Genomic DNA, 72,089 nt, shown 5'->3' with positions numbered 1-72,089 from the left:
ATTTTCACCCAAATGGATTCAACCTTATCCTCCATAGCACCGATGTTACCCTTACTAATGCCCGGATGTCATCCATAAATAACAGAACTACACCACCTCACTTACCATCCACTCTGTCCTTCCGAATAGTTTGATACCCTCGGAAATTTAACTCCAAGTCGTGACCATCCTTTAACCATGTTTCAGTAATGGCCACTAACTCATCGTCATTCACGATGATTTGTGCCATCAAGTCATTTACTTTATTCCGAATACTACGAGCATTCAGGTAAAATACACTTATGTTGCTTATTTTTAACCTCTATTTTGAATCTTAGCATCTCCAGTTTTATTCCTTTTAGTATTACTGAGCTCCTCTCAGTCACTGTACCTTGAACTGTCGCCCTTTTAGATTTTTGACTATGTCTTCTCTGCCTTGCACTTTTCCCCTTACTTCCTTTTGCTTCTGTCCCTGTTTTATTACCTTCCAAATTCCAGCATCGGTGCCCATCCCCCTGCCACATTAATTTAAACCCTCCCCAAGAGCTCTAGCAAACACCCCCCCCCCTCCCCCCGGACATCGGTTCCAGTCCTGCCCAGGTGCAGACCTTCCGGTTTGTACTGGTCCCAGTTCCCTCAGAACCGGTCCCAATGCGCCAGGAATTTGAATCCCTCCCTCTTGCACCATCTTTAGAGCCACGCATTCATCCTATCTATCCTGACATTCCTACTCTGACTAGCCCGTGGCACTGGTAGCAATCCTGAGTTTACTACGTTTGAGGTCCTACTTTTTAATTTAACTCCTAACACCCTGAATTCCGCTGGTTGGACCTCATCCCGTTTTTCACCTACATCATTGGTGCCTATGTGCACCACGACAGCTGGCAGTTCACCCTCCCCTCTCTGACCCCCAGAATGTCCTGCAGCCGCTCCGAGACATCCTTGAACCTTGCACCAGGGAGGCAACATACCATCCTGGAGTCTCGAATGCGTCTACAGAACAACCTGTCTATTCCCCTTACGATCGAGTCCCCTATCACTATAGCCCTGTCATTTTTCTTCCTGCCCTGCTGTGCAGCAGAGCCAACCACGGTGCCATTAACCTTGCTGCTGCCTTCCCCTGGTGAGCCATCTCCCCCAACAGTATCCAAAGCGGTATATCTGTTTTGCGGCGAGATGACCGCAGGGGACTCCTGCACTGCCTTCCTACTCTTTCTCTGTCTTTTTGTCACCCTTTTGCTATCTCCCTCAGTAACTTTCACTTACGGTGTGACCAACTCGCAAACCGTGCTATCCGCTACCTCCTGAGCATCGCGGATGCTCGATAGTGAGTCCATCTGCAGCTCCAGAGTCGTCAAATGGTCTAACAGGATATGCAACTGAACGCACTTATTGCACGTGAAAGAGCCAGGGACAGTGGACGTGTCCCTTAACTCCCACATCGCACACGAGGAGCATGACACGGGTCTGGGTTCTCCTGCCATGTCTTAAACCTTATGTAAACTTATACAACTACAATTTCAAAATAAAAATAAGTAAATTAGACAATGAGAAGAAAAACTACTTACCAGTCACTTACCAGGATTAAAAAGCACCTCCGAAAAAGCACCTTCTCTCACTCTGCACCGAATTACCTCACTGCACCAAATTACCAAGTTGCAATTCCCACTCTGGATGTGCTTCACTCCTGCTGTGCCTCCTTGACAAGCGAAAGCTTACAGTGCGCTTTCTGTCTGTCTGTTATGCAGAGCTCAGCTAACCGATGACTCAAAAATACCTAAACTTCAAAGAGAAGAATACAATGTGCCCTTTGTGCCCCTAAACAGGCCTCAGGTGACTGACAGATAACTGCCTCTCAGCAATTAGGGTGGGGGCAGCTTCAGCCAATCAGACACTAAGCTACACACTGCACTTATAACTGAAAAACAGCAGAATTAGATTTACCACTTGCCTTTCCTGATTACCTCACTGCACCAAATTACGAAGTTGCAATTCCCACTCTGGATGTGCTTACTCCGGCTGTGACTCCTTGACAAGCGCAAGCTGTGGATGGAGAATATTGCTCTACTTAACTGGAGGGTACAGGTTTGGAGTGCCTGTAGTTTGTCCCATGATGTTTCGTACAGCCACCCTGTCTAGGTCTCAATCCAAGGCCTAACCTCAGGGTCTGATTAAGGTTTCATTTTGAGAGATACATAGCGAGAGAGGGAGGGGAACAGAGATGTAACAGCGAACTTTTAAAACTAAATCCTAGATACTGGAGCTGGTGTAACACACCGGGCTAAATAGCTGACTTGCAATGCTGAACAAGGCAGGACCGCGGGTTCAATTCCTGTACTAGCTTCACCGAACAGGCGCCGGTATGTGGTGTCTAGGGACTTTTCACAGTAACTTCATTGAAGTCTACTTGTGACAATGAGCTATTAGCAATATTCGAATCCCTACTCGGCTAATCAAGTCTGCACTGACACTTCGAATGAGCACGCATATCCATTCCTCTATGCACCTCGTCCTATTCCCATAATCTGACATGCATACTGAGTGGAAATTTATCATGGACCATCCACCTAACATTATTAGACTGTGGAAGGAAACTGGAGCACCCGGCGGGAACACACGCAGACACGCGTACAAAATATGTTTAGACAGTGAGCGAAGGTCAGAATTGAACGTGGGCCCCTGGCGCTATGAAACATCAGTACTAACCATTGTGCAACCAAGTCGTGTTGATGGAAAATAGATTCACTTGGAAAGAGAGTGGAATAAGGCACCGGAGGCTGAAAAAGTTGTTTAACATGAGGAAGCATTCTGGATTAATGAGCAGAGCGCTAGCACAAGTGGACAGCACCGTCGCTTCCTCCGGGTGCTCTCGTTTCCTCCCAGAGTCGAAAGACGTGCAGGTTAGGTGGATTGGCCATGCTAAATTGCCCTTAGTGTCCAAAAACTTTAGAATGGGGTTATTGTTTTACGGGGATAGGGTTAAAGTGATGACTTAAGTGGGTCGGTGCAGATTCGATGGGCCGAATGGCCTCCTTCTGCACTGTATGCTCTATGTTCTAATGCTGGAATGCTTTAATGCTGTGATGAATTGGTCAGTGGCATGTGCATGAATCATTTTCAGTTGAGTTTGAAATACGTGCTCACTTTCATTTGTCCATTGGTTTCTCTCTGTCTGTTTATCTGCCTGCCTATCTGTCTGTCTCCCTCCCTCGCTCTCTGTTTCTCCCTCAGTCTGACTGTCTCTTGTTCTGTCTCTAACTCTCTGTCTGCCTGCCTGTCTCTCACTTTCTCTCTCTGTTTCTCTTCCTCTTTTCTATCTCTGAAAAGACAGTAAAGCGCACTTGAAATGTTCAATTAAAGTTGCGAAAATTATATACTGGAGTATTGGGCGGAAGGGGGGTGGGTGGGCGCGTAACGGAGACAGAGAGCGAAAGAGGGAAAGAGAAGTCAATTAACTCTTTCTGGGATATCTCAATGAATGATGCACGGAGAAGAAAGCGTTTAGTTAAACCTTTCACGGAAAAAGGCAGCTGAGGAGGTTGTACATTTAACGGTCAGCATGTTGCTTCAAGTGGGCCCTTGTTGTGCGACAGATAACGGGATTTGTGGATTCTTATAGACAGGAAATTGCAGAAACAGCTAGAGAGAGGGACAGAGAAACTGCTGGAGGTGGTAGCTAAAACACACGGAGATACAACCAGGCAGTTAGTGCCGGGCTTCATTGACGGTCTAGGGTCTCCATTTTGACTTATTTTTGTGAGGGTTTTGGGATGGCCCGGAAGCCGGGGTACTGTCTCCGCTCCTGTATTTCGGTTTGTCTGTGCAAACGCATGCCAAATTTTAACATGTGATGAACACAGCTGACTGCTGACTGAGACGTGTTCCGCAGACATCATCCCCATCTCGTTCACTAATGTCCTTCGGGGAAGTAAATATGTCGTATTATCTATGTGACTCCAGATCCACAGCAGTGTGGGTAACTCTTAAAATTGCAATCGGCTGCATGGGCAATAAATGCTGGCCTTCCCTCCGACACCCATATCCCCTTGAAAGAATAAAGAAAAATATGCAGGGCACATTGTCTCTCTTTATTCAATAAATGTTTAATTTTAAGAATGAGCGAGAGAGGGCGGTCGCTGAGATGTGAATGAGAACGCTTACAACATAAATGAATGGATGAACTTGTACAGTAAGTGAGAGACTGGGGCCAGAGACTAACCCTAAAGCTGTTCAACACGTGGATGCATTTTGGATTAATGCCGGCAGGTTTGTACGCTGCAGTGAATTGATGCTTTAGTGAAATGCAGAGGACCAATTTTAAATTGAGTTTGAGTGATGTGCTGTCTTCACATGTGTCCCTGTGCCTCTCTCTGTGCCTCTCTCTCTCTCTCTCTCTCTCTTTCTCGCTGTGTCTGTGTTTGTCTGTCTCTCGTCCTGTCTTTTTCCTCTCTGTCTCTATCTCTCTCTCCCTGTTTGACTGTTCTCTCTCTCTGACTTCCATTTTGCCTTTCTCTGTCTTCATAGGCTGTAAAACATGCGTGAATGTTTGGCATTGGAAGTTCCCAAATCTGCGCACAGCAGTGATGGCGTTGGAGCAGGCGGGGGATGGACAATGAGTGAAAGGGAAAGGGAAAGGCAGGGAGAGGTAAATGAGAGAGAGAGGAGTCAATTAATTCTTAATGCAACAATGAATGGGCGGGGAAAGAGGGAAGACGTGGTTTAATGTTGTTCTCTTTCGAGAACAACTGATGAGGGGGCTGCAGTTTGTTGTCAACACGTTGCCGCCTTTGGATCTTGCTGTGCTACAGGGGACGTTTGTGCAGGACAACAAATCTTAGAAATTGATAGAAAGATAAGGAAACTGATGGAAGAGGCAGGGTTCATGCACAGAGACAGGCACAGCCTGATTGGGCAGGGGGTGACATCAATGTGGGGTGATGATCTCCATTTTATTCAGTTTTCTGAGGGTCCTAAGGAAAGGTTGGGGATACTTTACTACCTCCGCCACTCTCTCTCTCTGTGCCTTTCTGCCTGTCTCCGTGTCAACAGTTGACAAATTTCAAAAACTGCTCAACACAGCTGACAGCCAACAGAGGCGTGTTCCATTAGCCTCGCTCAGGGAACGTTGGGTGTGCTTCTTACACCAATTGCGGTATAAATTGAAGAGAGGGAGAGTGATAGAGGAAGGGTACAGAGATTTAGACGCGTATTTTGGAAAAAATAATCGGTGGATGGCTTGTAAGGCAAGTGAGAGAGGTCGGAAATAGTTTACCCTGAATCCTCAGACTGTGAACCTCGTTCAGAACACACACATCATTGGTAACATCTTCCCTGCATCTACCATGTCTAGTCCTGTTAAAATATTATAAGTCTCTATGAGATCCTCCCCTATTCTTCTGAACTCCAGCGAGAAAAATCCCAACCTAGTCAATCTCCTAATATGACCATCCAGCCATTCCTGGAAACGATCTGGTAAACCCTCGCTGCATTCCCGCGAGAGTAAGAACATCCTTCCTCAGAGAAGGGGACCGAACTGCACACAATATTTAAGGCGTGGACTCACTAATTGTAGCAACACATCTCTGGTTCTATACTCGAAACCTCTCGTAATGAAGGCCAACATACCATCAGCATTCATTACAGCCTGCAGCACCTGGATGCTTACCTTCAGCGATTGGTGCACAAAGACGCCCAGGTCCCAGCACACTCCCCTCTCCCAATTTACAACCATTCAGGTAGTAATCCGCCTTCCTGTTGTTTTCTTCCAAAATGAATAACCTCACACTTCTCCAAATTAAACTGTATTTGATATTAATTTTCCCACACTCTCAAACTGTCCAGATCATGCTGTAGGATCCCTGCATCCTCGTCAAAATTCACCCTCCTATCTAACTAGGTATCATCTGCAAACTTTTAGATGTTACAATTAGTTCGCTCATCCATAAGACATAGAAACAGAAGTAGGCCACTCGGTCCATCGGGTCTGCTCCGCCATTCAATCGGCTGATATTTTTTCATTCCCGTTCTCCTGCCTTCTCCCTGTAACCACAGATCCCCTTATCAACCAAGAACCTATCAATCTCTGTCTCAAAGACACTGCGAGTTGGCCTCCACAGCTTTCTGCGACAAAGAGTTCCACCAATTCACCGCCCTCTGGCTGAAAACATTACTCCTCATCTCTGTCCCAAAGGATCGTCTCCTTAGTCTGAGATGGTGTCCTCTGATTCTAGTTTTTCCTGCAAGTGGAAACATCCTCTCCACGTCCACTCAATCCAAGCCTCACAGTATCCGATATGTTTCAATAAGATCCCCTCTTCCTTCTGAACTCCAACGAGTAGATACCCAGAGTCCTCAACAGTTCCTCATACGAAAACAATCCTCATCCAAGTCATTAATATATAGAACATAGAACAGTACAGCACAGAACAGGCCAGGCCCTTCGGCCCTCGATGTTGTGCCGAGCAATGATCACCCCACTTAAACCCACGTAACCCGTATCCCAACAATCCCCCCATTAACCTTACACTACGGGCAATTTAGCATGGCCAATCCACCTAACCCGCACATCTTTGGACTGTGGGAGGAAACCGGAGCACCCGGAGGAAACCCACGCACACACGGGGAGGACGTGCAGACTCCACACAGACAGTGACCCAGCCGGGAATCGAACCTGGGACCCTGGATCTGTGAAGCATTGATGCTAACCACCATGCTACCGTGAGGCCCCTTCTGAAGCTATTCTAAATAGCTGGAGTCGCAGCACTGATCCCTGTGTCAGCCCACTATTTACTGCCTGCAAATTTGGAAAATAGCCATTAATCTGTACTCTTTGTTTCCTCACTGCTAAGCAGTTTTCTATCCACCGCAATACATTTTCCCCAATCCAATGCGCTTTAATCTCTGAAGCGGTACTTTGTCAAACACCTTCTGGAATTCCAAACCCACGCACACACGGAGAGGACGTGCAGACTCCGCACAGACAGTGACCCAGCCGGGAATCGAACCTGGGACCCTGGAGCTGTGAAGCATTTATGCTAACCACTATGCTACCGTGCTGCCCTAATGAGCACCCCTTTATTCTACGACTCTGCCCTCTGGTCCTGCACTCTCTCATGAGTAGGAACAGCCTTCCAACATTCACCCGGTCGAACCCCTTAATTGAAACCCAGAGGTTAAACGTTCCTAAAGAATCTATGAGATCGTATGACATCACAGCAGGCATATAGATGTTGCAGTATTGTGTAACTCGTTTTAAAAATATGAACAAATAGATTACAACATTGAGTTCAGTGGTCGAAAATATTTATTTTTATTGTGAGTGAGCATTGAACTGTTTTGATCAATTCAATCAACTATTAACAGAGGAATGTGCTGTCCACAAAAAACACCAGTTCAACCTTTGATCTCAGATTGTTTCAGCGATATCCGTCACTCGACTGTCACCATTCAGTAATTAAGCACCAATTGCTAACGTGCTCCTCTCTGGGTAGTTCTGCTGTACTACGTCAGATAGCTGCCTTTTTATCTGTGGACATTCAGTTATGTGTTTAAATAGATTATAGGTGACCATAACGTAAAAAAATAATAAATCGACTGGCTTGAGCGTTTTTACCGACCAAACAAAATGATTCCACCCCTGAATTTCATGAACCTCAAATTAGGAAAACATTTTTTAAGCAATGGGCCACCTCAAAATGTTTGGACCGTGAACCAGATGCACACACATCTTCTCATAGAACAGCAAAATCATGTTTAGCTGTGACAACTAATGCGCAAGTTCTAACTGATACTGACCCACCATATGATACATAAACGTAAACTGGGGTAGGTTGAAATGTGTAGAGAGAAGGAGCGAGGTAGAGAGACGGCTCTGATCGGACACAATTTAGACTATTGTGAGCAGTTTTGGGCCAAATATCTAAGAAGGGTGTGCTGGCCTTGCAAAGGATCCAGAGGAGCATCACAAAAATGATCCCTGGAATGAAGAACTTGTCGTATGAGGAACGTTTGAGGACTCTAGGTCTGTACTCGTTGGAGTTTAGAAGGATGAGAGGGGTCCTTATTGAAACGTACAGGATACTGCGAGGCTTGGATAGAGTGGACGTGGAGAGGATATTTCCACGTGTAGGAAAAGCTCCAACCAGAGGACACCATCTCAGATTAAAGGGACGATCATTTAAAACAGAGATGAGGAGGAATTTCTTCAGCCAGAGGGCAGTGAACCTGTGGAACTCTTTGCCGCAGATGGCTGTGGAGGCCAATTCACTGAGTGTCTTTAAGACAGAGTATGGTACGTTGTTGATTAATAAGGGGATCAGGGGTTATGCGGAGAAGGCAGAAGAATGGGGATGAGAAAATATCAGCCATGATTGAATGGCGGAGCAGGCTCGATGCGCCTAAATCTGCTTCTCTGTCTTATGGTCATATGGAGGTTGTGAGATGGGCGGAGGAACAAAAGGTGCGTGAGTGAGAAGAAGCACGTTTTAATAAGAGGAAGTGACGGAGATTGCTTTGATGAGATACAATAAGAAAGTGACATATAGAGTGGGAGAGAGAATTAGAGGCGAATAGTGCGACAGGGTAGGAGTATAAATGCAAACATCACAAAAGAAGTGTCATCTCCTTCATAAAGTCACGAAGCAGTGCTCACATGAAATGGTATTGTGCGGGAAACAACATGTTCGGATCATGTGAAGACGTTGAACAGAGTGCAGAACATATTTGCAAGAATCGTTCCGCGGTGAGTGACTGGCAGACTGATTCAGGAACAACTCGCGAGAGAGACCGAGCTGTGAGAATGAAGGAGACAGAGGAGGTGATAGAGAGAGAGGTAGAGGAAGTGTGAAAAAGGAGAGGAGGAGAGGTAGGACAGATGGTGTGAGAGACGGCGACATAGATGTGGTGGAGAGAAAGACACAGGCGGGATAAAAGAGTGACACGGCGAGTATGGGACAGTGAGGCACAGTTCGGGGTCACACATGGGGTAGAGTAAGGGAGCCAGAGATGGAGAGAGAAAGCGAGCGAGAGAGAGAGAGAGAGACAGAGAGAGAGAAAGAGAACGAGTGAATAAGGGTGCGAAAGAGAGATACAGAAGGGGTGAACGATGGAGACAGAATGATCGAGAGAAAGAGGGCGACAGAGTGGGTAGCAAGAGGGTGACAGAGAGCATGGGATATCGTGAAACAGCGGTGTCAGATTAGAACATGGAACATATAGTACAGCACAATACAGATCCTCTGGCCCTCGATGTTGTGCCGAGCATTGTCCGAATCCAAGATCAAGCTGTCCCACATCCTGTCATTCTGGTGTGCTACATGCACCTATCCAATAACCGCTTGAAAGTTCCTAAAGTGTCTGACTCCACTATCACAGCAGGCAGTTCTTTCCACACCCTAACGACTCTCTGAGTAAAGAACCCACTTCGGACATTCCTCCTGTACCTCCCACCCTGAATCTTATAGTTATGCCCCCTTGTAACAGCTACATCCATCCGAGGAAAATGTCTCTGAACGTCCACTCTATCTATCCCCCTCATCATCTTATAAACCACTATTAAATCGCCTCTCACCCTCCTCTGCTCCAAAGAGAAAAGCCCTAGCTCCCTCAACCTATCCTGCAAACCAGGCAGCATCCTGGAAAATCTCCTCTGCACCCTTTCAAATGCTTCCACTTCCTTCCGAAAATGAGGTGGCAGAACTGCACACAATACTCCAAATGTAGTCTCACCAGGGGCATGTATAGTTGCAGCATAACCCCACGGCTGTTAAACTCAAGCTCCCTGATAATAAACGCTAACACACTATAAGCCTTCTTCACGGCTCTATCCACTTGAGTGGCAACCTTCAGAGATCTGTGGACATGTACCCCAAGATCACTCTGTTCCTCCACATTCCTGAGAACCCTGCCATTGACCCTGTAATCCGCATTCAAATTTTTTCTACCAAAATGAGTCACCTCGCACTTATCAGCGTTCAACTCCATCTGGCATTTTTTGGCCCAGTTCGGCATCCTTTCAATGTCTCTTTGCAGCCTACAACAGCCCTCCGCTTCATTCACTGCTCCACCAATCTTGGTGTCATCAGCAAATTTACTGGCCACCCTTCAGCCCCCTCCAAGTTATTGATAAAAATCACAAATAGCAGAGGATCCAGCACTGATCCCCGTGGTACACCGCTGTTAACTGGTCTCCAGTCTGAACATTTTCAATCAACCACCACCCTCTGTCTTCTATGTGATAGCCATTTACTTATTCAATTGGGTAATTTTCCCTCTATCTCACACCTACTTACTTTCTTCATAAGCCGACCATGGGGAACCTTATCAAACGCCTTACTAAAATCCATGTATACGACATCAACTGCTCTACCTTCATCTACACACTTAGTTACCTCCACAAAGAATTCAATCAAATTTGTGAGGCAAGACTTACCCTTCACGAATCCGTGTTGACTATCCCGGATTAAGCTGCATCTTTCCAAATGATCATGAATCCTAGCCTTCAGGACCTTTTCCATTATCTTACCGACCACCGAAGTAAGACTAACTGGCCTATAATTACCAGGGTCATTCCTATTCCCTTTCTTGAACAGAGGGACAACATTCGCCACACTCCAGTCCTCCAGCACTATCCCCGTGGACCGTGGGGATCCACGGATCAAAGGCAAAGGGTCGGCAATCTCATCCTTTGCCTCCCCAAAGAGTGTTTGGATATATCACATCTGACCCACGGGACATGCCGACCCTCAGGTTTTTCAAAATTGCTAATACGTCCTTCCTCAGAACATCTACCTCCTCCAGCCAGCCCGCATGTATCACACGCTCATCCTCAAAAACATGGCCCCTCTCCTTGCTGAACACTGAAGAAAAGTATTCATCCAACGCCTCTCCTATTTCTTCTGACTCCATGCACAAGTTTCCACTAGTGTCCCTGACCGGCCCTACCCTCACCCTGGCCATTCTTTATTTCTCACATAAGAGTAAAATGCCTTGGGGTCTTCCGTGATACGACACACCAATCCTTCTTATGCCCCCTTTTTTTTCTTTGGTCATTCCTTGCAACCTTGTAACGCTCAAGCCACCCAACTGAACCTTGTTTTCTCATCCTTACATACGCTGCCTTTTTCCTCTTGATAAAACATTCAACCTCTTTTGTGAACCATGGTTTCCTCACACGGCCATTTCCTCCCTGCCTGACAGGGGCATACCTATCAACGACATGCAATATCTGTTCCTTTAACCAGCTCCACTTTTTGCCTTTCCCTGACAGTTTCTGTTCCCTTCTTATGCTCCTTAATTCTTGCCTAATTGCATCATAATTACACCTCCCCCAATTATAAACATTGCCCTGCCGGATGGAGCTATCCATCTCCATTGCAATAGTGAAAGACACAGAATTTTGGTCATTCTCTCCAAAGTGCCCTCCCACAAACAAATCTAACACTTGGCCCGATTCATCACCCAGTACTACAGTACTAAATCCAATGCATCCCCCTCTTGTCGGCCTATCCACATGTTGTGTCAGTAAACCCTCCTGCACATACTGTACAAAAACTGCCCCATCCGAACTGTTCGACCTAGAGAGGTTCCAATCAATATTTGGAAAGTTAAAGTTACCCATAGCAACTACCCTGAGACCTCCACACCTATCCATAATCTGTTTTGCAATTTCTTCCTCCACACATCTAATACTATTTGGGGGCCGACAGAAAACTCCTAAAGGTTTGACCGCTCCTTTCCTATTTCTAACTTCAGCCCATATTACCTCAGTCGGCAGATCCGCTTCGAACATTCTGCAGCCGTTAAACTATCCTTGATTAACAATGCTACTCCTCCACCTCTTTTAGCACCTTCCGTACTCTTACTGAAACATCTATACCCCAGAACGCCCAACAACCATTCCTGCCCCTGTTCTAACCATGTCTCCGTAATGGCCATAACATCGTAGTCCCAAGTACAAATCCACACTCCAAGTTCACCTACCTTATTCTGGATGCACCTTGCATTGAGGTAGACAAACTTCAACCCACCTTTCTGTCTGCCAGTACACTCCTGCGAACTTGATACCCTCTTCAGTACATTACTACTCTCAACACTGGCTTCTGGACTGCAGCTCGTTTTCCCAGCCCCCTGACAAATTAAGTTAAACCCTCCCCTAAGTGGCGGAGCAAATTTCCCTCGCAGGATACTGGTGCCCCTCTGTTTCAGGTACAAACCATCCTGGTTGAGGGGAAAACAGGGGGTGAGGGAGTAATGCGGACAGATGGTGTCAGCAAGTGAGAGCACCCGGTGAACCCGATGTAGTGACACCTGGGATGTGTGAGTGAGATCCATTGAATGCATGGAACTCCGCATTCCTCCAAAAGAGCTCTGTAACTCGGCTCTCTCCACAATGTTGACACCGTAACCCCGCAAAGTGACCTTGGCTGATCGACATGGCCTGTGCATACTTGGGCACTGAGGCCATTTATCATGGTCCATCCACCTATGTCGCACAGCTGTTGACTGTGGAAGGTAACCAGAGCACAGTAATGAAACCCATGCATACACGAGGAGAATATGTAAACTCCCCACAATCACTGAAGTCCGGGTTCGTGGCGCTGCATGGAGAGAGTGAGCTGTAATCTAAAATCTTATTAGAAAATATCGGGTGAGGGGGAAAAGATGGTATGGGTGGGAGTTAATGCGTTGGAGGGAGTGTGAGGGAGAAATGAGTGTTAGAGAGATGTATTTATGTCAGTAAGATTCGGAATGTGGACGAGAGTGACTTCGCAATTATATGAGTTGTTCGGTCTATAGTTGTGTATTCCAGTGAATGCATGAGTCTGTGAGTGTGAAGGATGAGACAAAATGTGAGTGTGAAAGTGTGGGAAAGAGAGTGATATATGAGAATGTGAGAGAGAGCGAGCTAGAGTCGGAGAGAGGGATACAATGCAAGAGTCTACAGCTGTGACAGACTGTGAAATTGAGACTGCGAGTGTGAGAGAGGGCGAGTATGAGATGGCGAGCGTAAAAATCTAGGAGCGTGATATACTCCGCCTCAGAGAGCACTAGTGAGAGAGAGGGTGAATGTGAGAGTGGGCAAGAATTGGAGAGGAAGATGAGGGTGAGGTCAAGTATGAGAGAAAGACTGTGAGCGTGTATGTGAGAGATCATGTGTGAGTGATTGAGAGAGGGTGTGAGGGAGTGTAAGAGATCGTGACAGAACGACAGACAGAGCTTGCAAGAGGGAATTAGTGCGTGGTTTTTAATCAACACTGGTCAAAAGTTATTGGTAGTAGCTGAGGATTTAGAGTTCAGGTTAAAATGTTTTTTTCACCAGTATCCCCATATCCCTTTAGTCCCCATGTCCCTTTTTTGTCGTTAGTATTGAGAATTTGGCCGGTTTGCTCAAAACAGACTCTTTGACTGACGTTCCACAACACCCTCGGTTAAGGAATTCCAAAGATGCTCCATCCTCTGATTAAACAGTCTCCGTTTTTTCTGCGTGGGGTTCAATTCGAAATTGTGAAGTTAACCATTATATTAACCAAAGACAATGATTTCCTTCTACTCCTAATTCATCGTTTGCTGTCTGTTCACTTAGATTGCGTGAATCGCTAGTTAGCTTTTGTGTTCGGTTAATGTAGTTGCGCCATTAAAGATGGGTTTTGTGGTGTGTGAATTTCCCCATTTCTGCCCAGATCCGTCTGTGCGAATAGTCCATTACCAATAAGCTCTTAAGTGTGATTTAACTGTTTGACAAAGAGCTTGATTTATGAGATTGTCCAAAGATTCGGCAGTTGCTTCTTTGTTTTCCTGTTGGTATCCCTGACCAGTTTATGTGATGGACCTGGATGATAGCAAGGTGGGTTGGTGATAGGGAGGTAAGGTTGCAGTGGCGGGGAAGGGGGGAGACGTTGGGTGTTAATTAATGGGGTGGGGGACGGTGAGTATGAGAAATTCTTTGGCCAAACAGTCAAAGAAATGTTGCCCTACTGATTCTTACTTGTTTTGTCGAGTATATTGCTGCAACAATAGATCCCACCCATTTGTTTCCATCGGAAATGGGCAATCACCATATTTTTCATTTGAGAAACAATTAAAAACTCTCTGGAAACAATTTGTTCTCATTCTTCAATTCATTGAAGAATTGGAGTCAGTGGATAATTCCACGCTTTCTTCAACTCCGCTCTAAACTTCGTCTGGGTCAATGCACGGAGAGCATTGTCTGTGCAAAATTACAGTAGCTTCAGCACGAAGCCTAATTCTTGAGCAAAACGACCTGACATTATTATCTGATACCCATGAAATAAAATAGTTCTTTGTTTGCCTTTCTATCTTTGGTTATCTGGGATTTACTAGATTGTGAGCCCGCAGTTTCTTTCGAGACCTGATGCTAAGTTACTGGCTTCTAAAGCAGACCAAGGCAGGCCAGCAGCACGGTTAAATTCCCGTCTCAGCCTCCCCGAACAGGCGCCGGAATGTGGCGACCAGGGGCTTTTTACAGTAACTTCATTTTACGCCTACCCATGGCAATAAACGATTTTCATTTCATTTTTATTTCACTAATATGTGACCGACGGTGAGTACATTGAGCAGAAAACCTAGGACAAATGACACAAATGGGGTCAGAATGTGTTGAAGGATCTCGATTCGTGACGACACGGAAAATTCATAACTTCGAAAGCCACCCAACAAAACCAGGGAATATTGTGCAACTGATACGAATGTGATAATATAAAGTACCAGAAAATCGTGTTTGAAACGCTCAGTGCAGTCACCATTCCCAGAAGAACAGTCGTTATTTTATCCCTGCAGTATTTGCCTTTCTGCTTCTGCAAAAGATCACCACAGATCTATCAGAGGTGGAAGTGACAGTGAACCAGACAAAACAGTCAGTTGCTTCATGAAGTCATTAAGCGTTCATGTTATATGTGGCGGTTATGTACAGGAAACATAAGTGTTCCTCATAAACAATCAGAATATGTCTCAGCATCAGATCCAGGAAAATGATCTATTTGTCAGCCACTGCCATGGCGCCTAAGTAAAGAGTGGTGCATTTGGATAGACCACACTCTATGCAAGAAAGGATTTCAGTAGTGAATAGGTTAACTGTGCAGAAATGAATAATGGATTATACATTAGCCTCTTGTCGGAGATATCATTTTGATTAAGGACATTGAGAGTTTCGAATGTATTACTTGTCACTCGCAACTTCAGATACTCAGAACACCCAATCTGAATACATTTAATGCAGAATCAAAGTGGGAAATTCAACAAAAAATACTGACTCCCATCACAGAAACACAAATAAAAATATGATTTTTAAAAAAAATCACCCATATTTACGTAACTTGAAGGGTAGACAATGAAGAGTGCACAATTACCATCTTTCAGATTGTCATTCAAAAACCTTGTCGGCCTGAAGGATTATATCCCCGGTTCCTAAAAAAATGGAGGTTGGAAATATCTGGCCTTTAGTTTAATTTGTGATCAAGTCTCTGTAGTTTCATGTGTTGCAGCAGATAAAACTTGTCTGCCTATTTTACTGTCCAAGATGGTTTATCCGTTTTCCCACCGTAGCTTTTTCATCTGGATATTACCTTCTTTGATTCAGTAAATTTTACCAATCAAGAAAATGTATGTTACGGACTGTATAAAACAAATGTCGTCAATATAATACACATCTTAAAGTTATTTTGTCCTCAAAATAATCTAAAGGGCTGATTGGACTCCTCATTCTTCTTTGTCGTATGTTCCTATATTTTGTACTCCACATTTAAGTGAGAATATATTTGTTTCTGACGCGGCAGAGCGAAGAGTCATTAAACAGGTCTCCGGATGAAGGGGATTTTGCGATGATGAGAGAAAGATTAAACTGCGTTTCTAGTCCTCAGGAATTTAGAATAACGAGAGGTGATCATTGAAACGACAAACTAAGGAAGGGGTGTGATTTCGTATGCAACGAAAGATTATTTCCTTTAATCCTTTCCCGCGTCCCTTTTCTTTCATTTCCTATCAGTGTTCTGACCTACTAAAACTATACTCTTTATCTTATACAATTTGTAACATTTTTGTTCAATGTTTTTGTACAGATTTGAGGATCGTTCGAGCACCGGACCCGATGACCTGACATGACACCATTGTCATCCCGCCGGACCGCCGCTCCCGCCAGCGACCGCCCCCGGACCGGAGCTCGACCACGTGGCCGCCCCCGCCAGACTCTGAACACGTGACCTGACCCAATGACGTGTTCAGCCTCTCCATCATCCCGAAGTACCTGGGAAAGAAAAGGTAAAATACAGGGTATTTCCGGGCCCCCACCACGGCCAATCTCAAGGTGACGAGACTGCGGGAGTGTGAGGCCTCGCCAGCGAAGCAGGAACGGCCGAGCCAACTCTGGAGTCAACTCAGAGTAGGCTCCAACTCTCCCAATCGATATTTTCCAAACCCCCCAATCTGAGGGTCGCTTCTCGATGGGTGGGGCGGTCTCTATGGTTCTTTGTGATGGATACTATGGTGCCGTTTCGTCTGGGCGTCTACTCAAAAGTATCCATTCATACCTAAATGTTTCTATTGTGTGGGCCTGGATCTGGATCACCTCATTACTATGTAAATCGTTGTTGCCATTTACACCTTTAGCTGAGATTCTGTACCTGGCCACAAACTGGTTTCTGTACGTGCATAATGCTAATTATCCTTCTGCAAACTGCTTGTCCTTGCTAAGACTGTTTACTCCCTGCAGCCTTAGCAGTTCTCCATTTTGTAGCCCAGTGTCCATCTTAGGTGGCTACATACGTTAACATGGGGACCCACAGTGAGGGCACTGGCACCTGTACACCATGTTATGCATACCTGTTTAGATTTCTATTTTCATCCCTTTTTGTTTGTCTCATATACCCACTTGTAAACATTTCTATTACCGTGTAATATCTTGGAATATGATGGTAAATTCAAAACCAATGAAAAATCATTTTGAAAATTATGGAAATTAAATGACAAGGCGACCTACCATGGCTCCATCACGTGGAAGAAGTGTGTTTTGCAGCTCCTGTTAGATCACATGATGGCGCTGGAGCTGCGGACGGGCTCACTTTGGAGCATCCCCGATGCTGAGAATAATAATGATGTGGAGATGCCGGCGTTGGACTAGAGCGAGCACAGCAAGAAGTCTGACAACACGAGGTTAAAGTCCACCAGGTTTGATTCAAACACGAGTTTCGGAGCACTGCTCCTTCCTCTGGTGAATGTCACAAGAAGGCTTCAATGAAGTTACTGTGAAAAGCCTCAAGTCGCCACATTCCGGCGCCTGTTAGGGGAGGCTGGTACGGGAATTGAACCCGCACTGCTGGCATTGTTCTGCATTACATGTCACCTGTTTAGCCCACTGTGCTAAACCAGCCCTTGTATAGCTGGTTAGCGAATTAGTCACACCACAGATAAAGAGTACTGGGGGCAAAGGAAATAGGAGACCACCAGGCAGAAGAAGAGTAGAAAGGTAGGGGGCAGGGGTCCCTTCTGGTCATCTCCCTCATGGATACTGTTCAAGGAGACGGCTCACTAGGGGAAGGCCTCAGCAGCCAGGTTCATGGCACCGTGATTGGCTTTGCTGCGCAGGAGGACAGGGAAAGAGTGGTAATGCTATAGTGATAGGGGATTCGGTTGTAAGGGGACTGGACAGTCGTTTCTGCGGACGCAAACAAGACTACAGGAAGGTACGTTGCCTCCTGGGTGCGAGGGTCCTGGATGTCTCAGAGAGGCTACAGGTGATTCTAATGAGAAGGATGAACAGACAGTTGTGGTTGTTTATATAGGCACCAATGATACAGGAACGAAAACGGGATGTGGTCCTCCACGCTGAATTGACGGAGATAGGAGATAAACTAGAAACTGCGAACTCAAATATATCAATCTCAGCATTGCTAATGGTGCCACGTTATTGTCAAAGGAGGAATGACAAGATAGACTGGACGAATGCGAGGCTTGAGAGATAGATTGGGAGGGATTCTGATTTTTGCGAAATTGGAACGGGTTCTGGGAGATGTCGGGCCATTACGAAACGAACGGGCAACACCTGGGAAGGCCTGGAACAAGTGTCCTCGGGGAGTTGTTTGCTCGAGTTGCAGGGGAGAGTTTAAATTAATGTGGCAGGGGTATGGGGACCAACGCACGAAGCCAGAGGGTGGTAAAGAGGGGACAGAAACAAAGGCTTGTAAGGAGAAAAGTGGAAGGCAGAGAAACAGATTGAACTGCTAAGGGGAGCAGGGGGTGAAAACAGAGCAGTAGGTCAGCGGGAGAAATAACTGAGGGAGAGCTCCAGACTTAGGCCAGTAAGAACAAGAGTAAGTGGTTGGCCAGCGCAGCGGGGCTGGTGGATTGAAGGGCTTTAGTTTCAATGCGAGGAGTATTTCAGGTAAAACAGATGAAGTTTGAGGCTGGATTAGTACGTGGAATTATGATTACAGGAACTTGGTTGAAAGATGGGCAAGATTGGCAACTAATCATTCCAGGATGTAGATGCTTCAAGCAGGATAGGAGACACAATGGAGTGTTCAGGGAGTGAGGCAATCTGGATAGAGCTCAGGAATAGGATGGGTGCTGTCACAATGTTAGGTGTTTACTACAGACCACCTAACAGCCAGCGAGAAATAGAAGAGCTGACATATAAACAGATCTTGTATATATACATAAAAATAGTATTGCCCTGGTGGTTGATTTTAACCTTCCATATGTTGGCTGGGACACATTTACTTCTGGAGGCATGGATGGAGCAGAATTTGTAAGTAGCGTCCAGGTGGGTATCTTGAAACAATATATGAACAGCCCAACTCGGGAAAGGGCCACATTAGACCTGTTGCTGGGAAATAAGCCCAGCCAGGTGATCGAGGATTCAGTAGACGATGACTTCGGAACAGTGATCATAATTCTATGTTTTAAGCGGCTTATAGAAAAGGACGAGTGGTCCTTAGGTGAAGCTGTGAGACTGGGGGAAGGCTAACTGCAACAGCATTGGGCACGATCTGGAGCGTGTTGACTGGGCGAGATTGTTTGATGGAAAATCAACATCCGGAGACTTTAAAATGTCAGTTGATTAAAGTTCAGAACCGGCATGTACCTGTGAGTACGACAGATAAGTGTGTCAAATATAAGGAACCCTTGATAACGAGCGATATTATTAATCTTGTCAAAAAGAAAAAGGGAGCATTCGTAAGGTCTAAAAGGATTAGTGCTTGAAGAAGATAAGGGAAGTAGGAAGAAACTTCAGGTAAGAATTAGGAAAGCTCAGAGGGGTAATGAAATGTTATTGGCAAACAAGATTCAGGAAATTCCGAAGGCGTTTTATACATATTTAAAGAGCAAGAGAGTAGCCAGAGAAAGGGTTGGTCCAATAAAATATGGGAGGGAATCTGTGTATGGAACCAGATGAAATGGGAGAGATAATAAATTAACACTTTGCCTCAGTAGCACCAAAGAGAAGGACTGGGCGGATGAGTATAGGGTAGAGATTGCTGATATTCTGAGTCATGTTCATATTAATAAAGTGGAGGTGTTGCCCATCTTAAAAAGCATTAAAGTAGATGTCTCCAAGGCCTGATGGGATCCATCACAGAATACAGCGGAAGGCAAGGGAGGAAATTGCTGGGGCCTTGACAGTAATCTTTGTATCCTCGTTGGCTGCAGGTGAAATTCCAGAGGACCGAAGAGTTGCCAATATTTTTCCATAGTTTAAGGTCAGCAGGGATAATCCAGGAAATTATAGGGTGGTGAGGCTTACGTCAATGGTGCAGAAATTATTGTCAAAGATTATTAGAGATAGGATTTACTCACATTTGGAAACAAATGGACTTTTTAGTGATTGACATCATGATTTTGTGAACGGGAAATCGTGTATCTTCTTCCCCTCCATTGCATTTGTTACGATGATGGCACTTTCCAAAATGGTGCTTCGAAAATGTGTTCCTTCTTCCTCGACCGTGATTTACCACCTACAGTTGTGGACAGGGCCCTCAGCAGTGTACTGTCCATCTCCCGTGCCACTACCCTCGCCCCCTCCACTCCCTCCCAGAACAAGGATAGAGTCTCCCTCGTTCTCACATTTCATCTCACCAGCCTCCGTATGCAAAGCATACTCTTCCGCCATTTTCGCCAGCTCCAGCGTGATGCCACCGCCAAACACATGTTCCTTCACTCCCTCTGTCAGCATTCCACAGGGACCGTTCCTTCTGAGACAATCTATCCCACTCCGCTATCATACACAGCACCTTGCCATGCAATTGCAGAAGGTGTAACACCTGCTCCTTTACCTCTTCCATGTTAAATATTCCAGGCCCAAAACACTCATTTCAGGTTAAGCAGCGTTTCACTTGCATCTCCTTCAATTTGGTCTACTGCATTCCATGCTCACAATGTCGTCTCCTCTATATCGGAGAGACCAAACGCAGACTGGGTGATTGCTTTGCTGAGCATATTCGGTCTGTGCACAATCAGGACCCTGACCTTCCCGTTGCTTGCTGTTTTAACAAAATACCCTGCTCCCATGCCCACATGTCTGTTCTCGGCCTTTTGCAATGTTCCAGTGAAGCACAGCGCAAACTGGAGGAACAACATCTCATCTTCCGGTTAGCCACGCTGCAGCCTTCTGGCCTGAACATCGAATTCAATGACTTCAGATGATCAGCCCCACATCGACCCACTTGTTTTCATTTTATTTTAACTGTCTTTTGCCATTTCTTTATTTCTTAAGGTACATTTACTTCCCCCCTACCCCCAAACTTATCCACCTGTCCTACACCTTTCTCATCTTTGTTTCCCTCTTCCCCTCCCTCCGCACGGACAGTTCATCCTCTGATGTTAGTTTCCCTGCTGTTTGACCTTTCACATCTTTTGTCCTCTCTGGGGACTGCCATTTGCACCCTTTCCCCTTGGTTTCTGAGGCCATTAGCATCCGGTTTCCCTGGGTTTCAGTGGCTATGACTCATCTTTCATTCTCACTCCACTGTATAAATATTTCACATTTTCTCTGTCTGTTAGCTTTTACAAAGTGTCATCGGACTCGAAATGTTCGCTGTTTTCTCTCCCTACATATGCTGCCAGACTTGCTGAGATTTTCAAGCGTTTTCTCTTTCGTCTTGCATCACGAATTTTATCGGGGTTTTCGAGGAAGTGCCAAATATGATAGATGAGGAAAAGGCAGTGGATGTTGTATATATGGACTTTAGTGAAGCCTTTAACAAAGTACCTCATCGTAGACTGGTAGAAAAGGTGAAGTAACATGGGCTTAGAGGATAGCTAGCAAGTTGGATCCAGAACTGGCTTGCACACAGAAGGCAGAGGGCAGCAGCAGAAGGGTGTTTTTCTGAATGGAAGGCTGTGACAGGCGGCATTCCACAGGGATCAGTCTGCGGCCTTTGTTGTCCGTGGTGATTGTAAGACAATGTAGCTGGTCTGCTTAGTAAGTTCGCAGATGGCAGAAAAATTGGTGGATTTGCGGATAGTGAAGACGATTGTCAGAGGACACAGCAACGTATAAACTGGTTGAAATCTTGGGTGGAGAAATGGCAGATGGAGTTTAATCCGGACACGTTTGAGGTAATGCACTTTGGAAGGTCCAATGCATGTAGGAATTACACTAAAATTTTAGCAGTCTTGCGAGTAGTGACAGGTAAAGAGATTTGGGCATACATGCCCACCGGTCACTGAAAGTGGCAACACATGTGGATAAGGTGGTCAAGAAGTCATACAGCATGCTGGCCTTCATCGGTCGCGGCATGGAATATAACATTTGGCAAGTAATGTTGGAGGACCTTAGGTAGGCCTATTTGGAATATTATGTACAATTCTCGTCTCCACACTCCCAGAAGTATGCGGATGCTTTGCATGTTGCCTGGTATGGAGGGCATTAGCTATGAGGAGAGGTTAAATAAATGGTCTGTTCGCATTAGAACGACGGAGGTTGAGAGGCGACCTATTGAAGTCAACTAGATTACGAGTGGCACCTGAGGAAGGAGCAGTGCACCGAAAGCTAGTGATTTGAAACAAACATGTTGGACTTGAAACTGGTGTTGAAAGACTTCTTACTGTGTTCACCCTAGTTCAAAGCCGACATCTCAACATCATGAGTGACATGGACAGTGCGGATAGTCAGATGCTCTTTCTTAAGGTAGGAGAGTCAAGTACCAAGGGACGTAGGTTTAAAATGCGTGGGGAAAAGTTTAGAACAGATGAAGGTGAGAAGGTGGTGAATAGCTTTTTCAAGGAACAGCTACTGCGTGTCCTTGATAAGTATGTACCTGTCAGGCAGGGAGGAAGTTGTCGAGCAAGGGAGCCGTGGTTTACTAAGGAAGTTGAAGCACTTGTCAAGAGGAAGAAGAAGGCTTATGTTAGGATGAGACATGAAGGCTCAGTTAGGGCACTTGAGAGTTACAAGTTAGCCAGGAAGGACCCTAAAGGGAGAGTTAAGAAGAGCGAGGAGAGGACACGAAAAGTCGTTGGCGGATAGGATCAAGGAAAACCCTAAGGCTTTCTATAGGTATATCAGGAACAAAAGAATGACTCGAGTAAGATTAGGGCCAATCAAGGATAGTAGTGGAAAGTTGTGTGTGGAATCAGAGGAGATAGGGGAAGCATTAAATGGATATTTTTCGTCAGTGTTTACACTGGAGAAAGACAATGTTGTCGAGGAGAACACTCAGGTTCAGTCGACCAGGCTAGATGGAATTGAGGTTCAAAAGGAGGAGGTGTTAGCAATTTTAGAAAATGTCAAAATAGATAAGTCCCCTGGGCCAGATGGGATTTATCCTAGGATTCTCTGGGAAGCCAGGGAGGAGATTGCTGAGCCTTTGTCCTTGATCTTTATGTCGTCTTTGTCGACAGGAATAGTGCCGGAAGACTGGAGGATAGCAAATGTTGTCCCCTTGTTCAAGAAGGGGAGTAGAGACAACCCTGGTAATTATAGACCTGTGAGCCTTACTTCGGTTGTGGGTAAAATGTTGGAAAATGTTATAAGAGATAGGGTTTATAATCATCTTGAAAAGAACAAGTTGATTAGCGATACTCAACACGGTTTTGTGAAGAGTAGGTCATGTCTCACAAACCTTATTGAGTTTTTTGAGAAGGTGACCAAACAGGTGGATCAGGGTAAAGCTGTTGATGTGGTGTATATGGATTTCAGTAAGGCGTTTGATAAGGTTCCCCACGGTAGGCTATTGCAGAAAATAAGGAAGTATGGAATTGAAGGTGATTTAGCGGTTTGGATCAGTAATTGGCTAGCTGAAAGAAGACAGAGGGTGGTGGTTGATGGCAAATGTTCATCCTGGAGTTCAGTTACTAGTGGTGTACCGCAAGGATCTGTTTTGGGGCCACTGCTGTTTGTCATTTTTATAAATGACCTGGAAGAGGGTGTAGAAGGATGGGTTAGTAAATTTGCAGATGACAAGAAGGTCGGTGGAGTTGTGGATAGTGCTGAAGGATGTTATAGGATACAGAGGGACATAGATAAGCTGCAGAGCTGGGCTGAGAGGTGGCAGATGGAGTTTAATGCGGAAAAGTGTGAGGTGGTTCACTTTGGAAGGAGTAACAGGAATGCAGAGTACTGGGCTAATGGCAAGATTCTAGGTAGTGTAGATGAACAGAGAGATCTCGGCATCCAGGTACATAAATCCCTGAAAGTTGCCACCCAGGTTAATAGGGCTGTTAAGAAGGCATATGGTGTGCTAGCCTTTATAAGCAGGGGGATTGAGTTTCGGAACCACAAGGTCATTCTGCAGCTGTACATAACTCTGGTGCGGCCACACCTGGAGTACTGCGTGCAGTTCTGGTCACCACATTATAGGAAGGATGTGGAAGCTTTGGAAAGGGTTCAGAGGAGATTTACTAGGATGTTGCCTGGTATGGAGGGAAGGTCTTACGAGGAAAGGCTCAGGGAATTGAGTTTGTTTTCGTTAGAGAGGAGAAGGCTGAGAGGTGACTTAATAGAGACATATAAGATAGTCAGAGGGTTAGATAGGGTGGACAGTGAGAGTCTTTTTCCTCGGATGGTGATGACCAACACGAGGGGACATAGCTTTAAATTGAGGGGTGAGAGATATAGGACAGATGTCAGAGGCAGTTTCTTTACTCAGAGAGTAGTAGGGGTGTGGAACTCCCTGCCTGCAATAGTAGTAGACTCGCCAACTTTAAGGGTATTTAAGTGGTCACTGGATAGACATATGGATGAAAATGGAATAGTGTAGGTCAGATAGGCTTCAGATGGTTTCACAGGTCGGCGCAACATCGAGGGCCGAAGGGCCCGTACTGCGCTGTAGTGTTCTATGTTCTATGTTCTAATATCTGGAATGCACTACATGGGGAGATGGTGGGAGCAGGTACGACAGCTTCATTTAAGGGAAATCTACACAAATATATGAATTGGGTGGGAATGGAAGGATATGGACTCCGTAATTGTGGACAGTTTTAGTTCAGACAGCTACCATGGTCGGCACAGGCTTGGAGGGCGAAGGGCCTGTTTGTGTGCTGCATTGTTCTTTGATCTTTGTTCTTGAGATCATTCATGTTCTCCAGGACTTTGCAATGGAGCAGGAGGAACCCATTCAGCCTATGGACCCTATACCTAAATCCGCTGGCGTCCAATGATTCTAATGCAGAGGTGCACTTGGAGGCTGTTCAGTCCTCAATCTTGTTTCATAATGACAGAAGCAGGCAGGCCAGCTCACAACCACGTTACAGGAGGGGCCCAGGGGGCTATTTGATTTAACGCCTCACAGGACCCGCCTGTCTACGGGCGGCAAAGTAGAACTGTGTTTAGTACTGTTGTTTCACAGCCAACGATACGGATTCGATTCCGAGCTTGGATCACTGTCTGTGCGGAGTTTGCACGGCCTCCGCCTGTCTCCATGGATTTCCTCCGAGTGAACAGTTTCTTCCCACAATCCTGGAAGATGTGAATTGGGCATTCGGAATTCTCCCTCAGTGTATCCAAAGAGGTGCTGGAATGTGGCGACCATGACATTTTCAAAGTAACAACATCACAATGCTAATGCCAGTCTTCTTGTGACACGAATAAAGATTATTATCCTTATTACCTGCTGGTTTAACACGAATAAGAGACTATTCCCACCCTCAGGATTATAAGAAACGAAAGTTCATTATGACCCTCGTCTCAGTTAAAATAGAAGAGAGGAAACCTTTAAAGCTCTCTTCGCTGTTGCACATGAAAATGGAGAAGATGATTCTGACGCTATAGACCGAAACATGAGAACAGAGGACGACATTCACCCTCTCCTACTGCATCGGATAAGAAGGGGCTCCTCAGCCGTTCAATTTGTTGCAAGTGAAAAAGCGCAGTCTTTCAGCTCATTATATCTTTGTATAAAACATGCATAAGTCTTTCAGACCCTACAGTTAGTTACTCATGAGCGTGAAGAGGCCATTCAGCTCCACTAACCCGTTACACAAAAATTGCAGAATCCTCTTCTACCTCTCGAAGCTGGTACAGATGAAGTGCAGGCAACATTTGCCACTCCGAGAATGACCTATCAGGCATCAGGCACCCGAGATTCATACTTCCCATGTCGAGGTGGTGCAAGCTGAATGACAACATTCATGACCCAAAGCTGCTCGAGGGTGTATTTCAAGGTCATCTGCAGTATCCATAATGGAAGTCATTAACTTTCAAACAGAGTTGCTGCAGGCACTGTCGAGGAGCAGACGGCAATTCGAGGGAACAGACAGTGTTGGGATTAATCTAAATGGAATAAATAATTGTGACAGTTCAGTTATACCTCTAACGTAACGTGTTGTTGGATGAAGAATTGATAATGAAGACATTATATTCTGGTTACTGGTTTCTAATTGTCCTCTGGAAATCGTTTTCATCGCAGGAACTCATAGACAGATTCTCCATATTTTTCCTGCCTATTGATCATCCTCCTGAGGTTCCAAATAATAATAATCCATTATTGTCACAAGTAGGCTTCCCGCGCTGTTGGAATTGCCTACAGATTCTTGGTGACAATTCCTGCTCTCCCATGATGGCCAAGTTATGAAGGGTGCAGAAGAACATGAAATGAAAGTCGCTTATTGTCACAAGTAGGCTTCAATGAAGTTACTGTGAAAAGCCCCTAGTCGCCAAATTACAACGCCTGTTCTGGTAGGCTGGTGCGGGAATTGAACCGTGCTGCTGGCCAGCTTTGGTCTACTTTAAAAGCCAACTCTTTAGCCATGTGCTGAACCAGCCTGAGCTTGAACATTTTCTCCAGCGGGCTCTTGAGCGTTGATTCATGCAGTTCAGATATTGGGCGCCTTGCTTCGTCGCACTACTGGCCTTCTCCATCATTTTCTGATGGATCTATTGCTCGAAGTTTACATGTCTTATTTTCACTTGGTTGGTTCACAGCAAGAAGAAAAGAGTGCGTGGGTCTATTAAGCCATGGATCGAGTGGAGAACCTTCAACTCTGTAAAGCAACACTTTGGTTTTTCTGCAGATCCGTAAGTTGTTGGAATGAATTAGTGCTTCAAAATGAAGGGATCCTGAATGCTGTCAGGATAGTGTGGACAGTCCACGGCATGATCGACTGTTCATCGCCACGATCAAACAGTGCATTAATGGAGTTAGAGTTCATTCAGTTCTTGCTCCTCTACATATTGGCATGAGTGTCCGACAGAGACAGGGACAACATCGGAAATGCCGCTATCCATATTGAATAAATGCTTATTAATGGGAATTCCGTTCTTGATTTCCACCACAGACACATTTGTGATCCCATTGGGCGAGATTCTCCTGACTCACGACGGTTCGGAGAATAGCGGGCGTCGGAAATATTACGGCGACGCTGTTCCGACGCCCTCCCGCTATTCTCCGAACCCCGCAAAATCTCGGAGTCGCCATTCCTGACAAACGCCTCCTTCCCGCCCCCGACACGACCAGAATCGCCACTGATTGCCCCCCCCCCGCTATTCACCGGCCCAGATGGGCCGAAGTCCCGACGTCATGGCGCCCTGTTTGCACGTCGTGAAAAACACCTGGGGCGAAATTCTCCGCCCCCCACGACGGGTGGGAGAATAGCGGGAGGGCCTTCCCGACATTTTTGCCGCCCTCCCGCTATTCTCCCCCCTCCCCGCCGAAGTCCCGACCCGAATCGCTGCCGCCGTTTTTTTACGGCCAGCAGCGATTCTCAGCTGTTAGATGGGCCGAAGTCCCAGCCCTTTCCGCCGTTTTTACGAACGGCAAACACACCTGGGGCGAGATTCTCCGGACTCACGACGGGTCGGAGAATAGCGGGCGTCGGAAATTTTTACGGCGACGCTGTTCCGACGCCCTCCCGCTATTCTCCGAACCCCGCAAATTGTCGGAGTCGCGGGGCGAAATTCTCCCAAAACGGGAGAAATCGTCAAACTGCCGTAAAACCCGGGCGGGTTTTACGGCATCGCGCCCCTTCCCGACGGGGGACCGATTCTGGTCCCCCGTCGGGGCTAGCAGCCCGACGTCGGAGGCCCCGACAAGTCGGGCTCAACGAAAATCGTTAAGCCCGCTTGTCGGACTTAGCGCCGGCTGACGCGTCATATGACGTCAGCCGCGCATGCGCAGGTGGGAAGACTCCACCCGCGCATGCGCGTGTGACGTCATCGCGTTTTTGCGCGAATCCCGCGCATGCGCGGTCCGGGTTGCCCCTCAGCCGCCCCGCGTATTGATACTGCGGGGCGGCGGAAGGACAAATAGTGAGCGGGCATCGGGCCCGCTGCCCGCGATCGGTGGGCACCGATCGCGGGCCCATGGCACCCTTGGCACGGCCGTGGTACAGCCGTGCCAATCGGTGCCATGGTTAATTTTTTCCAGGTGGTCACGACGTTTTTACGAACGGCAGGACCAGGTGTGTTTGCCGTTCGCAAAAAGGTCGTAAAGGGCTGGGACTTCGGCCCTTCTAACAGCTGTGAATCGCTGCCGGCCGTAAAAAAACGGCGGCAGCGATTCGTGTCGGGATTTCGGCGCGGGGGGGAGAGAATAGCGGGAGGGCGTCAAAAAAGTCGGGAAGGCCCTCCCGCTATTCTCCCACCCGTCGTGGGGGGGGGAGAATTTCGCCCCCGTTTCCCGACAAACGCCTCCTTCCCGCCCCTGACACGACCAGAATCGCCACTGAGAGCCCCCCCGCTATTCACCGGCCCGGATGGGCCGAAGTCACGACGTCATGGCGCCCTGTTTGGAGGTCGTGAAACACACCTGCTTTTTAAATTCGTCAACCAGTCGGCCTGGCTGACGACTGCTTGGAGGAGGTCAGGGCACCACTCTGCGCACCGCTCAGCGCACCGTTCAGCGCACCGCTCGAGTCTGGCCACAACGGGGAAGGCATCCCTGGGAACGGGAGGGGGTCCAGAACGGGGGCAGTGGGGGGGAGACGGCGGAGGCAGTGGGGGAGACGGAGGGGGCAGTGGGGGAGACGGAGGGGGCAGTGGGGGAGACGGAGGGGGCAGTGGGGGAGACGGAGGGGGCAGTGGGGGAGACGGGGGAGGCAGTGGGGGAGGACGGAGGGGGCAGTGGGGGAGACGGGAGGCAGTGGGGGAGACGGAGGGGGCAGTGGGGGAGACGGAGGGGGCAGTGGGGGCGACGGAGGGGGGGGTTAGGTAGAGAGTGAGCCGTCCAACCCCGTAACAAATGTCTGCCACCATGCCATGGTGTGCAGGTGACGAGGATACGGCCGCTGTTCCCCTGTGGCTTCCGGCCACAGGCCACTGACGCACCCGTGAGGCGGCCCTAGTTACTGGCCGTTGGATGCAGAAAGTGACCAGGGGTTAGGCTGACCGCGTGTCAGCAGCGCGACCAGGCCACCGGGACACACTGGTATCCCATGGCTGGCGGCTGCCGAGGTGTCGACTAACGTCCGTCTAACATGTCCCGTTTCTCTGCCTCTACCACCCTTCTGTAGGTTAGCACGATGCATTGGAACAGAACGGCTATGTCTGCGCCAGTGGTTGGGGCCGCTCTACTGGATTTGGAGATGCAGCAGCATCCACACCCACAACCGCCAGTGGCTGCAGGGCCAGCTGCAGCAGCAGAGGGAAGGGCCGAGGAGTTGCCAGTCGTCGAGCAGCATGGGGGGGGGAGGAGGAGGAGGAGGAGGAGGAGGAAGAGGAAGAGGAGAGAGTGAGGGTGCAGCCACGGCGTCAGAGGCGACGACCAAAGCCGAGGGTGTACCGTGTCCCGGTCTCTTTCCTAACAATGCCGGACATCACCTGCAGGAGAAGACTCCGGCTGAGTAGGCAGACGGTGATACATATCTGCGAACTCCTGTCGCACCTCGCCCCACGTGGAACGGGGGGAGGACACGCGATCCCGGTAGCCATCAAGGTGACGGTCGCTCTGAACTTCTATGCTACCGCCTCCTTCCAGTCTCCGAGCGGGGACGTCTCTTGGATCTCCCAGTCATCGGTGCACAGGTGCATCCGGGATGTGACCGACGCCCTCTATGCCATCGCCGATCGCTACATCATCTTTCCCGAGGACCGAGCAAGTCAAGGCTCACGAGCTCGTGTATTTGCCAACGTGGCCGGGATACCGAGGGTGCAGGGGGCAATCGATTGTGTTCACGTCCCCATGCGCCCGCCTGCAGGGGACAGGGGGGTGTTCACAAACAGGAGGGGGACATACTCCATGAATATCCAGGTGGTATGCGACCCCACATGAGGATCATGAACGTCTCTGCAAGGTTCCCAGAGAGTGTGCATGACTCCTACATACTGCCGCAGTCGTTCATCCCTGCGATGTTTGAGGGACGTCCCCCCCAGCTGAGGGGCTGGTTGGTAGGCGACAGGGGTTATCCGCTGAGGTGTTGGCTGATGACGCCTATACGGAGGCCTCAGACCAATGCGAAAACACGATACAACGAGGCCCATGCAGCAACCAGGGGTGTGGTGGAGCGCTGCCTTGGGCTCCTGAAGATGAGATTCAGGTGCCTGGCCCGCTCCGGAGGGGCCCTGCAGTACCAGGCCGAAAGGGTCGCTCGCATTGTAGTGGTCTGCTGTGCGCTGCACAACATCGCGATGCAGAGGGGAGATGACCTGCTGCAGGAGGCGGAGAGAGAAGCTAGTGGCAGTGGTGCCAGCACAGAGGAGGAGGAGGAGGAGGAGGAGGAGGAGGAGGAGAGGGAGGAGGAGGAGGAGGCTGGCAGAGTGGCGTGCGCAGCACGCAGACACGACCCAGGTGCTGGTGATGTCCAGGAGGCGGCACGATAGACCCGGCGAGGACGGAGGGCACGCGACGCCTTGGTGGCAGCACTGTTCACGCATCGCATGTGACGTCTCCGCTGAACACCAAACCACCACCTGCATCGATCGTCGTGCAGAGGGTCAACACACAACTTCCACCACCACAAACCCCCCCACCCCCTCTCAGTGTACACTGCTCCACTTCGACATCACCCTTATCACTGGGTCCAGACGGTATGGCACAACATTGATGGCTGTGTCAGTGGGTGTGAAGAGTGCCATGTGGAATGATGACAGCCCGCTCTGCGATGAGCTGTGAGCTCAGAATCGTTAGAGAGAGTTTGACCCATGGCAATAGCTGAACCATCCACCTTGATGGCCGCTGAGATCGTCACGGACACTCCATCACGTGCCCGCGTGGGCTAGCTGTGGGAGGGGGTAGGGGCAGGGACTGCACACCCGGCACCGAGGTTTCACCACTCGTCAGCCCCAGCGACACTCAGTCACCATCACGATTCCTGTGGCTGTGGAACAATCACACGGTATTACAAGTAAGGTGGAACAGTGCGTTTAATGTTAACAATTACTGTATTTACAGGTGCCCTAGCCCCTACAACTAAACTGTGCCCTTCACCCGTGCCAACTTACTCAGTGCCTATCTTACTTGCCTTACGGGCCCTAACACTACGTCTACGTGACTCCGCAGATGATACAGCAGGAGTGGAAGAGGATTGCTGTGAATCACCCCCCTCGACTCGTTTCTCCTTGGCTAAGCGTTTCCTGGGGCGACCCGGCCTTGATGGGCCAGGCTGCTCTGCGGGCGTCTCGGGTGACATTGTGCCACCCTGCTCTGCCTGCTGTCCACCCGATGCACCAGGGATGGGACGGGGGGACGCCGAGAATTCCGGGACGTCCCGTGATGGCCTTAATGGGACGGACCCCGAAACCTCCTCCTCCCTCGGGGAGCCCGGTGGCCCCCGGGCCTCACTTTGGGACAGAGGTGCGAGCGGGGAGGTGCCCCGTCGCACCACCGACACCTGGCGCTGCCAGTCCTGGAGGCCTGCAATGGTATCCAGCAGGATCCGAAGGTTTGCAGAGACGGAGTCCAGGGAGTTAGACATTCCCGCCAGGGACTGTGCGATCTCAACCTGTGTGTGCACGACGCCATCCAGCACATGTGTCAGGCGGTTGATGGTCTCGGCGACTGACTGCTGCGACTGGCCAATGACCTGCTGAGACTCGGCCAAGGCCCGCAGGGCGCCGGCAATGTCGTTTTGGCTCTGGCACATTGCTGCCTGTGAGAGGGCAACCCTGTCCAGGGCCGAGGATGACGCGTGCATATTAACCCCAATGCCTTGCATAACCTGACCCATTGCCTCCACTGCGGATGCCATCCGTGCGGTGTCGGACTGGGTCTCTGCCATGAGCGGCACCACTCCCTGCTCTTGGACGCGGTTCGACTCCTCTAACAGCGTCTGCAGAGCCAGGAAGGCAGCCCTCTTCCCGTCATTGTTTCCCTGGGTTTCTTGAGGCATCGGCTGTGCGGGTGGGTTGAGAAACTCCAGGAACTCAGAAAACGTCTGGGAGCCAGCTGCATCCTGGGCCTGGTCTGGCCTCCGCGAGTCCGGGCCCTCGGTTGCTCCGACCTCCACCTGCTGTACCTGCTCAGCTGTGATGTGCCAACCAGACTGTGACCCAGGAAACTCATCACTAAATAGGCCCGCCGGGGTGTGTGTCTCTGGGATGATGGATGTTGTGGGAGATAGCAGTGCCGCAAGCCCGAGGTTTTCAGTGTTTAGGCCCTCCTCCAGGGTGTGGGGCTGCTCAGCGTCCGGAGGGTTGTCCCTGGCCATTTCTGGTGGTTGTGGTCTCGCAACCCTCTGGGCGTCCTGGTCCGCAAATTGGGTTGGGGAGGATGGGGCTGCCCGCTGATCGGGCACCCTCTGTTGTGCAGCACCGGGTGAGGTGGCGGCAGATTCCTGTCTCCGTCTGAAGCCAGACGGCCCTGGTCTTTCGGCATCACGTCCTCGGGACGAGAATGAGACGGGTTATTTAGATTTGCTCGGCAGGCCGCTGGACGGTCCCAGTGGGCAGGGTGTGAAGGGACAGAGGATGGGGAAGGTGTCCCAGTGGGCAGGATGTGTGAAGGGACAGGGAATGGGGGAGGGGGGTGTTTGTCATGCAGGGTTGTCTCACTTGCTGCAGATACGCCAACCTCGCATAGCGCGACATCCCGGGTAGCAGACCCCCCAACAAGGTCCAGGGCCCTCTGCTCAAAGGTGGTGAGGGGGCGCAGGTTGGGCGAACCCCCTCCAGTCTTGTGCCGCTCATGGTGGTTGTGAGCGGACTTGGCCTGTTGGGGGAGGGAACATAGGTAGATCATTACAAAACGGCAGGTATCAGCAGGCCGTTCAGATACTGGCACAGTTTGGGGGGTCAAGTTGTCATAAGACGATTGCATATCTCCTCGGGGCCAGAGCGCTGGGTCTGTGAAAACTTTGTGAACCATCCTCAAATAACTCTGCCCCAATCCCCCTCCCCCCCGTGCCGGGGGGGGGAGGTGGGTGATTAAGTTAAGGGGGATGGATGGTTGTGACCAGGGGGCACCTTCTTGGCACTTACCCTGGCAGCCCTGGTGAGGTCGTGTAGCTTCTTCCGGCACTACTCAGCTGAGTGAGGGGCCTGCCCCACAGCACTAACGGCAGCACCCACCTCACGCCAGGCCTGGCGTACTGCGCTGGCAGGTTGGCGATGCCCTCTCCGCGGGCGGATGATGCCCCTCCTCTGCTCAACGGCATCGAGCAGCGCCTCTACGTCAGCCTCCATAAACCGAGGAGCAGCTCTCCTCGCCTCCGACATCCTGACCGACAGATTCTGTGATCGCCCGCGCCTTTTTACGGCGTCACGTGGGCGTGATCGTGTCGTCGCCGCGTTCCGTCGTCATCACGCACGTGATTGACGCGGCCGCGTTACTAGCCCATTTCCCGGAAGTGAATACGTCGGGAAATGGAGCCTTCGCGACCGTCGTAAAACACGCCCGATTTTTACGACGGTTTTACGATTTTCCGCGGGTGCGGAGAATCTCGCCCACAATTTTTCCACACAGAGATATTGTCACAGATTGAACTGGCTGGGCTTCCAGTGATTGTGTTACATCCCCTTCCCCCGTTCCCATTAGTTAAGGAATCAGAATGAAATCATTATACGAGAAATGATGCATGTCAAATTGCAAATTAAATGCCGTCTTTTGTCAGAAAGATTGGTGACCGTTAGTGATTCATATGACTTGCATACTGTGAAGAGGCATTATTAAGACTTTTGTCAAAGTTGTTCAGAGTCCGAAGGCACATTGACAAGGAAACGTTCAGTTCCTTCGGTGGTCAAAAGTGGGGCAGGTAGTCACCCCCTCCCCAAACCCATAATCTAAATTTGAATGCAGCTCTTAGCCGACTTTGCACTTTCCGGTAGCCATAGTCCTTTCAGTCATGTATCCCCTTCCTTCCATCATTCTGAATAAAACAAAGACAGCTTCTATGTCTATTCTATCTGGGGGTACCTGTGACATAATACGGGAGAAAAAAATAATTGTTTATTTGGCGGGGTGGGAAACTTCTATCAGGGAATTAGGAATAGTGAGAGACAATAACTCTCTTGAAATTAATTATAATGGAGACAACATTGAAGTCCAACAGGTATGTTTCATATAACTAGCTTTCGGAGCACTCGTCCTTCCTCAGGTGCCATTCATAATCCAGGAGACCTCTCAACCTCCGTCGTTCCAGTGCGGTCAGACCATTTTTTTAAACTCTTGAAATGAATTACAGTGGAAACACATCGGGAAGGTTGAATCGAGATTGGAAAGTAATGCTTTAAAAAAGGAGTTGGAGAGATACTGGATAATCTTCAAAATACCCTCTTTGCATTTGTGTAGGAATCTGATTGTTGAGTCACGAAAAGTCAAAACACAACAAATTGGTTTACTATTTCAGTATTGTGATATGGCAGCAAGAGTGTTTATTACATTATTTTCGTCGTCAGCAGGATACTTTTGTAGAAATTCGAATTTTGTAGAAAAAGTATAACGTTTGAAAAACTCGAAATATTAACATACAGTGTTTAGATTTTGTTAATAGAAAGTCAGATGAGGCGCATCTCCGAACGGACAAGAACGATTAGCTCCACCTCGTGAGGTGCTGCAGAAAAGTTAACCCTTTCAACAGGCAGTTGATTTTGTTTAACACTCCACACCGTTTTGTAAAAATGTTAAATTTTGCAGGTTAAGTGGTCGCCCGTTTTGACATGTATAATTGTATATGTATTAACCCTGGCAGAGCCACAGCGGATTTTGTTTTTGTTTCACAGAAATATAACCTGAAAAAACACGATATACTAATATGTGGTGGCGAAAAGAAAAATGAATATTTTCTGATTCACATACATTATGAAGAAGATTATCTTACAATAGTTTTCTCCAGGCACAAAAAATCGATAAAATTATAGATATTATACTTTTTCAAGAGTACAAGGAAATATAGTCAGGGAAAAGGGAACAACACCATCAAATTGTTTTGGAATATTTTACACCGAGTTTAGTGAATAGATTAATTTGTCTCTGATGTCTGCCACAGTGAAAAGAAATTGCTGATGGGACAACTGAAATCAACATATTCCCCCTGGAGATATTTGTGTTCTTGACTCACAACCTTTATATTTTTAAAAGAACTGAATTTGAATGTCTGGAAAATTGAAAAAAACATCGCGACTACACATGGAGAGATGAGCAAATACTGCAAGACCCTTTGATAACATCATATGAGAATCAAGGATGCGTTCTCTTAACACAGAAATCCTGCATACATGTGCATACGTTAGATGTGAAATACCCAAAATGATATATGGAAATTCAATTCAAAATGGGCCATTTCAAAGTCGAGGCGAGTAGTCGCCAGATGCACGGAAAACTGGGTCTTAAACATATACAACTACTTGACTAACGGCATGAAATGTGGTCAACAGAGAGAGAAAATATCCTTAAATGATTAAGTCAACGGCGCCAACCCCACAGCGAAAATGACTTTAAAACAATCTGAGTTATATTATTTAGTTCTACACTTGCCAGGGAACCAATGTTAATGCAAACATATTTTTGCATTGGGAAAGTGAAGGTGAGGAAGTAACCATACTTTGCAACATATATCCTCTAATGGATATTTGAAAGAAAGGGAGCTGGAACGACGTTTCAGCTAATTTTTTTATTTTGGTAGTGAAGACATGAATATTGACATGTAAACAATTTAGCATTGGCAAGACTAAATATTGCACTAATCTAAGCCTTGCATGAGTAAACATTGCACTATACCGTGTCGGCTATTATACTCCAGGCCTTGTCTGAACAAACACTGAATAAGAACAGCTCAGTTATGATAATCTAGCCCCTTTGTGACGAAACACTGCACCAGATTATCTCAGTTATTATAGAATCATAGAATTTACAGTGCAGAAGGAGGCCATTCGGCCCATCGAGTCTGCACTGGCCCTTCGAAAGAGCACCCCACTGAAGCCCACGGAGCTACCCTATCCTTGTAACCCAATAACCCCCTATAATCTAGGTCTTAGACCATAAGACCATAAAGCATTGGAGCAAGAATATGCAACTCGGCCCATCGCGTCTGCTCCGCCATTCAATCATGGCTGATATTCTTCTCATCCCCATTCTCCTGCCTTCACCCATGACCCCTGATCCCCTTATTAAACAAGAACCTATATACCTGTTTTAAGATCACTAAGTGATTTTGCCTCCACTGCCTTCTGCGGCAGAGTGCCACAGATTCACCACACTCTGGCTGTGGGAAATCCCGTCGAATTTGTTTTAAATGATCGTCCCTTTTTACTGAGATTGAGTCTTCTGTTTATAGTTTTTCCGACAAGTGGAAACATCCTCTCCCAGTCCTTTTATCCAGGCATCGCAGTATCCTGTAAGATTCATTGAACTACCCCTCATCCTTCTAAACTCCAACGAGTACTGACCCAGTGTACTCAAACGATCCTCGAACGTCAAGCTCTGCATTCCAGGGACCATTGCTGCGAAACGCCTCTGGACTCTTTCCAATGTCACCACATCCTTCCTGAGATACCGGGCCCCAAACATCTCACAATACTCCAAATAGGGTCTGACCAGAGCCTTAGTTAGTGTCATGCGAGATTACCTTTAAGAAATGGGTGTTTAAGAAAGGTACCTTTAAGAAATGAGTTTATCAGTGATGTCAGAGTGTGGGTGGAGCTGGACTATCTGTCAGCGTTTTACTTTCGTTTTAGGCTGTTGGTGCAGGGTGTGTTTTAGTTTCGTTTTCAGTCTTGGAGCTAAAGCCAGACAGAGCAGGTGTACTATTGATCTCTCTGTCATGAAAATACTGTCTCTTGATCATTTGATGATTATAATTGTTCTCAGTAGTGAATGCAAACCTAATGTGCTTTTGTTAAAAGGTGTTTCTTTTGTCTTCTGTATGTTGTTTGGGAAATTAGTAAGGATTACTTAGTGTTGTATTTATTGGGAGATGTATTTGAATTGCCGTTTGCTCAGATATTCACTGTATGTTTTAAAATGTTAACTTGGGTTCATAGAATAAACATTCTTTTGCCTTAAAAATACTTTTCCATTTCTGCTGTAACACACCCGTAGAGTGTGCTCACCATTCCACAATCTATTAAAAGTTGTGGATCAGTTGAACTCCATGATACGCTTTCGGTTTCTCTAAAACCTGGCCCATAACAATAGCATCAGAAGTACATCCCTGGTGCATCTTATGTGAGTAAACACTGCATTGGATCACTTCAAATATTATAATCTAGTCCTCGTGTGATGCAGATATAAGAGCCCAGGAGGAACACTGCGAGATACTTGATGGGAATTAATCAAGAGAGAGGAGATACTAGAACATTTGGAATCCATGAAAGTTGATAAATCGCCACGGCCAGATGGATTGTTGCCTATGCTGCTGAAGGGGCTCATCCAGAAATCAGCATGTGCTGTCAGGTTGATATTTCAAACTTCGCTAGATGCAGGGGCGGCGCCGGAAGACTGGTGAAATATAGACGTGGTTCCATTGTTTAAAATGAGACCGAAGGAAATTCTAAACACTTATCGGGCAGTTAAATTGAAGTCGGTGGTGGGCAAATTAGTGGAATTCATCCTGAGATTTACGATTAATGGTCACATGGAATGTCATGGACTATTCAGGCAAAGTCAGCATGGATCTGTTAAAATAATCTCCTCCTCATAAATATGATTCAATTGCTTGAGGAAGTGACACAAAGAGTTGATTAAGTCATTTGCAGTGGTCGTTGTGTACATGGATTTTAGCAAGGTATTTGGCAAAGTCCCAAATGGCAGATTGGTCAAATAAGTAAAAACCCATGGAATGCAGGGAAATGTGGCAAACTGAGTTAAACGTTGGCTTAGTAACAGAAAACGAAGGTCAATGTCTGCCCTTGCAAATGCAAAGTTGTTTCAGGTGGTGTTCCACAGGACTCGGTGTTGTGATCCTTCCTATTTGCGTTCTATATCAATAAATTGGACGTTAACGTGCATGAGACGATTGGGAAATTTACAGACGGCACAAAGATTGCCCAAATGGTGAATAAGATAAGGGATAGCTATAATGTAAACAATTATGTATAACGGTTGGTGGAGTGGGCGATAAAATGGCATAAGGAATTAAACAGAGAAAAGTCAGTCATTTAGGGAGGTCAACCAGTTACAGGGGACACACAATAAATGGGAATAAAGAATCAGGGTGGATGAAATCTGCGAACTTGGCATACAAATACACAAGTCCTTAGCAGCTCAAGTAGACAAGGTTGTAAATAAAGCATGTAGAATGTTGTCCTTCACTGTCTAAAAGGAAGGACACAAATAAAGTTGGAATTTCATCAAACACTCTTGAACCCACAACTGGAGAATTATGTGCATTTCTGGTCACAACATTAGCGGAAGCACGTAATTTCCCCGGAGAAAGAGCAGAAGAGGTTTACAAGAATGTTTCCCGGGCTAGAAAAGACTAGCTAATGATGAGATTGGATACGTTTGGATATTTTTCTTGGTAGAAAGAAGGCACAGGGCGAATGAGTCAGGTTAGCAGATGTACACATGGAGGTAAATTTGTAAGGTAGATGCTGTGCACGTCATAGGTCAATTTGGCAGTGTACGGGCTGTTCACTGGGATTGGAAAATACCCAAGAGAGGCGCTTCTCACCTGGAGGATGATTAGTCAGTATTGGGGGTGCTAACAAGGAAGGAAACTGGGCAGGATATGGGCTCTTCTCATGCAGGACAAATTGGTCAGAGTAGGGGCTGTATACAGGGAGGGGAGTTTAGTCATGGGAGAGAATATTCACAGGAAGGTGGAAAAAGTCATTTTAGGGGCGATAGACAGGGCAGTGGGGTTAGTCAGGGTAGGTGCTGTTCACAGCGAGGGGCATTAGTTAGTGTAGGGTCTGTTCACAAGGAAGGGGAAATAGTCATGACGCGGACTTCAGGGACATGGAGGTGGAATCATTACCGTAGGGTATGTTCACTGGAAGGGTAGGCAGTCAGAGTATGTGCTGTTCACAGAGAGTTAGCGTCGGTTCTGTCTACATGGGGTGGGGGTGTGGAAATTAGTCAGCGTAGGGTTCACAGGGGTGGGGAATTAGTCATGGCAGGGATTGGTCACACGAATGGTCTGTTCGCAGTGAAAAGGTGGATAACGTATGTTAGATCATGTTTACAGTGACAGGGAACATTTTAGGGGATGTAAACCGGCTTCTACCATTAATCAGGGTAGGCACTGTTCACGGGGAAGGACATTAGTCAACGGAGTGTGTGCGCAGGGAGAGACAATCGGTAGATGGAGGGTATAACCGCAGGAAGGAACATTTTTCAGTGTAGGGTTTATTCACAGTGAGGCAAATTAATCATTGTAGAGGTTGTTTACAGAAAGAGGGGAATAATTCAGGTTAGGCGTTATAAACCTGGATGTGGAGTTCGTCAGGGTGGGTTGTTACCAGGGAGGGAAGTTAGTCAGGGTCGGTTGTTCCCATGGGAGGGACTCAATTAGGGTATGAATTGTTCAGAGGAGAGGGGAATGAGTCATGTGAGGCACAGTTCACAGGGAGGAGGAGTTAACCATGGGAGCGTCTGCTAACAGGGAGGAATAGTGAGTTAGTGCAGGCGCCGTTGATAGGCAGGGGATATTCGTCAGTGTACGGGCTATTCAGAGAAAGAAGGGAACATTCAGCAGGGAGTTTGGGGTGTGCGAATTAAATGGGGCCTTTCAAATGGGAGGGAGAATTCTAGGTGGAATGAGAGCAAGAGGTATTTCGAAGCCCATGAGAATTTGTAGAGTGCGAAGAAAGGAGGAATTAGAGCGAGGGGCTTCACGAGGGATGTGGGGGCCATTAGATGGTTTACGGGGTTTCAGAGGCATTTAGTGGGTGTTTGATGGAAACCATGGGGTTGGAGGTTTCTGGGTGTTGGTTAGTCGGAGGAATTGTATGTTTGAGGTAGGAGGTGATACAAAGGGATATAGCAGAGGCGATGTGGAGCTCTCGGCGAGGTGGGATGATTTAGGGGAGTGGAAGTAGCTGTCGAAAGAACCCGGGTATTTTACTGAAGTGCATCTTGTGGTGCACACGGCTGCCACTCTTCGTCGGTTGTGGAGGGTTTCAAGGGAAGGGGTGGAAATCAAGTCAACAATTGCTGACAAAACTCTCAGTCCACGGTGCGTCGTGGTGGGGTGAGAACTCCGATCGGTTAAGATCTCGCTCGGCCAGCAGGTGGACCTCTCTTATTGGCGGCGGCAGGTGAAGCCATAGTCTTGAAATGAAATGAAAATCGCTTATTGTCACGAGTGGGCTTCAATGAAGTTACTGTGAAAAGCCCCTAGTCGCCTCATTCCGACGCCTGTTCGGGGAGTCTGGTACGGGAATTGAACTGTGCTGCCGGCCGGCCTGCCTTGCTCTGCTTGAAAATCAAGCGATTTAGCCCAGTGGCTGAGATAAATCTGCAGCTTCATGACTGCTTTTGGTAGCTACCATTTGAAACCGGAGGCTCTCGTTGGTGGGTGCCTCTGCAGCTTGTTTTCTGAGCACCCTGATTGGCTATGGCAGCTGCAGAATCACTGATTGGCTGAGGCCTCTTTCGTCGGTTTTTCGAGCTCCCTCATTGGATTCTAAAGCTATACACAGCGGTGCGATGATTGGATGAGGTTCGTGTTAGTGTGTCTTCCGTGTTCCCTGATTGGCTAGCCCAGCTGCCAGTCTGTAAACGGTTTTCCGATTGGCTGAACTTTCTGTCAGTCAGTGCACGAGTACCCTGATTGGCTCAATCTCTCTATCTCTGTGTTTCGTGCTTCCGAATGGCTTGACTTTGATGTATTCAGTAAAATAAAAGACTGTTTGGCTGAAGCGACTTTGAGCCTGCAGCTGTAGCTCCTTGATATGCTGGAGGGCTATTAGAGAGCGTTTCGAGCTCTTGATTGGCCTAGGGGCTTTCAGCAAGCGGCCAGAGGTCCTGATTGGCTGAGAGGCTGTCAGACTGTACTGGAGGCTCTGATGGGCAACACGGTTGCACACGTGGCTTGCACTGTGGCTTCACAGCGCCAGGGTCTCAGGTTCGATTTCCCGCTGGCTCACTGTCTGTTCGGAGTCTACACATTATCCCAGTGTCTGCCTGGGTTTCCTCTGGGTGCTCCGGTTTCCTCCCACTGTCCAAAGATATGCAGGTTAGGTGGATTTGTCATGCTAAAATTGTCCGTAGTGTCCAAAAATGTAAGGAGAGGTTATTGGGTTCTGTGCTAGGGTGGAACTGAGGGCTTAAGTAGCTCTGTACAGACTCGATGGACCAAAAGCCCTCCTTCTGCACTGCATATTCGATGTATCCATGTAACTGCAGTTGTCCCCTGGAGCTCCTGATCGGTTTCACGGAATTTCTGTCAGTGGCTAGAGCTACTGATTGGCTTCTGTCAGTCAGCAACTGAGGCTTCTGATTGTCTCAGAGACTGTCAGTTAGAGTTGGATCTCCTGGTTGGCTCAGGGATTGTTGGTCAGTAGCTGGAGCCCCTGATTGGCTGAGGGCCGTCAGTCAGGGCTGCAGCTCATGTTCGGCTGAGGAAGTAGTCTGTCTGCCGGCGGAGTTCCTTTTTGGTTGAGGGGCTTTCAGTCAATGTTTTTTCATTATTAATTTAATAATTGATGTAACCGGATATTTAAGCGCGATATTGATCTGCTCCCTGAACCTGGACACAGTCACCACATAAATAAATGTGTTTGTGCAGCAATTCAAATCCCGCAGCATATATCCTACTCGTTCTAAATTATACTGTGGAATGTTGACCTCAATTAATCCACCCACATCCAAGTAGAAACATTTAATAACAAACACCATCCAAAGAAGAATGAAAGTTCCAGAAATGCCGAAGAGCAAAATCATTGACTTCCTTCTACTCTCCAACTCTGGGTCTGTGCGATTGTCTCTCTGAGTCTGAGCCCTCAGTGTCTTTCGGACTCGACTGGTGAGTAAAATGTGTCTGACTGTCAGAGCGTTGATCAACAGGATTAAAACGAATGGGATCAATGGAGTCAAAACCTGGTTAAACCAGTGAAATGCAATCCACCTGGGGTCAGTGAAAAAGCTGATCTTTGTCACACAGTCACACTGGACATTGTTGATTATGAATCGAGATTCACTTACAAAGTACTGGGGGATGTTCTTTACACAGAGCAGGAGGCCGCTTGTTGACAGAATCACAGCCACAGTTTTCCCGCTGCAATAGATTTGAGTTTCTGGCAGCGAATGGCCACAAATCGATCAAAGGAGAAAGTGAGTGTGAACCAGACAGAACAGTCTGCGGCTCCACCCAGCATGACATCGATGACACTACATACAGGGGTGATGGACAGGAAACTCCAGGGTATGTAATAACCAGTGATGTAGCTCAGTATGGGGTTCGTGACAATAAACACAAGATCCGCCGTCGCCATGGCCACGAGGTAACGAGTTGTGCAGGTAGAGAGGCCACATTTTCCTCGACACAGAATCGCAATGCCCACTAAATTAACTGTCAGAGAGAGAAGTGAGCAGAGATTGGAAATTATTGATCAAACAATCTCCGTTTCTGAACATGAAAAGCATTACAGCATGAACAAGTGGGGGTGGGTTGCTCGGGATTTTCGAAAAGGAGGAGGCACCGAATTACAAAATGCAGAGAAGGAAGCAGCATATATAACTGAAGTCTTTTAGAAGGGGGATGGGTGAGGCAGGTGTTGTGACTTGCAGCCCTGGCAGTTTGAAGGAAGCGGTAGCAGTATTCAAATACCTTTTGGAGAGGTTACATTTCTCATTTGGCCTGATTTACAGGATTAACTCAGACTGGTCAGGTTTCCCCAAAGCGGATACAAACAAATCAGATATTGTCATCCCTCCTCACTCCCAATTATTGGAAGAGATCCCGGATTGGACCTTCCCCTGGACTGAATTCCTGATAGGGCTCTGGACCACGCCTGGATTATTGGAGTCGTCCTTGATGCATGGAAACAAATAAAACAGGTCCAGTATCTCCCCAGTTCAGAATCATGTGACGAATAGTACGTTTCCAGACTCGAGGACATTACCAAGGTACTCCCGTCCAAGATTCAGTCATTCGTCAGGCAGCCAAAGCGGGAAAACTCCATTGTCATGCTTAATGTTCCCAGATCACATTATTCCCAATAATATAGCGTCTGGTTGTCTCGCAACAATTCCTGACAATTTTTATATTTTTTTAAATTGAGAGTAACCAATTGTTTCCTTTTTCCAATTGAGGAGCAATTTTGGGCGACCAATCCACCTACCCTGCACAACTTTGGGTTTTGGCGGTGAAACCCAAGCACACACGTGGAGAATTTAAAAATGCAGAGAAGGAAGCAGCATATGTAACTGAAGTCTTTTAGAAGGGGGATGGGTGAAGCAGGTGTTGTGAATTGCAGCCCTGTCAGTTTGAAGGAAGCGGTAGCATTATTCAAATACCACACGACAGTGACCCGGGTCCGTGATCGAACCCGTGTCCGCAGACCGGTAGACAGAAGTGCTAACCACTGCGCCACCCTGCCGCCCTAACACGCTGTGGTAAGTAACTTCGGTCTCCAGCATTGGCAATTCTCCAGTTATTACTTGCCAGGAACATACTCCTGATTCGGACCCTTTGCATTCGATTAAAAGCATGCGCTATTCCAAAAGCAAGGCCGTTTAGATGGAGCAGAACTTTCCGAGTCTCATGTTGGTGAACTAAAATCTGATTCGCGAGGACTGTAGCGTGATGAATTTGAAGACGAGATGCTGCTCCTCCAGCTTGCACTAGGGTCACTGAATATGTACAGCAGGCCAAGGACAGACGTATGGAGGTGAGAGCAATGTGCTCAGTTAAAATGGCATGCAACCGAAAAGTTGGTGTAATCAGTAATCATTGCGGCTGTGTGAACATGTCTGGACAGTGGTCACCCAGTCTGAGTTTTGTCACACCAATATATATATTGCACAGAGTTGTGTCACTCCAATGCACATATTGGGAGGAGCGAATACAGTAGAATAAATTGAAAGAAGCCCAAGTAAAACACTGATTAATCTGGAAGAGAATTTGATGCCCAGAATTATGAGCAAGGGGATGATAAAAGAGCAGGTGTCGGACCAGCTGCGATTTCAAAGGAAGGTGATGTGGAGAAGGGAAGGGGTCTTTCGTGTGACAGAACAGTGTAAAAGGGTGTCAAGCAGGGAGACATACCTTAGGAATGTAAACAATATCGGTGTGGATGGAGAGATGAAGATGTGTTTCGTGATGGCATCGTGCTAGATTTGGCAGAACTGTTGGAGGGTGGTCGTTTGAGTGAGGAGGCCAGCGGCGTCGAAAGTGAGGATAGCGGGACCCTATCATGGTTAACGGAAGGAGGACGACGTGTGAGGGAAGAGATGCAGGAAATGTGTTGAACACGTTTGCGAACCCTGTCAACAAAAATAAGGAACAATGTCGGTTGAGGAAAATGCAAAGATGTCAGAAGGAAAATTTCAAATCTGGCATCATTAGAACAGAGTCTACGGAGGTGGAGAAACTGGGGCAATATCATTCAGACCTTATAGAAAACAGGATGTCAGGATCTGGACCCTAGGTAGTTGTGTATTCAGTCGGTTTGTTTTGAACACAGGAGTTCAGCGTATCGCTAGAATAGAGACAGAGGTCAAATAATGGAAGAGAAGTATCATTGATGTACTCTGTGAATGTGAGAGGATGTGAAAATTGCAAACAAATCGTTTAATATTTTCTGTTCCAAACAGAAGCATGAAGCGTCACCAATACAATCATTGTTGTAACAGAAATTGAGTTGTGGGAGGGGACCGGAGTTTAACTGGAACAAGGTGTGTTCCACATAACCCACAAATAAAGAGAGAGAGAGGGAAGAAGAGGGTACCCATGGCAACACCTTTTATTTTCAAGAAGTGCGACAAGTTATTTACGAAATTATTGACATCCGGAACAAGTTCAGAAAGGTGAAGAATGGTGGTGGTCGTGTTCGGAGACCGTTCCAGCCTCCGATCAAGGACGAAGCTCAGAGCCCTCAACCCTCCTGTGTGGGGAATGAAGATGGATTGGACATCCGTAAAAAAACTTAGGCCGTTCGGTCCAGGGAACTGGATCTTGTGTATCTGATATACGACATCAGAGGAATCAGAAATGTCGATGGGAAGGGACAAATAAAGGGGAGAGAGGATGCAGTCAAGGTAGGAAGAAATACATTCGGTGCGGATGGACACAATGAGTTTACATCGATAGTACTGTTTGTGAATTTTGTGATGGAGGTAGAAGCAGGAGTTTCATGCAGGATATGTGGGACTGCAAGGCTAAAATAGTGGAAGCTGAGGACGAAAATTCTCGAGAATCGATCTGGTCAGTTCAAACCTTTTGGGGAAAAAATCATGAAATTTGGAGGTGGAGTCAGGATCCAGCGCGATGTGGCTGAGAGTTGACGCTCAGCTTCTGTGAGTAATACGTCAGTACGCCAGACAATAATGACACCACCTTGTGAGTAGCTTAGATCATTGTTTTTCAAACTTTTTTTCGAGCGGCCCACGCTTACATAATGGCCGACTATGCCACATTCACAAAATATTCTCCATAATTACTTTTAAAACGTCACGCACAGTGTTAGCACTTCGTTATTAATTAATGTAAATTAGTAAATTGTGCTGCATATTTCACCTGAAACGACAGCTCCACCCTGACACATTGCTGAAGGGTGTAACTCAAGATATTTGATTATGTTATTTCCTCACAGTAGCATTTGGAAAATTGCGTGCAAGCGCTGGAAAGATAACAGGCACAATATTGCAGTTTTAACAACGTTATGTTCACGCATTCAAAACACAACACGACCTCGGACAGGAAATTAAACTCAAAACTTCAGAAACAGGAGCCCAAACCGTTAAACGAAAACCATGACCAGACAGAATTTCACTGGACTCCTGTCAGTACTGGTTCCCAGGTAATTATGTAACAGACATTTAAAAAAACCAATGCTGACCAATATACAAAATATGCAGACACATTCCATTCCATATGCCTGCCTTATTTCACCGGCTCCAACACATGACTGTAGTTTAGTCGCCAGCTAATGCAATCCTTGGCGAACAATTCATGTCCCGGTAAAGGGAAGTGCAAAGGTCCTTGCTGTAGAGTAAGTGATTCAGCTGCTGGAGTCCCTGTAGTCACACGGCAGAGACGCATGCTTGGGGATGAGTACCCGGGAAGAGGGGGTGGATAGCGGCGGGAGACGTGATGAAAATAAGAAATTCCTGGCAGGAAAAGAGCCCCGGTATGGAGCGACAATTCGAAGTGGAAGAAGTGGACATAGGGGCATGCAGGGTTGGAGGAGGCTGTGAGTGCAGCTTAAGTGGGAGGATGATGAAAGTCGAACGGGGTTTGTTAGTGACACAGTGGACTCAAGAAATACTACAGATCGTGCCGCTGAACACAGCAGTGGGATACACCAGCCAAAGATAATTGTAAAGATCTCTGACTGCAAACTGCCGATCCATATTCTGGCTTAGAGAGGCAAGGGAGTCCACGGCACAGGCTTCTATGTCAGCTTCGTGCTGTCATATACTCTACCACAGTGAGAATTTACCTTGAGAGAAAACGGTAAACATGGTCAGGCGATATTTACGGATCATTTTGGTGACATTTTGTCATCAAATTCTGCACTGTCCGGCGACCAATCCGCAGGTCGCGAACCCCATTTTGAAAATCACTGGCTTAGAATACCAGGTCAGGGTTGGATATTCGAGAAAGGGGTGGAGCAAGTTTACAGGGAGACAGGGTAGAGTGGGTGAGAGAGGCAGGTAAATTGCACTCGCACTTACAGATCTCATTCAAAATACTAAGAACAGAAAGGAGGCCAGAGGGTGGGGACTAGGTAGAGGGAGATTACTGGAGATGGCGGATGCATTTGTACCACAAACGCATAAAATTGACAATGAGAAATAGCAGAAACATTATTATCTGTTCACTAATAATCATATGCTTATTACTAAAGCATTGAAAGGCACACGTCGGTTTCTGGTATTGTTGAATTTAAAACATTGAATTAAACAAATCAAGAAATCAATATTCCAGTCACAACGTCACTGGGAGGAAAAATAAATTAAAATTATGCAGAGGAATTGCAATAACGCAGGCGATAATCACATATTGCAAAATAAAGTCACTCTTGATAGATATGATTGAATTATTTCAGAACTGTCAGAAATTATAGGTTCGATTGGTATTTTTGGGTTAACTGTCATTTAGAGGGCAGCACAGTAGCATTGTGGTTAGCATAAATGCTTCACAGCTCCAGGGTCCCAGGTTCGGTTCCCGGCTGGGTCACTGTCTGTGCGGAGTCTGCACGTCCTCCCCGTGTGTGCGTGGGTTTCCTCCGGGTGCTCCAGTTTCCTCCCACAATCCAAAGATGTGCGGGTTAGGTGGATTGGCCATGCTAAATTGCCTGTAGTGTCCAAAAAAAGTAAGGTTAGGTGGGGGGGGGGGGGGTTGTTGGGTTATGGGTATAGGGTGGATACGTGGGTTTGAGTTGGGTGATCATTGCTCGGCACAACATCGAGGGATGAAGGGCCTGTTCTGTGCTGTACTGTTCTATGTTCTATGTTCAATGTTAGGAGGATTGGCCATTCTAATATTGCCCAAAATGTTAGGTGAGTTTACGGGGATAGGATTGGGCCTAAGTAGGGTGCTCTGCCTGAGCACGGGCCATAACGGACTCGACGGCCAGAATGGCCCCCTCGTGGTCGATAGGGATTCTATAATCTATGATCTTCAAAAGAAGTCTAAATTCTCCCTGATTTCAAGGTATAAAAAGCTGAAACAAGGAGAGAGAGCTGCATAGAATGGACAGATCACTCGACAATAAAATATATTATATCAAAATAGAACCAAATTATTTGAGTCCATTTCCAGACCCACACACAATACAATTCTTCATGGTCAGATAATCCTAGTGACAGATGGATTATTGGATCAGATATTCCATTGCAATGAGAGACTCACATTCAGTACAATTCTATTCCGACGCATACGTCCCGTAATGCCTGTTTAGCTGTCAGATATTCCAATCTGGTTACTGATCGAAGCTCAGTTTGATTTCATTCTTACTCCCATTAAATCTTTCTTCAGAAAGATGACGTTCCCTCAGAACCAATCGAACGTGATACAGGAGTCCACGCAATCTAATACCCTCATTGATCAGGCATCTCGTGAGTTACAAACACTGGTTTATTGTCAGTTTATGAAAATGATTCAAACCATATAAATATTTAAAGGCAGTTGACTTGAGTGAATTATATGGTTGATCATCTGTCTGTACAACAGTTAGCACCAGATAAGCATTAGACATTTTCAGTCACAGTTTAAAATTAGATAACCACTCACACACAGATTAACATAACTTCAATGGTGATAGTCACTTGCCAGGAACACCAATAACAGCAATGACTGGATAGAATACTTTCTCAGCTACAGCAATTGGGAGATGCATGCTTATTGTGAAGTGATGTGTCCCTGCATGCTGCTGGCAGTCTCTATGTCTTAAACGCGGAGGTTATATATTCCAAAGCATATAATTTGTACCCAGTGGAATCACCTCAGGGATATTCAGTATGCAACGTATTTTGTATGATATTTAGAAATAGATTACGACATTGGGTTCAGTGAAAATAAATACTATTTTTTTGAATGAGGAGTGGCCCCTTTCCAAACACTGCACTGTGTTGATGAGATTGATCAACTAATAATAACAGAAGGGATGTTGTCCACTTTAACACCAGCACTGATTGTGGCCATTGTGTGATTGGGTTCCAATTGTTAGTGTGTTTCTCTGGTTTGTTGTACTGCACTCTTGGTTGCAGCTGCCGCTTTAACTGTGTCCATTTAATGATTCAGTTCCTATTGTTAGTGTGCTTCTCCGGCTGGTGCTACTGCAATCTAGGCTGTCTCTGTCTATTTAACTGCGACCATTCAGCAGTTCAGTTCCAATTGTTAGTGTGTTTCTTTCGGTGGTTGTACTGTATTCTGGGTTGTGGCTGCCTCTTTAACTGTGCCCATTCGGTTATGTGATTTAGGTTCAGAGTGACCATGAATTTTAAATTTTAGAGAAGCGAATAACAGGAACTATTTAATGTCCGAAGTAAATAAGAACAAAATGACATAAGAACTGGGAGAAAGAGTAGACCTTTTGGCTCTGCGAGCCTACTCCACCATTCAATAAGATCATTGCTCATCTTTTTTCTGGATTCAGCTCCACTCCTCCGCCCGATTACCATAACCCTTAACTGTTTCACTGTTCAAAAGTCCATTTATCTTTCCCTTAAAAAACATTCAATGACGTGCCCGCAACTGCAGGGAAGGGAATTCCACAGATTCATAAACATTTGTTGCAGAAAATCCTCCTTATCTCAGTTAAATTAGTTCCCCGCTTATTTTGAAGCAGTGGCCCCTAGTTCAAATTTCACCCGCCAGAGGAAACAACTTCCCTGTTTCTATCTTATCTCGGTATTAAAATTTTATATGTTTATATTAGATCTCCCATCATTCTTCCAAATTCCAATGCATATAATCCCGGCATGCTCAATCTCTCCTCATTAACCAATCCTCTCATCTCCGGAATTAGGTCAGTGGATCTCCTTTTCGTCACCTCCAGTGCCAGTGGATCCTTTCTCACGGAGGGTGACCAAAATTGTACACAGTGGTCCAAGTGTGGCCACAACAGCACCCTATACACCGGCAACATAACCTCCCTGTTTTTAAATTCCATCCCTCTAGCAAGGTATGGAGGGGAGGTCTTATGCGGAAAGGCTCAGGGACTTGAGGTTGTTTTCATTAGAGAAGAGAAGGCTGAAAGATGACTTAATAGGGACATACAAAATAGTCAGAGGGTTAGATAGGGTGGACAGTGAGAGTCTCTTACCTCGGATGGTGATGACCAACACGAGGAGACATAGCTTTAAATAGAGGGGTGGTAGATATAGGACAGATGTCAGAGGCAGTTTCTTTACTCAGTGAGTAGTAGGGGTGTGGAACGCCCTGCCTGCAACAGTAGTAGACTCGCCAACTTTAAGGGCATGTATGTGGTCACTGGATAGACATATGGATGAAAATGGAATAGTGTAGGTCAGATAGGCTTCAGATGGTTTCACAGGTCGGCGCAACATCGAGGGCCGAAGGGCCCGTACTGAGCTGTCATGTTCTCTGTTCTATGAAGGACACATTTCCGTTTGCCCTCTTAATTAATTAATTAATTAATTCTCAGTTGCAAGCTGCAACTAATGTTTTGCGATTCATGCACATGGACAGGCTGGTCCGTCTGCACAGCAGCATGCTACAATTCTTTACCATTTAAGTAAGTGCCAATTTTGATGTTTGTCCTAGCAAAATTGATGACCTCATATTTAGCAACATAGAACTTCACCTGCCAGCTCCTTGACCACACATTTAAATATCCATCCAGAGATTCTCAGTGCTGTCCGTACACTTTGTTCTGCTACTCATCTTAGTGTCACCTGTAAAATGTGACAAATTACAATTGGTTCCCAGCTCCAAACCATCTATGCAAATTGTAAACGATTTAATTCCAATACTAAATCTGAAGCATCTCATCAAACTAAGCAAACACTTTGAAACGCTTGAGCACCTTAGAAGATTCAGAGCTTGTAGCAGGTGTCAAAACATCATCGAATACAGTAGCCTAAATCATATTTAACATTAAATCTAATGCACCGTCTGTTACTGATACTGTCCTCCATGTTGGAGAGAAATGGGGTGAGAAGTGATGAGAGAGACAACTGGCTTATTAGATATGCTGATAGGAGAGAGGGTGAGAGGAAAAGAGGGTGAGAGAGAGAGGGTGGGAGAGAAAGAGGGTGAGAGACAAAGGGGCAAGGAGAGGAAACAGGTATGAGAGAAAGAGTATGGGAGGGAAAGAGGATGAGAGAGAAACAGGGTGGGATAAAAAGTATAAAATAAGCGAAGCTGTTGATTGCATGAGGGATACAGGGAAGGGGAGAGTGTTGCGAAAGGGTGGGCGAATTGAAAATGGAAACAGATGGATTGAAGAGAATAGTGTTTAAACCCGGACACAATCTTCGAGAAAAGAAAACTGTCATTTATATCCCTTGAGTGAGTGAGTCAATGATTGAAAGTGCGGGAGAGAGAGCACATTTGTGAGATATGGACTGAGAGATGAAGTGGAAAGAGTGTGAGAGATGGTAGAGCGTGAAAGAGGGATGCAATGACCGAGTGGGTAGCCGTTTGAGAGAGGGAGGGTGAGAAAGGGAGTGACAATGGGATCGAGTTGTAGAGGGAGAGATTGTGAGAGTGAGTGGGAGTTCGAGAGAGGGAGAGCGTTGCAGGAAGGAGAGATTGCGTGAGAGGGAGGGCGTGTGAGTGAGGGAAAGAGTATGGGGATGGAGGAATGTGAGAGAGGAAGAGGGGGTGTGAGAGTGAGAAGGTGAGAGAGAAAGAGTGTGTGGGAGGGAGAGAGTGTGAGGGAGAACCTTTGAGGGAGGAGGATAGTGTGAGTGAGTGTGATAGAGGGAGAGAATGTCGCGAGAGTTAGAGAGTGTTTTGAACGTGAATATATGTGAGACTGTTTGAGAAAGATGTGAAATCTGAGTGTGTGTGTGAACCAAAGAGAGGGAGCGTGTGAGTGTGCCAGAATGTGAGAGCCTGCGCAAGAGCCAGAGTGTAAGAGCATGTATGATATCATGCCCGAGTGGCTGAGATCCAGAGTGTGAGACCAAAGTCAGCGCTGGTGTGTGAGAGTGCGTGAGAGTCGGAGTATCAGAAGGTGCCAGAGAGTGTGTGTGAGAGCCAGATGTGTAAGAGCGTAAATGTGAAGCCAGGGGATGAGAGCCTGAGTTTGTGAGCTTGCGTGAGAGCGGGTGAGCAGGAGTGCGAGAGTCAGAGAATGAGAGCATGTGTGAGAGCGTTTGTGGGAGCCAAAGTGTGAGAGCATTTGTGATAGCATGAGTAGCAGCATGCGTGAATGCCAGAGTGTAAGAGAGCGTGTCAGAGATGGAATGTGAGAGCATGAGAAAGTCGGTGTGTAAGAGCATTTGGGAGATCCAGAGTGTGAGTGCCCGATAGTGAAAGCATACGTGTGAGCATGTTCGAGACCGTCTGTGTGATACAGAGCGTGAGAGCCAGAATGTGGGTGCTTGTGTGAGTGTGTGTGTGAGAGCATGTATGAGAGCCGGAGTGTGAGGTCTGGAATTTGACAGCGCATAAGATGGCATTATTGAGTATGTGTATGTGACTTTGTGAGTGAAGGCGTGTATGAGACCTTATGAGAGTAGAAGTGAGAGCGTGCAGGGAGAGTTTATGGAGAGTGTGTGGAATAACGTGTGTGAGAGTGGATGAGAGCTAGAGTGAGAGTGGATGCATGAGAGCGTGTTGAGAGTTGCAATGTGGGAGTGGGAGAGCTCGTGTGTAGAGAGCACGTGTACGGAGCGTGTCTGAGAACTTGTGTGAGAGCGTGTGTGTGAGCATGTGTGAGAGCCAGAGTGTGAGAGCCAGAGTGTGAGAGCATGTGAGGGAGTGGGTGAAGGAGTGTGGGAGAGGTACGGCAGAAATAGAGTGTGGGAGAACAGGTGGAGGAAAGTCAGTGGGGGAGAGGGAGCGGGAGATACAGACAACAGAGACCGAGTGGGAGAAATAGCGGGGGCTGAAAGTTGGGAATTGATTGCATTGGTTAATCAGTATGACTCACATTTAGTTTCCAAGGCTGAGAAATTGAAGCCAGCACGGCCGTTACTGTGCCACAGTGGTTAGCAGTGTTCCCACATCGCGCCAGGGATCCGGGTGCACTTCCGGGTATGGGCAACTGTGTGGAGCGTTCCATGTCTGGAAGGGTTCCCTCCGGTGCTCTAGCAAGTTCACATGCTTTCACATTGTCCAAAGATGTGCAGATTAGAAGGACTGGCTATGATAAATTACCACACAGTTTCCAGCGATATGCAGGCTAGTTTTACGGGGATGGGACGGGGTGGATGGGGATATGGCTGACGTGCTGTTTCGAAGGGTGGGGTTTTGAGTTGAGAGGGATAAGTTGGGTCAGAGGGCCTTGGTAGGGTGCACTTTCAGACGGCCTGTGCAGACTCAATTGGCCAACGGCCACGTTTAGCACTGTTGTGTAGCCATCTGGGATGTCCACTTACTACAAGAAACATGGACGTTCACAAAGCCTAAAGGGAAATATGGACAATGTAAGATTCAGGCAGGTGCAGAGCCTCAATGTATATTTGTGATCAGGGAATCCAGACAGCACCGAAACAACCAGCCGATTAGCATTTTAAAGGCCCATCTCCGTAAGACAATGGACTGATACTCAGGTAACCAATATAATTCCAGACTTATCGGCGCCACTCCCTTTACTCAGGAAGCATAAACGGCAAGGTCAATGACAGCTCTGGACACGTCCATCCATCAAGGCACCCGCCCCCTTTTGGCTCAGATCGAAGGCAGTAATCGAGAACTGCCCAATTAATTGGGTCCAAAACTCAGAAGAGCACGACCTCCCCCCCCCCCCCCATCCTCCCCCAAGGATAAAGAGAGATACACTGCCATGTGTTCGATATCTCTTTTGGACCTGGCGCTCCGGCAACTTCTATCTGCAACTGCAGCCCCACGGCCAGAAGCACGTCGAAGTTCAACGCCTGCGACCAGACTGGTGAGCCCATGTGAACCGCAGTTACTTCTCCAGACCCAGCAGATCAACATTTGACGAAAGGCCACTGTTCCTCTGACATCAGCCGGGTGCCTGAAGTTCAGTACAGGTTGTCATATTTGTTAGGTGTAGTGTAGCTCGTAGTGTTTATGTTGCATGTATAAGTTAATCTTAGGTGTAAATAAAATATTATTGAACTTGATATAACTAACTGGTTGTTTGGTCTTTGATCGATATCCTATTGAACATTGTGGTGGTATTATTTGATACCTGGCGACTCTGGCGAAGCAATATAATATCAATATCTAGATAGAAGGGCAACCTTATTGACTGCCATATTTATAGCAAGTAAATATAGCAATAGTTATCGGCGACGTCTGACGGGACTCGATCCCAGAAGTGATTCTGTCACTCTGAGAAAATCCACAAAACGTTTGAGTTAGAAACCCAATTGGAAAAGTGAATGAAACCACAGGTGTAAGACCAGTATCGATCAAACCGCCAAGATAGATAAGTGTGTAGTAATTTGCACGATTTCGGGTACACCACCCCACTAAGGATCACCCAGTTAAGGGATGCCCGTTATAAAATAGAAACCTTTCACCCCACATCAGACCCACAACATTTCTTTGAGCGAGTTCGACAACAGACAGTCATGTACGGTCTGGACGAGCAGGAAGTTGAAACTCATATTAATGAGCCTTGACCCATTCGTTAGTTCAGCCCTTCCAGACCCACAAAACGTAAGAGGAGGTAGCCTCCAGGATATGAAGAAAGCCATCCTAGATGTCATTGGCTTTAATAGAGGAGATCCCGTAGAAGGACTCAACCGATGTGGGCAGAAGGAAGGAGAGCATCCAACAGTATTTGCTGGATACCTCTGGATACACTTCACAGCATTATTCAGAGATTTAGCCCGCGCCCATTTAAATGCAGAATATGGCCAAATGGACCCGTATTTTAGTCTCCCACGCCGCAGATGCAGGACAAAAATCATGTGCAAATTATGACCCCTCAGACCCTGCACACAATGAAGTGTGGGTTCTGAAGAGACTTTCTAGCGTTTGGGAACGATACCTACATAAAAAGGCAGATCAGGAGAAGGTAGAAGCAAACATGAATCCAGTAAGGATACATAAAGGCCCCACATGGGTAAATGAAGGACGAAATAAGACACAGCACCATGAAGCAAAGGGATGCTATAATTGTGGACAGAAGGGACATTACGCCCGAGAATGCAATACCCACCCGAACCCGCAACGGAATCAGCACGCAAATGCCCCACAAAGGAACAATGCCAGGCCTACCCACAGCGTTAGCGCCCGTTCCGATAATGTGGCCATAAATGGCACTGATGTTCGGTGTTCGGACTCCCCAACATGTGTCTGTGACACACTCTGGGACAAGTCCGGAAGACCAGTAGTCACAGATACAGTCCGGGGACACCCCGTAGAGTTCCTTTGGGACACAGGTGGGTCCCGAACCACGTTAAACTCCTCCACGATGTTCCAGCGAGATATATGGGCCACTTCAAACACTACCACTCTTAGTGGATTTACAGGACACCTCCAGCAGGGACACATTACGGCCCCTGTGGATATTCAGATCGGCACCATTAGAACCAACTACGTTTTAGTCGATTTACACCAAGCAGCAGAGCTCAACTTGGGGATAGATTTCCTGAGCTCACAACCTTTCTTTTGACCCCGTGAATAAGTGTGTGTGGAAAATGGCTAGAGCAGCACGAGTCCCCGCCACGCTCACAGTAGGAGACAACAAGCACAGATTTAGCTCAATGGGAGATTACTGGTTTGATCCGCAAAGCATGACCACAGGCAAAACAATCAGCGAAGTCTAAAAGAAACAGAAAGCGTCTTTTGCCCAATACAAGCCCGATTGCGGTAAAATTCCAGGAATGCTCACAATTACAGGACCCGATCCTAAGCCCCAGAAATAATACGGTTTTCCACAGCAAGCCGAGGGAGAAATAGCTAAAGTAATTCAAAGTTTATTGGATCAAGGTGTACTTCGCCCCATAGCCTCAACAAACAATGCCCCGATTTGGCCTGTAAGGAAACCAAATGGTTCATGGAGACTGACCATCGAGAATTAAACCAAGTAACTCCGTTAGCAGCCCCCACCGTTGCCACGATTCCCGAGACCATGTTAAAACAGCGATTACAGTCAAAGCTTTTCACAGTTCCGGACACGAGCAATGGCTTTTGCTTCATTCCATTGAATACAAATTTCCAGGATAAATTTGCGTTCACCTTCCAGGGACAACAATACACGTGGACATGCCTTCCACAAGGTTTCCACAAATTCCTCTCCATTTTTCACAGGCAATTGGCGAATGGATTATCGACATTTTCCCGACCGTAATGCCTTATTCAGTATGTGGACGACTTGTTCCTGCAGACTGACACGGAGGAGAGCACATTTCACATATTTCCGAATTATTAGGTCTCCTAAAAGAAATTGGATGTGAAATCAACCCCAAAAAATTCCAAATTCTACAAGAAAGTGTCACTTATATGGGAACAAGTATTGCCCAAACCAATTGCCTTTGCCCCTTAATGTTACAGCACTCCTGTCATTTTTAGGATTGGTTCGTTAGTGCAGGAACCATATAGACGGTTCCGCCACAAAGGCAGCCCCACTTTACGAGCTCCTGAAGAAACAGGCCCCATGGAAATGGCTTCCACAGCACATGGATGCCGTAGATGCATTGAAACATGCCCGAAGTACAGCTTTTCAGGCACCAGACCCAGACTCCCATACCCAATAGAGGTAGGGACCACCGACCATTGCACAGTAGATGTACGTTTCCAGGAAAGGCACGATCGTTTAGGACCCGTAGCCTCACGAGTATTAGATCCGGTAGAACAAGGATTTTCAGCCTGCGAAATGCACTTGCTCGCAATATTTTGGGCTGGTCAGTACTTCGCGCACATAACAGGACACAACCCCGGAACAAATTTGACCGAGCACACCCCAACACTGCTACTGTTAGACGGTAGGTTGAAGCACGGTACAGTTAACGAAATTAGAGTAGCGCGCTGGACCCTACTCCTACAAGGACGCAACATCGCAGTGAGAAGGACAAAGACACACACGTTTTTGGCAGATAATTTACAATATGCAGGAACCCCACATGAGTGTGAAATCATTGCAGCCAGACACAACGCAGGCCCCTTTATTCCCAAATCGTGACAGACAAAAGCAGGCATCAGACCACAGAGAACCCAGCCCGCAGATAATTCGCTAAAATTTATGCAGATGGCTCCTCCACCATTGATAATGGAAAAAGGATTACAGGATGTGGCATATATGTGGAACACATGCAGGGACGTGCATTAGAGGAGATATCGTTAAAGTTGCCAGAACATTTAGGTTTGCAGACAGCTGGGTTAGCAGCCATTGCTTACATTGTGCAGCACCCAGATTCGTTCCCGACCCCAGCAGACATATATTCGGACAGTTTACATGTTTGCAACAGCTTGACAGAATTCCTGCCCCTGTGGGAATCTAGAGGATTTATATCCGCCGACGGTAAACCGCTACCCTCAGCGCCATTATTGAGGCGCATTCTCGAAGAAGCTAAAGTAAGGAATATACACTGGATCTGCAAACAGAACTCCGTGAGTTCCACCTGTGCAGCTTCGGTGACACGATTCAAGGGAAGATATCATTACCTACTTCTGGTGGTGACCATGTGGCAGACTGCCATATACTTGGTGGCTCCCGCATTCAGAAACGCTTTTGTGGGATGGAACATTCCGATCGGGCGATCGATTTTGATGGGAACCACCCAACCTGTTCCCGATTGAAGTGGCAACAAAGAACAAAGAAAGGTACAGCACAGGAACAGGCCCTTCGGCCCTCCAAGCGTGCGCCGACAATGCTGCCCACCGAAACTAAAATCTTCTACGTTTCTGGGGTCCGTATCCCCCATCCTATTCATGTATTTGTCAAGTTGCCCCTTAAACGTCGCCATCGTCCCTGCTTCCACCACCTACTCCGGCAGCGGGTTCCAGGCACCCACTACCCTCTGTAAAAAATTACCTCGTACAGCTCCTCTAAACATTGCCCATCGCACCTTAAACCTATGCCCGCTAGTATTTGACCCACTACCCTGACTATCCACTCTGTCTATGCCACTCATAATTTTGTACACATTTATCAGGTCGCCGCTCAACCTTCTTCGTTCCAGTGAGAACAGACCAAGTGTATTCAACATTCCATCATAGCCAATGCCCTCCAAACCAGGCAACATCCTGGTAAATCTCTTCTGTACCCTCTCTAAAGCCTCCACATCCTTCTGGTAGTGTGGCGACCAGAATTGAACACAATACTCCAAGTACGGCCAAACTAAGGTTCCATAAAGCTTTAACATGACTTTCCAATTTTTATACCCAAAGATGCCGCATGCCTTCTTGACTACCTTCTCCATCTGTGCTGCCCCTGTCAGTGCCCCCTTGGACCTGTGCACCTAGATCTCTATGACTGTCAATACTCGTCAGGGTTCTACCATTCACTGTATATTACCTACCTGTATTAGACCTTCCAAAATGCATTACCTCACATTTTTCCGGATTAAACTCCATCCACCATCTCTCCGCCTAAATCTGCAAATTATCTAAATCCTGCTGTATCCTTTGACAGACCTCATCGCTATCTGCAATTCCATCAACCTTTCTGTCGTCTGCAAACTTACTAATGAGACCAGTTACACTTTCCTCCAAATCAATTATATCTGCTACGAACAGCAAAGGTCCCAGCACTGATCCCTGTGGAACACCACTAGTCACAGCCCTCCAATCCGAAAAGTACCTTTCCGTTGCTACAATCTGCCTTCTATGACCTAGCTAGTTCTGTATCTATCTTGCGAGCTCACCTCTGATCCCGTGTGACCACATTTTGTTCCAGTCTGCCATGAGTGATCTTGTCAAAGGCCTTACTGAAGTCCATATCGACAACATCCACTGCTCTACCTGTATCAATCATCTTTGTGACCTCCTCTAAAAACGCTATCATCGCTTTGAGGAATGCCCGGCATACGTGTGCCAAAAATACACGGGATATAAAGCGGCTGAAAGCAGCCGGCATCGCGATGGCGACGGGCTAGGAGTCGGCCCTTCCGGCTCAATGGTTCAGCGATCAGCTGGGGCGATTTTAACAGCTACATTTCAAAAACAGATGTTTAAATGCCCTGAGGATCTGGCGAGGGCTACTGATCCGATAAAGCCAGTGGAGAGTTTTGAGCAACGATGTGAGGCGCAGGTTGCTTCAGTTCGGAAAATGGTCGCCAAACACGAGGACCGAATCCCATCCGTTGCGAAGCTTTCCTTAGTGGCTGATAGTAACAAAAGATAGGAGACAAGGTTGACGAGGTGGAGCATCGCGAGCGTCGTTAAAATATCCGAAAATGGGTCAACCCGAGGACCAGAGGGCTCACGATCTTCGGTGTATATTGCAGATAGGTGAGAAAGTCTTCGGCCATTCCCTCGAAATTGACTGCGCTCAAAGAACGCAAAGGTGAAGGCTGAAGACGTGTGAGCCACCGAGATCGATGGTGGTTCAACCGTACTCTTTTCTCGATAGGGAAATAATCTTGAGATGGACCAGGCAGGTAAATAAGCGATGGAGGGCCTGAATAGGATATACCAAAATGTGGCTGAACCAATTTTTAAAAAGTTAAGGCGATCCTGTGCAAGGTGTAAAATTGGCAGTTATGCTTCCGGCTCATCTATGGATCATCTTTCGGAACCAGAAACCTTATCTAGACCCTCCGCATGAGGGGATCAGGTTTCTTCAGTACAGAGGATTGGGAATTTGTGAATATTTAAAAAAAATAAATTTAGAGTGGCCAATTATTTTTTCCCAATTAAGGGGAAATGTAACATTGCCAATCCACCTACCCGGCACGCCTTTTGGACTGTGGGGGAGAAACCTACGCAAACACAGGAGAATGTGCAAACTCCACACGGACACTGACCCAGAGCCAGGATCGAACCTGGGATCTCGGCGCCATGAGGCAGCAGTGTCATCCACTGCGCCACTGTGCTGCCCAGTGAATTTGAAAATATGATAAAATATGGTAAAGTGTGTTGTTGATGATATTAGTGATCGTTCGCAAGTTGTGTACTTTTTGTGGTTTGTTGTCTCTGTTTATTATTCTCCTTTCTCTTTTTATCTTTAGTGAAGTGATTTAGATGACCTGTGTTTGGCAAAGATGTGGAGAGCGGAGGTGTACTTATTTTTGATCGGGATCAGGTGTTAGGGCACATCAGAGAAGGTTCGGCCTCATGTGGGGGCTACCATCCCAGTAGCAGAACCAGTAAATAAACGGGCTCTGTTGAACGAGATGGAAAGAGGTCGATAGGAGGTTGAGGATTATTATTTTTGGGTTCTGAACAAAGAAGAAAGAAAGGAACTGCCCTTTCCGGTCTCCAACTTGCACCGACCATGCAGCCCGTCGAACCTAAAGCCATCTACACTCCCAGTGTCTGCATACCTCGATTCCCATTAAACCATGAATTTGTCAAGGTGCCCTTCAACGTCACAACCTCATCTGACAGCGATTCTAGGTATACTCTAGTCTCGGTGAAAAAGTGTCCCAAGCACATCTCCTATAAACTTGCCCCTCGCACCTTAAACCTATGTCACCTAACAATTGATTATTCCACCCTGTGAAAATGCTTCTCATTATCCACTATGACAATTGTTGCTCTCTTTGGTCCCAACAGCTTCGCCAATACTGTGGGTATCACTGTTATACTTAGCGAGCCACAAGCCTTCCCTTATAAGGCTCAAATGACCACACAACAAGTTAGTTAGTTAAAAAGATGGTTTATTTACATATATACAAGCGTTATCTCAACATGCAAACACAAAACTACTACGAGTTAAACTACACCTATCAGCTGCAATAACCTATACTTAACTTCAGGGCGACAGGCAGGCACTGGGAAAATAGATAAAACCTTTATCTGGATTTCACTTGGCTGGTTCGAAGGGCATGGCTCTGTCTCTGCTGGGCTCACCCGTCAGGTAGCGATCGTTGATCTTGAACTTGGCTGACTGTTCCTGCTGCAATTGGGTTGGCACAGACCGGATACAAAAGAGACAGAACACATGGCTGTGTCCTCTTTCATCCCTCTGGGATTTTGCGGTTATTGGCGTGGTGCTTAACTTTGGACCCAATAGTTTGACAGGGCTCTGATCACTCTCTTCGATTTTGGTTAATTAAAGGGCGGGTGCATTGGTAGCTGGCCGGTTCCTTAGCTGTCATTCACATTGCCAGTTGTGCTTTCTGATTAAGGGGAGTGGCGCCGTTCAGTCTGTCGCTGTACCGGTTGCTTGATTGAGTTCCAGTCTGCTGGGAAAACGGGCCATTAAAATGCAAACAAGCGGGAGTTTCCATCAAGTCTGGTTACCTGTGTTTTAGATAAACATATGCTGTGTATCTGTCTGAGTCCTGGGTTGGTCATAATACCCATGGTCCTTTGCAGGTAACCATCTTAGATGGCCACATTCCGTCCTTTTGATCCTGAACGGGAAGCATGGTGGATCACAATATTGATCCCTGTTCATCCGTGGTGGACCGGTCACCCTTGTTCAATACAAGGTTCTGCTCTACTCTATCTCATGGTTTGGAACATTTACCTGATATTTCATTGATACACTCATAAATTAATTCATCTCTAATTGTACTCTAATTCAGGTCAGTACAAAACATTTAATTTATTGGCACACTTGATCTCTAAATAACGCTATCTAAGCTACTCGCATGCTGCTGGTGAATATCAAATAACTTATATACAGTATAACATTTCAAATTGCAGAATCACATTTCCACTAAATCCTAATAAAGTTAAAGAGTACATGGTTTATCTTTAGCCGCGATTGTTACATGAGTTCAATTTTATTGAATTCCGAAGAATTCCAATCGGGAAGCGAGAAGCTTTTGCTCGCCATTTACGGAGCCCGAGTGTCTGATACAATCAAATTGTATATTGTACAGGGTAATGAACCAGGACAGGTGTTAGATTTGGACGTAGGTGAGCATTTTGGTGATAGTGACCGCAATTCGATTACGTTTACTTTAGCGATGGAAAGGGATAGGGATATACCGCAGGGCAAGTGTTATAGCTGGGGGAAAGGCAATTATAATGCGATGAGGCAAGACTTAGGATGCATCGGCTGGAGAGGAAAACTGCAGGGGATGGACACAATGGAAATATGGAGCATGTTCAAGGAACAGCTACTGGGTGTCCTTCACAAGTATGTACCTGTTTGGCAGGGAGAAAGAGGTCGAGCGAGGGAACCATGGGTTACTAAAACAGTTGAAATATTTGTCAAGAGGAAGAAGGAGGCTTATGTGAAGATAAGACGTGATGGTTCAGTTGGGTCGCTTGCGAGTTACAAGTTAGCTAGGAAGGCTCTAAAGAGAGAGCTAAGAAGAGCCAAGCGATGACATGAGAAGTCTTTGGCAGGTAGGATCAAGGATAACCCTAAAGCTTTCTATTGGTATGTCAGTAATAAAAGAATGACTGAGGTAAGAGTAGGGCTAGTCAAGGACAGTAGTGGAAAGTTGTGCGTGGAGTCCGAGGAGAGAGGAGAGGTTCTAAATGAGTATTTTTCGTCTGTATTCACCGAGGAAAAAGACAAAGTTGCAGAGGAGAATACTGAGATACAGGCTATTGGCCTAGAATGGCTTGAGGTTCATAAGGAGGAGGTGTTAGCGATTCTGGAAAGTGTGAAAATAGATAAGTCCCCTGGGCCGGATGGGATTTATCCTAGGATTCTCTGTGAAGCTAGGTAGGAAATTGCTGAGCATTTGGCATTGATCTTTAAGTCATCTTTGTCTACAGGAATAGTGCCGGAGGTCTGGAGGATAGCAAATGTTGTTCCCTTGTACAAGAACAAAGAACAAAGAAAATTACACGGTAATTTTAGTAGCATAGTGGTTAGCATCAATGCTTCACAGCTCCAGGGTCCCAGGTTCGGTTCCCGGCTGGGTCACTGTCTGTGCGGAGTCAGCACGTCCTCCCCGTGTGTGCGTGGGTTTCCTCCGGGTGCTCCGGTTTCCTCCCACAATCCAAAGATGTGCGAGTTAGGTGGATTGGCCATGCTAAATTGCCCGTAGTGTCCCAAAAAGTAAGGTTAAGGGGAGTTGTTGGGTTACGGGTATAGGATGGATACGTGAGTATGAGTAGGGTGATCATTGCTCGGCACAACATCGAGGGCCGAAGGGCCTGTTCTGTGCTGTACTGTTCTATGTTCTACAGCAGAGGAACAGGCCCTCCGGACCTCCCAGCCTCCGCCGATCCAGATCCTACCTGTCTCCTATTTCTTAGGTCTACTTCCCTCTGTTCCCGCCCGTTCATATACCCGTCTGGATGCCTCTTAAATTATGCTACCGTGCCCGCCTCTACCACCTCCGCTGGTAAAGTGTTCCAGGCACATACCACCCTCTGAGCAAAAAACTTTCCACGCACATCTCCCTTAATCCTTCCCCCTCTCACTTTGAAATCGTGACCCCTTGTAACTGACACCCCAACTCTTGCAAAAAGCTTGTTACTATCCACCCTGTCCATACATCTCATAATTTTGTAGACCTCAATCAGGCCCCCCTCAACCTCTGTCTTTCCAATGAAAACAATCCTAATCTACTCAACATTTCTTCATAGCTAGCCCCCTCCATACCAGGTAACATCCTGGTGAACCTCCTCTGCACCCTCTCCAAAGCATCCACATCCTTTTGTTGATGCGGCGACCAGAACTGCACGCAGTATTCCAAATGTGGCCTCACCAAAGTCGTATACATCTGTAACATAACCTGTCGACTCTTGTACTCAATACCCCGTCCGATGAAGGCATGCATGCTGTATGCCTTCGTGACCACTCTATCAACCTGCATTGCCACCTTCAGGGTACAATGGACCTGAACTCCCTGATCTATCTGCAAAAGAGGGGAGTAGAGATGGCCCCGGTAACTATAGACCAGTGAGCCATACTTCTGTTGTGGGAAAAGTCTTGGAAAGGTGTATAAGCGATAGGATGTATAAGCATCTGGAAAGGAATAATTTGATTAGAAATAGTCAACATGATTTTGTGAAGGGTAGGTCGTGCCTCACAAACATCATTGAGTTCATCGAGAAGGTGACCAAACTTATGGATGAGGGTAAAGTAGTTGATGTGGTGTATATGTATTTCAGTAAAGCGTTTGATAAGGTTTCCCACGGTAGGCTGTTGCAGAAAATACAGAGGCATGGTATTCAGGGTGATTTAGCAGTTTGGATCAGAAATTGTCTAGCTGATAGAAAACAAAGGGTGGTGGTTGATGGGAAATGATCTGACTGTTGTCCAGTTACTAGTGGTGTGCCACAAGGATCTGTTTTGGGGCCGCTGTTGTTTGTCATTTTTAGAAATGATCTGGAGGAGGGCGTGGAAGGATGGGTGAGTAAATTTGCAGATGACACTTAAGTCGGTGCAGTTGTGGACAGTGCAGAAGGATGTTACAAGTTACAGAGAGACATAGCTATGCTGCAGAGCTGGGCTGACAGGTGGCAAATGCAACTTAATGCAGAAAAGTGTGAGGGGATTCATTTTGGAAGGAATAACAGGAAGACAGATTACTGGGCTAATGGTAAGATTCTTGGTAGGGTGGTCGAGCAGAGAGATCTCGGTGTCCATGTCCATAGATCCCTGAAAGTTGCCACCCAGGTTGAGAGGGTTGTTAAGAAGGCGTACAGTGTGTTAGCTTTTATTGTTAGAGGACTTGAGTTTCGGCATGATGAGGTGATGTTGCAGTTGTACAAAACTCTGGTGCGGCCGCATTTGGAGTATTGTGTGTAGTTCTGGTGACCACATTATGGGAAGGATGTGGAAGCATTGGAAAGGGTACAGAGGAGATTTACAAGAATTTTTCCTGGTATGGAGGGAAGATCATATGAACAAAGTGAAGAACTTAAGGCTTTTTTCGTTAGTGAGAAGAAGGTTAAGAGATGACTGAATTGATGCATGCAAGATGATCAGAGGATTAGATAGGGTGGACATCGAGAGCCTTTTTCCTCGGATGGTGATATCCAGCACGAGCGGACATAGCTTTAAATTGAAGGGAGATAGATATAGGACAGACCAGAGGTAGGTTCTTTATCAGAGAGTAGTAAGGGCGGAGAATGCCCTGCCTGCAATAATAGTGGACTCGCCAACATTAAACGCATTCAAATGGTCATTGGATAGGCATATGGACGATGAGGGAATAGAGGAACTTTTGAAGGGTTTCACTGGACGGTGCAACATCTAGGGCCGAAGGGCCTGTACTGCGCTGTAATGTTCTATGTCCAATGTTCTAATAATACTGCAGATTATTGCAATTACTAGAAGGACCTCTACTATGTAAGAAAGGGGGTTCCATTTGGCAATGCTTTCGCACCAGGTGTGGGTTTCGATGTCTGTCTTTTTGTGTGGTGTAGTTTCCGGCGAGTGGTGGCCTGTTGTGTGGCAGTATTCGGGACTGGTGTAGTGTTTGCTACAAAAGTCCATGCGTGAAGTTGTAGAAGTCCAGCGATAATCCAAACGCATGTCAGCAGTTCTTGCTTGATTCTGTGTTTTCTGTTTTCCGTGCAATCCGGTGGGTGCAAGCATAGTATCTGCTATTATCTTTGATTAATATCTCGTTTGATTACTCTTTCTCTCCTGACTCCAATTATCCGTTATGATTGCCACCATGTGTGACTCCCTCATCTTTTTGACATCCACGTTGGATTGACAAGAAATTTCACTTTTAAAGTTCAGAGACTCTCGAAGATTGTGGTCGATGCGGGGAATGGTCGTAAAATTTATCTGAACAGTCTTTCTTTAATTGAAACCAGCGTTGGTTGAGGCTTATCTTAACCAGCCGAATTTCAGGGCGGCCAGTTTGATAGAGCTTCGTCCCTGGGTTCAGAGGTAGTTCGCGTGTAGCAGCGTGTTTAGCAACCAATTGTATCATATGTGTAAACAGCATGTGGGTGGAACGACCAATGAGTCACGGGAGGTAAAGGAAAGAATGGGTGAGTCGACGGAACGTGGCAAAAGGCACTCTGTATACCACAACCAAAGAGAGAATAGAGAAAGTGAAACTAAGTCCTGCCAAACGCAACGCAGAGTGCAGAGAACCATTCCAGAGCGTATGAAGTGATGGGAACATGATATGCATGTGGACCGCTCCGGGAGAAGAATGGGTGGAATCCCCGGGCAGGTCGGGGGTTAGTGCCGTTAATTCACGACCCGAGCTTCACTGACCGGATGCATTTGGGTCCTCAGGTCGGGCGGGGATCAGTGCCGTTATTCCCTGCCTTGATGACCTGGGTGGGCGGTAAGTGTTTGTAGTTGTGTTAAAACTTGTCATCAAGACTGGGAGAGCAGTGATCTGTTTCTCAACAAACGTGTGCCTTTAACTGACATTGGGTATCGTACCCTCGAATCAGAAGAGTAATTTTGTGTCGGGCGACATGAAATAAAACCATGTGAAATGAAAATGAAATGAAAATCGCTTATTGTCACGAGTAGGCTTCAATGAAGTTACTTTGAAAAGCCCCTAGTCGCCACATTCCGGCGCCTGTCCGGGAAGGCTGCTAGGAAAACGATGAAGGAAAAAGGCGGGCAGGCACCATCAGAACTCTGGACACTTTAATACATAGGCGGTGTTTCTCTCTCATCATCTAGGCAGCTCAGGGTTCTGTACCAAACAGCGTTGTAAAAGAATTACCGAAACGAGAGTCAGTATCTGAACCATCACCATCTCCTGGTTGCCCGGCTCGTGTCTGCCGCTTCTATGCCTTAGCCGCATGGGCCATCGGACGGTCCAAATTGTCGCACCTTACTAGTCTGCAAGTGGTATCGGTGTGCCAAAGAGGGGCTTGTTTGTCGTGTGGCGTAGGGGCGGTGTGAGCGGAGGACAAGTTACAGTGGTCGGGCAGTGGATGTGGTTGTGGCTGGGGGAGGGTACATAGTGGGTCAAAGATAGCTAAGTGGTGGTTCCAGGGGCTGGGGTGCCTGGGGGCAGAGAGCTCTCACCAGTGTTCAGGGATAGTAATGAAATCCGGGAGGCTCTCGCTGTCGTCTGAGTCAAGTTCAAGGTGAAAGTCTGTACATCTGCGCAGAGACACGTTCGGGTCTGTGAGCGTAGACGAGGAATAAATGCCGGCATGGCTGGGGGAGGGTTGGCGTAGGGGTTGGACTGCGATGTCGATAGGCGGGGCGTGATCGTCTCCTATTGCCAGGGAAATGTAGTGGGAGTGGATACATTGTGATCCGTAGACTTTAAATTGGATGATGTGAACCAAGCAGTTTTACCATTGGGTATGTTATCTTGTGCACGGAGGGGCTCACTTTGTCGGAAATGGAGTAGGGTACTGCACATTTGGGGGAGAGGAAAGAACTGGGGTTGGTTTCTTGCTGACCGACTGTGTACACGACGGGGTGGACGGTTTTGTCAAAGCAGGCTTTACTCTGCTTCCTTCTCGCGCCTAATCAGACAGGTGCAGAGAGCTGTGCAGCTTTAATGTTATCTGTAACCTATACAGACTGCTTTTTCGTTGGTGAGGGCGGTTATTGCAGGTCGAGGCTGAATAAATATTCAATACCATTCATGGGCGGTCCGGTCATGATGGTCTGTCGCGGGGGGGGGGGGGGGGGGGGGGGGGGGGTGACACCTGTGCAACTGGAAATGGTTTTCCGAATAAACATGAGAGAAAATGGGAGGACTGTGTCCCACGTGATATTGTCCTGTTGCACCATCTTCCAAATGGTTGCTTTTGAAGTTCGATTTATTCTCTCAACAATGCCACTCGATTGGGGGTGGTCTACTCGAAGGAATTTCTGCCTGATTCCAAATATTGTTCAAGAATTTTGCATGACTCTGCCCGTTAAGTGGAAACCTTGGTCTGACTCATTGCTGCGGGGATACCCCAGCGTGTGAATCTATGTTGGGTCAAAATCTTAGTCATGCTAAATTGCCCGTAGTGCCCTAAAAAGTAAGGTTAAGTGGGGGGGGGGGGGGGTTGTTGGGTTACGGGTATAGGGTGGATACGCGGGTTTGGGTAGGGTGATCATTGCTCGGCACAACATCGAGGGCCGAAGGGCCTGTTCTGTGCTGCACTGTTCTATGTTCTATGTTCTATTTGCTGTACTTCTTCCCTCTCGTCTCGGCCGTACATAACCTTTTGATGGCGCACTTCCTCAAATAAGCTGTGCAGATCTGCGGTGGGCTGGAATGGACTAATTTTCGTGTATGCTTCTCTTAATGGATAGCGGGGTGGTGTAAACGATATCAGGCTCCTCCTGATCCTGATCCGATGACCTGCGATGTGCGGTAACCGGATTAATGGTGTCGAGTTGTGCGTGGGGGTGTGTGCTGCCCGTGCAGTCAGTGCTGCAGGTGCTTTTCTTTAGGGGCGTGGGGAGCTCGATTTTGATTCCCGTGTCCTCTGCGTTTCTTTACATAACATAGGAACACAAGAACTAGGAACAGGAGTAGGCCATCTGGCCCCGCGAGCCTGCTCAGCCATTCAATGAGATCATGGCTCATCTTTTGTGGACTCAGTTCCACTTACCGGCCCGAACACCATACCTCTTAATCCCTTTATTCTTCAAAAAACTATCTATCTTTACCTTAAAAAACACGTAATGAAGGAGCCTCAACTGCTTCACTGGGCAAGGAATTCCATAGATCCACAACCCTTTGGGTGAAGATGTTCCTCCTAAACCTAGTCCTAAATCATCTACTTCCCCTTATTTTGAGGCTATGTCCCCTAGTTCTGCTTTCACCCGCCAGTGGAAACAACCTGCCCGCATCTATCCTATCTATTCCCTTCATAATTTTATATGTTTCTATAAGATCCCCCCTCATCCTTCTAAATTCCAACGAGTACAGTCCCAGTCCACTCAACCTCTCCTCATAACCCAACGCCTTCAGTTCTGGGATTAACCTAGTGAATCTCCTCTGCACACCCTCCAGTGCCAGTACGTTCTTTCTCAAGTAAGGAGACCAAAACTGAACACAATACTCCAGGTGTGGCCTCACTAACACCTTATACAATTGCAACATAACCTCCCAAGTCTTAAACTCCATCCCTCAAGCAATGAAGGACAAAATTCCATTTGCCTCCTTAATCACCTGTTGCACCTGGAAACCAACCTTCTGTGACTCATGCACTAGCACACCCAAGTCTCTCTGCACAACGGCATGCTTTAATATTTTACTGTTTAAATAATAATCCGTTTGCTGTTATTCCTACCAAAATGGATAACCTCACATTTGTCAACAATGTATTCCATCTGCCAGACCCTAGCCAATTCACGTAACCTATCCAAATCCCACTGCAGACTTCCAGTGTTCTCTGAACTTTTCGCTTTACCACTCATCTTAGTGTCATCTGCAAACTTGGGCACATTACCCTTGGTCCCCAACTCCAAATCTTCTATGTAAATTGTGAACAATTGTGGGCCCAACACGGATCCCTGAGGGACACCACTAGCTACCGATTGCCAACCAGAGAAACACCCATTAATCCCCACTCTTTGCTTTCTATTAATTAACCGATCCTCTATCCATGCTACTACTTTATCCTTCAAGCCATGCATCTTTATCTTATGCAACAACCTTTTGTGTGGCACCTTGTCAAAGGCTTTCTGGAAATCCAGATATACCACATCCATTGGCTCCCCGTTATCTACTGCACTGGTAATGTCCTCAAACAATTCCACTAAATTAGTTAGGCATGACCTGCCCTTTATGAACCCATGCTGCGTCTGCCCAATGGGACAATTTCTATCCAGATGCCTCGCTATTTGTTCCTTGATGATAGATTCCAGCATCTTCCCTACTACCGAAGTTAAGTTCACTGGCCTATAATTTCCTGCTTTCTGCCTACCTCCTTTTTTAAACAGTGGTGTCACGTTTGCTAATTTCCAATCCACCGGAACCACCCCAGAGTATAGTGAATTTCGGTAAATTATCACTAGTGCATCTGCAATTTCCATAGCCATCTCTTTTAGCAATCTGGGATGCATTCCATCAGGGCCAGGAGACTTGTCTACTTTAGCCCCATTAGCTTGCCCATTACTACCTCCTTACTGTCTGTTTTTATATTCTGAGCAAGTTTACTCTCATACTCTATCTTACTCTTCTTTGTAGCTTTTTAGTAGCTTTCTGTTGACCCCTAAAGATTTCCCAGTCCTCTAATCTCCCAGCAATCTTTGCCACTTTCTACCGTCCTTCCTTGTTGTTGGTATAAACTTTATATACAATAAAGCTTTGTTGAGCAGTGTGAAAAATCGCTTGGAAGGTTCTCCACTGTTTCTCAACTGTTCCACCATAAAGTCTTTGCTCCCAGTCTACCTTAGCTAGTTCTTCTCTCATCCCCTTGTAATATACTTTGTTTAAACACAAAACACTAGGAGTTGATTTTACTTTCTCACCCTCCATCTGTATTTTAAATTCCACCATATTGTGATCGCTCCTTCCGAGAGGATCCCTAACTATGAGATCATGAATCAATCCTGTCTCATTACACAGGACAAGATCTTGGATCGCTTGTTCCCTCGTTGGTTCCATTACATACTGTTCTAGGAAATTATCGTGGATACATTCTATAAACTCCTCCTCAAGGTTGCCTTGACCGACCTGGTTAAACCGATCGACATGTAGATTAAAATCCCACATGATAACTGCTGTACCATTTCTACATGCATCAGTTATTTCTTTGTTTATTGCCAGCCCCACCATAACGTTACTATTTGGTGGCCGATTGACTACTCCTATCAGATACTTTTTCGCCTTACTATTCCTGATTTCCACGCAAATGGATTCAACCTTATCCTCCATAGCACCGATGTCATCCCTTACTATTGTCCGGATGTCATCCTTAAATAACAGAGCAACACCACCTCCCTTACCGTCCACTCTGTCCTTCCGAATAGTTTGATACCCTCGGATATTTAACTCCCAGTCGTGACCATCCTTATACCATGTTTCAGTAATGGCCACTATGTCATAGTCATTTACGATGATTTGTGCCATCAACTAATTTTCTTTATTCCGAATACAACGAGCATTCAGGTAAAGTAGAGTTATGTTGTTTTTTTTATCTCTGTTTTGAATCTTAACATATCCAGTTTTATTCGTTTTGTTATTACTGGGCCTATTCACTGAGCTCCCTTCAGTCACTGTACCTTGTACTGTCGCCCTTTTAGATTTTTGACTATGTCTTCTCTGCCTTGTACTTTTCCCCTTACTTCCTTTTGCTTCTGTCCCTGTTTTGCTACCTTCCAACTTCCTGCATCGGTTCCCATCCCCCTGCCACATTAGTTTAAACCCTCCCCAACAGCTCTAGGGTGAGAAGCTCTAGGACATCGGTTCCAGTCCTGCCCAGGTGCAGGACCGTCCGGTTGTACTGGTCCCACCTCACCCAGAACCGGTCCCAATGCCCCAGGAATTTGAATCCCTCCGTCTTGCACCATCTCTCGAGCAACGCATTCATCCTATCTATCCTGACATTCCTACTTTGGGCGCTTTTGTTTAATTCTTGCCAATCGGGATCATCTTCCTCGTGTAAATCCTGCCCGAAAGTGTACCTGAAGCCATTCTGTGCTGAGAGTAGCGACTGTAACTTTCCTATCTTCTGTCGGAAGTTAGCATCGACAACGGTACTCACCCTCTGGTCCTTCGTTGAGTTGTGGGGCGCTCTAAAAGCTTCTTTTAAATCTGCACATTTGCTAGTTAGCTGGGCGACTTGTTGTTCTGTTTTATGTCTTCCCAGTGCTGCGTGCCGTGTATCTTGGTAGGCTTTATCATATTGGGTCTGGAAGCTACTAAGTGCAACTGGACAAGATTGATGTGCGTATTTTACATCGACCATTTCCTTAGCGTTTGCTGTTCCCGGAGTTGATCAATTATCTTCTCCGTTTTCTTACTGTTTCCCTCGTTCTTTTCTACCTTGTCAATTAACTGTCTTCGGACCGTCTTGATGACCTCCTCTGTGTCTCGCAACTGTGCCAAACAGGACACTATTGCCATCGGCTTTGTGACTTTCCCTATATTTTTCTTGTGGACCTCGCCTGGGTTCTCCGACTAAGTCTGTCCTATCTTTCCTGGACATGACTCACCATTAGCGCAAAAATCCTTTCCCCTTTAAGTATTCCCTTAACTCTTCCTCCCACATGGGGCATTGCTCTGTTCTGTTGGTCGCTGCGACCTCGGGTTCATATGGATCCATCAATCTTTCCATTGCTTTAGTGGCCATTAATTCTCTCAACTCATTCTCTACTTTTAATTCGGGACAGGGGAATAAGGCGGTGATTTGAACAGCGGATATTGGTTAAGCTATTTTCCAGCTCACAATCCCTCGATAGTTTTACACAATTCTAACGAGTTTATCTTCGTCTTCCTGTTCGGTGCGCATGCGAGTTTCGAAATTCGGCTATTTGGTCCATATGGGACGTGCACTTGTGGTTCTTTCTGTATCTCGCAATTCTAATTCAAAGGTTGTTGGTTATCTAGGAGTCACAAAGGCATTTCTAATTGAATCCCATCAGAGTTACCAATAATGTTACTCTGTTTCGGTTCCAACTGCGTCGCCAATACTGTGGGTATTTCTATTTATCTTAG

Source organism: Scyliorhinus canicula, chromosome 21 (assembly GCF_902713615.1).
Source record: "Scyliorhinus canicula chromosome 21, sScyCan1.1, whole genome shotgun sequence".
NCBI lineage: Eukaryota > Metazoa > Chordata > Chondrichthyes > Carcharhiniformes > Scyliorhinidae > Scyliorhinus > Scyliorhinus canicula.
Note: the sequence above shows the minus strand (reverse complement) of the source record.